Below are 70,091 nucleotides of genomic sequence, written 5' to 3' on the forward strand. Positions count from 1 at the left end.
ATCAGGTGTAAATTTTTAGCACCAAGGGTAATTAACCACTGGGACAACTTACCAAGGGTTCTGATGGATTCACCATCCCTGCCAAGTTTTAAATCAAGACCAGGTATTTTCTGAAACCTCTGCTCTGGTTCAGCCAGGAGTGAATTCAGGGCACTCTCATGACCTGTGTTATACAGGAGATCAAAGGAGGTGATCACAGGGGCCACTTCAAACCTTCGTATTGTGATGGGGCAAGGCTAGATGGCTATAGAAAAGTAGTCCTGTTGGGATCCAGGAGGTGAGTGGGCTTCTGTCTGCCCACTACTAAAGGACCTCCCCCCAGCCTAAGGGGAGGATCCACAGGTCCGGGATTCCAAATAAATGCGGGGGACAACTAAAGATAAAACAGGAATGGGAGTGAGGTCACAGGGCTAAACAAAGGGAACCTGATGGGGACACCGAGCAGAGAACCTCAGACAGCGCCCACTGCTCCTCAAAGGTATCGAGGGAGCCAGCAGATGCCTCCCAGAGGAACTCTGCCCGGATGCGAGAACAGACTGAGGACTGGAAATAGGCCCCACGGTCAAAGGAGACTCCATCGGCCAACCTCCTCTCTCTGGTTTTGTAGATGGCCATTTTGGCCAGGGCCAGGAGGAGGCTGACAAGGAGGTCCCACGACTTTGTGGGGCCATGAATAGGGAGTGCGCAAAAAGAAAAGGCATGCTCTAATAAATTTGTTAGTCTCTAAGGTGCCACCGGTACTCTTGAATAGAGACTGGGAATGGATGCCTTTTCTTTTTGCGAATACAGACTAACACGGCTGCTACTCTGAAACATCTGATTATGCAAGGCACTGAATTTAGCCGTATAGAGTGGAAATCTGTCACTGTTTTTTCCACCAAATGCATCCGATGAAGTGAGCTGTAGCTCACGAAAGCTCATGCTCTAATAAATTTGTTAGTCTCTAAGGTGCCACCGGTACTCTTGAATAGAGACTGGGAATGGATGCCTTTTCTTTTTGCGAATACAGACTAACACGGCTGCTACTCTGAAACATCTGATTATGCAAGGCACTGAATTTAGCCGTATAGAGTGGAAATCTGTCACTGTTTTTTCCACCAAATGCATCCGATGAAGTGAGCTGTAGCTCACGAAAGCTCATGCTCTAATAAATTTGTTAGTCTCTAAGGTGCCACCGGTACTCTTGAATAGAGACTGGGAATGGATGCCTTTTCTTTTTGCGAATACAGACTAACACGGCTGCTACTCTGAAACATCTGATTATGCAAGGCACTGAATTTAGCCATATAGAGTGGAAATCTGTCACTGTTTTTTCCACCAAATGCATCCGATGAAGTGAGCTGTAGCTCACGAAAGCTCATGCTCTAATAAATTTGTTAGTCTCTAAGGTGCCACCGGTACTCTTGAATAGAGACTGGGAATGGATGCCTTTTCTTTTGACATGAAGAGTGTGGAGCACGAGCGTGTATAGATGTTTTCTTGGCGTGGTCTGGAACCGAACCGGCTGCAAGTCGTGCAGTCGGCTCGTGGTAAAGGGGTGGGATGGCCAGGCAGGTCCACAGGACAGGGGCACGATGAAAAGGTCCGGAGGACCTGGGGTATCAGGTGGGCGGGGTGTACCCTCTCACAGGACACAGTAGAGGAAAACCCGAGCAGTGGGTGGTAAAGCAGCCCTCACCTCCTGAAGTACATGCTGGGGAGTACAAGGCCTGGAGAGCCCCATGCGTCGAGCAAGCATCAGGGGATCCAGCCAGTCTCCCCGGTCGGAGTCTAGGAGGTCTGCGACTCTGGTGACTTCTGCCAGGACCAACCTCTGGTGCACCAAGGGAGGCTCTGCCACCTGCACACAGAGCTGGTGGTTGTGTAGCAGCGGCTCTGCAAGGAGATCCACCCCCTCAGCAGCTGCCACAGATCTCGTGGCCGAAATCAGTTTCCAGGTCCGGAGGAGGTCCTGGTAGAAGACTGGCAGCCCAGAGAGGTCTTGCGGAAGACCCCCTTGGATGGAGAGAAAGGAGCTTCTGGTCGTATAGGAGCCGTCGGAAGCGGCAAAGGAAGGCGTGTGCCAATACGCTCCATGCCGGACTACCTGCACCATAAAGGAGCCTCTGCAGGGCCTGGAGGCGGAAGATGTGGACCTGAGTGCGCAGGCACTTCAGGCCCTGTCCTCCCTCATCCACAGGCAGGTGGAGGACCCCTGAAGAGACCCAGTGCAGTCCTGGCCAGAAGAACTTCAGAACTAATGTCCGGAGGTTGGCCAGGAAGCCCGGGACCGGGACCAGGGTGTTGAGCCGGTGCCAGAGCTTGGACAGGACTAGCTGATTAAGCACCAGTGCCCTCCCTCAGAGGGAGAGGTACCTCGGAGGGAGAGGCACCAGAGTAGTCCTGTCCATCTCCAGAGCCACTCTGTCACTCTCCCTCTAAATCTTGCCAGTTCTTTGGTGGAGAGGGATGTGTGGCAGAAAGGTAAATGCCAAAATAGAGCAGCTGACCTGTGCTCCACCGAATGGCCTGAAGCATGGGTGGGAGGGAGCTTGCCTGACACCCATCCCCGACCACCAGGCCAGAGCTCCTGACCCAGTTGACCCACGCGGAGGAGGCTGCCGAGTAAACGGCCTGGCAGACCTCCACCCACACAAACTCTCCCAGGTCCTGGACCACGAGGAGCACACATCGGTGGGCCAGCAGGACCAGCCACAGCTCCGGCTCTCACAGCACCAACCCCGTCAACCTCCTACAGAGGAGACAGAGGAAGGGCTCGATCGCCAGAACATACAGCTGGCCCAAGAGGGCGCCTGAAGCTGACCAGCTGGGTCAGGGTCCAGTTGAGCCTGACTAGACACTACGTGGAGGCGTACAGCACCTGGAAAAAGCCCACAAACTGGGGTCCAAAGCCAAACGCTCACAGAGTGCTCAGGAGATACCCGTGGTCCACCCTGTCGAATGCCTTCTCCTGATCCAAGAACAGAAGGGTGAACAACAGACCATCCCTACACCCAAGCTCCAAGAGATCCCAGACCAGATACAGATTGTCAAAGATGGACAGCCTGGGACGGTGTAGGTCTGGTTGGGGTGGACCACGTCCGCCAGCATGGACCCCAGCTGCAGCGAGATGCCCTCTGCTACGATTTTGTAGTCTGTGCTGAGGAGTGAGACGGGACACCAATTCCGAAGGTTGTGGAGGTCCCCTTTCTTTGGGAGCAAGGCGAGCACAGCTTGCCTGCACGACAGGGGAAGAACCCCGCTTTCCAAGGACTCAGCCCAGACAGTGACAAGGTCCGGGCCAAGGACGTCCCAGAACACGCGGTAGAACTCCATGGTCAGCCCGTCCATGCCCGGGGATTTATTGGTGGGCATGCGATGGAGGGCTTCCGAGAACTCGGCCAGAGTGAGAGGCAGTTCTAGCCATTCTCGGTCGCCCACACTGACCATCGGGAGTCCATCCCAGAGCACTCTGCAAACGTCAGGATTGGTCGGCTCCAGGGAGAAAAGGCCCGTATAAAACGCCCTGGCCCTCCTGCACATCTCCGCCGGATCCATGAGGGGGGTGCCGTCCTTTGCCAGGAGGCAGGTTATGTGCTTCTTGGCTCCCCCCTCCTTTTTTCCAGGGCGTAGAAGAAGCAGGAGTCACAATCCATCTCCCGAAGGAGGCGGATGCGGGATCGAACAAAGGCACCCCAGGTCCAATGATCCTCAAGGGCCCAGAGCTCCTCCCGCTTCTCCCGGCACACTCCACAGAGGGGCGGATCCTCGGGGCTGGCGGCCAGATGCCTCTTCAGCTCTAAGACCTCCCGTTCCAACTGCTCCATCGTCGCATCCCTCCGTCAACTGGCACCCTGGGTGTTGTCATGGCAGAAAAGCTGGGAGCGCACCTTCCCCATGTCCCACCACCGCCGCACCGAGGGAAAGGCATGCCTCTGCCCTCGCTAAGCCAGCCAGAACACCTGGAAGGATGCCACAAATTCCACATCCTCCAACAAGCTGTTATTAAAGTGCCAAAAGGCCGGCCTTGGCCTCTCTGTGCGGAGAGAGGCTATCATGGTCGCAAGGTGGTGATCTGAGAACGGGGCTGGCCGGATCCTGGAGGAGTGGGCCCATGAAGGGTGACAGCGTGATAAGTAAATGCGGTCCAACCAGGAGTGGCGCGACCGATGGGCCTCCACCCAGACAAAGGTAAACGTTGAGACGTCATCCGGGTGGTGGTCGTGCCAGACGTCCACCAGGGAGTGGTGTTCAACTATCTCCTGGAGGATGTCCGTGGCAGCCAGACACTGTTCAGCCCCTGAGCAGTCCCGCTCCTCGAGGGTGGTGTTAAAGTCCCCTCCCAGGAGCAGCCACTTGTGAGGATCCAAAGAGCAGAGGAAGGCGGACGCCACTCCGTGCCTGATGTCAGGGCGTAAACATTGACGAGGTTGACCACGAGCCCCTCCATATGGACCCGGAGGTGCAGCAGGTGGCCCGGCACAGCCTCGGTGACCCCCAGCACCTCGGGCCGTAGGTTGGGGGAGAACAGGGTCGCCACTCCAGCCATATGAACTGTGTGGTGGCTAAAATAGACCCTGTCCCCCCACTTCAGCTGCCAGCTGTCTTGGAAGGCTGGATTCGTATGGGTCTCCTGCAGGAAAATCAGAATACCCCCCGTCCCGAAGGAAGGAGAGCACCTGGCACCTGCGGAGACCCACCCTACAGCCCTGGATGTTCAATGCTGCGAAGATGATGGGTGCCATGGTGAGAGCTGGGGGGGATCCTCACTGGCAGGAACACTCACAGCCCCCGTTGGGCCGTGCAGCAAACCATGACCTACCCGTAAGTGATCAAAGAGTCACAGAAGCCATGGGCCCGTTGGTAGGCCAAAGCGCCCTGCCTCCCGGTCCCTTTACCCTCCCGCAAGAGGGCCCTCACAGCCTGGAGGATTTAATGAAAATCCCCCCATCGCTGGAGAGCAAGCTGCACCTAGTTGCAGGACCCACGGACATCTTCGAGAAACTCCTGCAGCTCCACTCGCAGCGTATGGGGAGGCAGGGTCACTGACCCCTGGCCGTCCTCCAGTGGGGCCCCTGTCCAAGCCCCAGGGCCTACAGAGACGGGCAGGCAGGGGGCGGATCCCTGGCGTGGTGCCCAATATTCCGGCATCACAGAACCCGCCTCAGGCCTCGGCTTAATAGGGCACAGAGGAGGGAAAATAGCAGCCCCTAGTGGATTGGGAAAGGGGAACATGAAGGTTGCTTCCTGGGGGTCATCCTCTGGGAAGGGGAAGGAGACATCCCCAGGGGCAGCAGCAGCAGCACGGGAGGTGGGGGGGGCAGGGTCCACATCAGGGGCAGGGCAGGGGTCAGGAACAGGGTCAGGGAGAGGGGCAGAAGTGGGATCCTGAGCCCCAGCAGCTGAGCCACTGGGGGGTGGCATCTCTTGGCAGGGCTCAGGGGTCTGTGGAGTGGGAAGGGGACCCTTAGCAATGCCGGGCTCGTGCTCCATGGCAGGTGATGTGGCCACGGCATCCTTAGGTGGGGAATCAGCAGCACAGGCCCCACCCGGGAAGGAGGTTCCCCATCCTTAGGTGGGGAATCAGCAGCAAGGGATACCCCTGATGACTCAGGTCCCGGCCACATGGCACTGGCCGTCGCCTCTATAGCCTCGATGGCCATTAGCGGGGTGCCATCTGTGGCCAGGCTGGAGGAAGAGTTCAGGGGTTCCTTGGAGGCGGGGGCAGAAGCAGCAGTTAGTTGGAGGGAGCATGGGGAAAGGGGGGCCGGGGTGAAGTCGCCCAGATCGAGGCCCGCTGGAAAAGGGTCGTCCCCTCCATGGGTGACTGGGGGTCAGACCCAGGGCCTCCATCTCCTCGAAGATGGAGGGGAAATCACCACCCACCACCCTGGGGACCTTGTCACTGGTCTCTGAAGCAACGGTCGCCTTGGGACTTGCAGGGACCTTAGGCAGCATGGGGGCAGGAGTGACTCCATAGAGGGCTCCCCCGAGGAGGGACTCCGGAGGAGGGGCGGTACTATCCTCCATTGCTGGCACGTTGTCCCCAGCCAGCACCGGTGGATGGGATTCACCAGGGGGCAAGGCAGAAGGCTCAGTGTCGGTGGCCCCCTTCTGGGTCTTCCGGGGGTCCTCCACATCAGATAGGAGGAGCAGAGCTCAAGCCTTCTTCTTCCCCACTTCCCCTGTTCTAGGACCCAGCCCTCCATGGTGTCATCTGTGGGCTGGCTAAAAGGGGTTGGGCTGGGGGGCAGGAAAGCTGGCACTGATACTCGGGGAGGTAATGGTAGGGTGGTACGAGGGAGGGAAGATTCCCCCTGGGGCGGACCCTCTCCCATGCCCGGTGATAATCCTGCTGCACCCTCCTCCACAGGCCCAGCCAGATTGCATGCAGCGGAGGCGGGGCTCTCCCACTCATCTGGGCGTACTGCGGGAGGTGTCTCTAGGGCCCGAGCGGGAGCAGTCATGGGCTGGGAAGGAGGAGGGGCGGCACCGGGCAATGCTGGAATGCTGGCAATAACGGGGCCCGTGCCCTGCCGGGGCTCGGGGGTCCCAGACAATCCTCTGTGCCAGACTAAGGGACAATCCCTCCGGACATGCCCCATTGCCCAGCAGAGGTAGCACTGGGCCTCTCCCATGGAGTAATGCACCCGGTAATGGGCCCCCTTATCGGGGACCAGGAAGGACCCCTTGAGCGCCTCTCCGTCATGTGCCACCAGCAGCAGTTGAAGTTGCACCTACCGGCGGAACAAGAGGATGTGACGGAGGGTGGGGTCTTTGCAGCCTAGCAGGAGAGGGCTGATAATGGAGATGGGTTTCCCCAGGGTAGAGAGGCAAGGTAACAGGGCAGCATTAGGGAGGAATGGAGGGACAGAGGTCAGGACCTTACAGGATAATTAGATTCAAAACATAGAGAATCCCTCTAGGCAAAACCTTAAGTTACAAAAAGACACAAAGACAAGAATATTCATTCTATTCAGCACAGTCTAATTTCTCAGTCATTTAAAGAAATCATAATCTAACGCATATCTAGCTAGATTACTTACTAAGTTCTAAGACTCCATTCCTGTTCTGTCCCCGGCAAAAGCATCATACAGACAGACACAGACCCTTTGTTTTTCCCTCCCTCCAGCTTTGAAAGTATCTTGTCTCCTCATAGGTCATTGTGGTCAGGTACCAGCGAGGTTATCCTAGCTTCTTAACCCTTTACAGGTAAAAGGGTTTTTCCTCTGGCCAGGAGGGATTTTAAAGGTGTTTGCCCTTCCCTTTATATTTATGACAATAGGAAACTAGTGGGAGACAGAGAGATTAGCCCCAGGCTAAACAAATCCCTGTTACTAGGATAAGTAAATGGCAGCTGCTCCATTTAAGATCTTTCCAGAAGCAGGGAAGGCAGCTAGGTTGATTGGGACACCTGAAGCCAATTAGGGGCTGGCTGAAACTAGTTAAAAGCCTCCCAGTTAGTCAGTTGGTTGTGGGTGTCAGGAGCTGTAGGAGGAAGCTGTGCTGTAGGAGAAACTGAGCAGTATAAACCAAAACAAGCAGAAGGAAGGAGGCCCTGAGGTAAGGTTGAAGGAGATATTGAGGAAGTGGGGGCTGCTGTGGGGAAGTGGCCCAGGGAATTGTATGTGTCCTGTTTCCAAAAGATCAGCTACCATAGTTGATACTATTAGGATCTCTGGGCTGGAGCCCAGAGTAGAGGGCGGGCCTGGGCTCTCCCTTCCCCCCTGAATTAATCAGTGAGACTGGGAGACAACAGAGACTGTGTCAGGGAGAGATGCTTCTCCTCACCTCCCTTGCTGGCTTATTATGAAAATGGCTCAGTAGGCTGTGACCCTTGCCTCTAGAGAGAGAACAGCTATGTTGAGGGTCCCAGTGAGCCTCTGAGGCTAGCAAAATCTGTCAGAAAGTGTGGGACCCACGGAGACAAGGACAGAGCTTTGTCACAGTATCTATAAATAATATGTGAATCTCATCTTTCTTTATTTTTTAAGGAGGAAGGTTTAGTTCTTCCTCTGGTTGATGTGTAGTTGGCAGCTGGTATGAAGCGGAGTTGTCATAAATATACAGGGAAGGGTAACCACCTTTCTGTATACAATGCTATAAAATCCCTCCTGGCCAGAGGCAAAGTCCTTTTACCTGTAAAGGGTTAAGAAACTCAGATAATCTGGCTGGCACCTGACCCAAAATGACCAATGAGGGGACAAGATACTTTCAAATCTGGAGCAGGGGAGAAGGCTTTTCTCTGTCTGTGTCATACCTTTTCTGGGAACAGATCAAGGATGCAAGCCCTCCAACTCCTGTAAAGTTAGTAAGTAATCTAGCTAGAAAATGCATTAGGTTTTCTTTGCTTTGGCTTGTGAAATTTGCTGTGCTGGAGGAAATGTGTATTTCTCTTTTTGTGTCTTTTTGTAACTTAAGGTTTTGAATCTGATTACTCTGTAAGGTATTTACCATCCTGATTTTACAGAGTTGTTCTCTTAGCTTTTTTTGTTCTTCTAATAAAGTTCTGTTTTTTAAGAATCTGATTAGGGTTTTTCTGGGGTCTTAAAAATCCAAGGCTGATCTGTGCTCATCTTGTTTATTCTCAAGCCTCCCCAGGAAAGGGGGTGTAAGGGCTTGGGGGGGATATTTTGGGGAAATAGGAACTCCAAGTGGTCCTTTCCCTGTTCTTTGTGGTGGCAGTATACTGTTCAAAGACAAGGCAAAGTTTGTGCCTTGGGAAAGTTTTTAACTTAAGATGGTAAAAATAAGCTTAAGGGGTCTTTCATGAGGGTCCCCACATCTATACTATAGAGTTCAGAGTGAGGTAGGAACCCTGACAGGAGTGCCCCGGGGTAGGTCCTGGGCCCAGTTTTGTTCAACATCTTTATTAATGATCTGGTTGATGGGATGAATTGCACGTCCAGCAAGTTTGCAGATTACATTAAACTGTGGGGAGAGGTAGATACGCTGGAGGGTAGGGATAGGGTCCAGAGTGGCCTAGACAAATTAGAGGATTGGGCCAAAAGAAATTTGAGGTTCAACAAGGACAAGTGCAGAGATACTGCACTTAGGACGGAAGAATCCCATGCACTGCTACAGGCTGGGGACTGACTGGCTAAGCAGCAGTTCAGCAGAAAAGGACATGGGGATTACAGTGGATGAGAAGATGGATATGAGTCAGCAGTGTGCCCTTGTTGCCAAGAAGGCTAACAGCATATTGGGCTGTATTAGTAGGAGCATTGCCAGCAGATCGAGGGAAGTGATTATTCCCCTCTATTCAGCACTGGTGAGGCCACACCTGGAGCATTATGTCCAGTTTTGGTCCCCCCACTACAGAAGGGATGTGGACAAATTGGAGAGAATCCAGTGGAGGGCAATGAAAATGATCAGGGGGCTGGGGCACATGACTTACAAGGAGAGGCTGAGGGAACTGGGATTATTTAGTCTGCAGAAGAGAAGAGTGAGGGGAGATTTGATAGCAGCCTTCAACTACCTGAAGGGGGGTTCCAAAGTGGATGGAGCTCAGTTGTTTTCAGTGGTGGCAGATGACAGAACAAGAAGCAATGATCTCAAGTTGCAGTGGGGGAAGGTCTAGGTTGGATATTAGGAAACACTATTTCACTAGGATGGTGGTAAAGCACTGGAATAGGTTACCTAGGGAGGTGGTGGAATCTCCATCCTTAGAGGTTTTTAAGGCCTGACTTGACAAAGCCCTGGCTGGGATGATTTCATTTGGGATTGGTCCTGCTTTGAGCAGGGGGTTGGACTAGATGACCCCCTGTGGTCTCTTCCCACCCTAATCTTCTGTGATTCTTGTGGTTGCAGAGCAGAGGTGGAAACATTAACGATTATAAACCCCTGAAGTCAGATCAAAAGACCTTGATGTTCCGTATTTTAACAATCTCTTGATTTTTAAGCCAGTCGCTGTTGCTGGGGGGCCCGGCTCAGGATTTTTGACCGTTTGAGGCTGACAGACTTGTTCACCTCAGGTGTTGACCAACGAATGATTTCAGACCACCTGCCTCTTGGCTCCAGCTTGGGTCGGTTCCTGGCCAGTCCATCCCCACTTGTTCTTGGGCCAATGCTATCCTCAGCTTCAATCGTTTTCTGGAATCCTCTCCGTCCCGATGTGTCTAGAGCACCCCAGGTCCCCTCCCAGGCTATGTATTAGGCCAAACAAGCCCAGTTCCCTTTGTCCCCTCCTCCAGGGTGGGCTCTCTGCCCCCAAGGTGTCCTACCAGCCCTTCCCCACCCCACTCCAGTGTGAATACCTCTGTCTGGCACATGCGGTGAGGCCCCTGCTGGGAAGCTGGGGAAGACAGCTCCCAAAGAGGGACGTGAGATGCTCGCTGAGGTCTCAGCACTGGTCTCACAGGCTGGGCAGGCAGAGGCTGGCGTCCCATGTCCCCAGGAGGCCTGGTGACAGGAGTGTGTGGGAGCCCCAAAGCTAGCGACAGTGGCTGGGCTTGGCCCCCACCCAGCTCGCTCAGAAGCACGTGAGGCCCGGCCTTTGGGTTCGCATGGGACAGCCTGGCGCCTGCCAGTGGAGCTGGGTCAGGTGGAACTGGGCGGGGGCCGCCGCCTGCAGAGACCCAGCCAGGGGGTAGCAAATGGAGAGACGGAGCCTTGCAGAAAGCCCAGGGTGCACATAGATGCCTGGGGGGGCAGGAATGTGGTGTCCAGCCAAGACCCTCAGACACTTCTAAGACAGGTGAATAGGGGCTGCTTGTGTCTCACCTTCAGCATGTGGGGAGAAGGCTGCCCAAGGGCGAGGCCTGGCCCACAGCTGGGGTGACAACATGCACAGCTGGAGCAACACATAGCTGCAGTGATGCACAGCTGGGGCCATGCCATGCACAGCCTCGGGCAACGGCACAGCTGGGGCCATACCATGCACAGCTGGGTGAAGCACACCGACAGCCAGGCCGGTAACTGCAGCCCATGGGAATCTCTCTTCCCCCCACCCCGGCTCCCCGCACACTGGCTTGCTACTGAGTGTGGCCAACACCTCCAGCCAGGTGAGACATCAGCCCCTTGGCTCCCTGATGTGAGGAGAAGAGGGGGGCGGCTGGAGATGCAGACGCGAATGGAGGGGGTTACAGAGGGTGACTGAGCACAGGTTCTGGGCACGCGGATTCCAGGCCACAGCTGAGACACTGCAGCAGAAATCAAGCTTTTGTTCCCATGGCGTAATTGCGCTGAGCCACGAGGGGATGGATTGGAGCTGATGCTTCCTAGAGGGGAAAAGACCCATGTCCCATTATCACTCTCCTGAGCCAGCCAGCCCCCAACCCTGGTGTCAAAATCACAGACTGGCTTAAAAATCCAGAGATTATTAAAAATAATAAACATGGGGTCCTTTTGACCTGATTTCAGGGGGTTTGTAATTGTTAATCTTTCAACCTCTTCTCTGCAACTGCAAGGCCTACACAAAAGAAAGAAAGGTGAGATTCTCATATTATTTATAGCTTCCAAGGCATGTGATCATCTCATCTGATCTCCTGCATAATACAGGTCATGAGAGTGCCTTGAATTCACCCCAGTTGAACCAGATCAGAGCTTTTAGGAAAATATCCGATCTTGATTTAAAACTTGTCAGGGATGGAGAATCCTCTACGACCCATGTCAAACTGTTTGTGACATGTTCTCGGGGACGTCTCACTGGGCTGGGTTTCAAAGCAACATTTTGACTTAAAATCGAAAAACTTTGTCTAAGTCAATACTAACTCATAGAAAATAACAATTGTGACTAAGTCACAGTTTCTAAAAGGAAGTTGTTTGATGTGAAGGTTTCTGATCAGATCCGGTTATTGAGGGGTTCTCCGGGCAGTGGAGAATCAGGTTCAGTCAGGGCTTGTGACAGTCTGTACCCCTGGATTCACCGCATTTACAGGACAATGATACATTTCATACAAAAAGAAAAGGAGTACTTGTGGCACCTTAGAGACTAACAAATTTATTAGAGCATAAGCTTTCGTGAGCTACAGCTCACTTCATCGGATGCATTTGATGAAGTGAGCTGAAGCTCACAAAAGCTTATGCTCTAATAAATTTGTTAGTCTCTAAGGTGCCACAAGTACTCCTTTTCTTTTTGCGAATACAGACTAACACGGCTGCTACTCTGAAACATTTCATACAAAGTATGCCAGGCGAGGTATCATTTGAAAACTTCATAATTTGCTGATCATTATGGTCCTAGTAAAATATGTGTGGCCACATTGTATGTAAAGTTATAGGATTCCTCTGTATGGGGTTACTAAGACACATCCCAAGTCTGGGAAATGGCCACAAACCAGTCCCTCCCAGACAAAATGCTAGCCGATGCCTCAAAGGTGCCAATAAAATCAAGTGGCCCACCAACTGGTTAAGTGGCAGCTCCCGCTAGAGGGGAAAGGTCCCAGGTCCCATTCCCTACCCATCCCCCAAAGTCAGTAGGCCACATCCCCAGCTGAAGTCAATTGGCCGGAGCTCAGCTGAAGTCAATGGGGTCAGGGCTCCAGCTTGGGACCGAGCAGTGCAATAACATGCAGCGTAACTGACAGCACTTAGGGCTCCTGCCTTCCAAACAGTGAGCAAACCTCGGGGCATTGGTTACACATTAGGAGGCAGACTCTGTTTAACAGCACTGCCCTGAAGAAAGAGAAGGAAACGCTGTGAAGGTGGAAGGGTGTTTATCTTGCTGCTGCAGAGAGGTTCGTAGAGATGATGGCCAGATGGGACCGATCATTTCTTCTGTCCTCCTCTACAGCACACTTAAAGAAAGCTGTGGATAAATTGGAGAGAGTCCAGATGAGAACAGCAAAAATGATCAAAGGTTTAGAAAACCTGACCTGTGAGGGAAGGTTTAAAAAAACTGGGCAGTTTAATCTTGAGAAAAGAAGACTTGGGTGGAGCTGATACCAGTCTGTAAATCTGTGAAGGGCTGTTCTAAAGAGAACAGCAATCAATTTTTCTCCATGTCCACTGAAGGCAGGCCAAGAAGCAAGGGGTTTAATCTGCAGCAAGGGAGATTTAGGTGACATATTAGGGAAAACTTTCTAACTCTCAGGGTAGTTAAGCTCTGGCACAGGTTCCAAGGGAGGTTATGGAATCCCCATTGTTGGAGGTTTTTAAGAACAGGTTGAACAAACACCTGTCAGGGTTGGTCTAGGGTTACTTGGTCCTGCGTTACCACCGGAACTGGACTTGACGACCTCTCGAAGTCCCTTCCAGCCCTACGTTTCTATGATTCTATACCCCACTTAATATGCTAGGGAAAAGGCTGCCCATGGGGCGAGGCATGGTCCACAGATAGGGTGATGCCATGCACAGCTGGGGCGATGCCATGCCCCAGCCGTTCAGGAGTTAAAGGGAGCAGTCAGCATGGATTCACCAAGGGCAAGTCATGCCTGACTAATCTAATTGCCTTCTATGACGAGATAACTGGCTCTGTGGATGAGGGGAAAGCAGTGGACGTGTTGTTCTTGACTTTAGCAAAGCTTTTGACAAGGTCTCCCACAGTATTCTTGCCAGCAAGTTAAAGGAGTATGGGCTGGATGAATGGACTATAAGGTGGATAGAAAGCTAGCTAGATTGTCGGGCTCAATGGGTAGTGATCAATGTCTCCATGTCTAGTTGGCAGTCGGTATCAAGTGGAGTGCCCCAAAGGTCGGTCCTCGGGCCAGTTTTTATCAGTATCTTCATTAATGATCTGGAGGATGGTGTGGATTGCACCCTCAGCAAGTTTGCAGATGACACTAAACTGGGAGGAGAGGTAGATACGCTGGAGGGTAGGGGTAGGATACAGAGGGCCCTAGACAAATTAGAGGATTGGGCCAAAAGAAATCTGATGAGGTTCAACAAGGACAAGTGCAGAGTCCAGCACTTAGGACGGAAGAATCCCATGCACCGCTACAGACTAGGGACCGAATGGCTAGGCAGCAGTTCTGCAGAAAAGGACCTAGGTGTTACAGTGGACGAGAAGCTGGATATGAGTCAACAGTGTGCCCTTGTTGCCAAGAAGGCCAATGGCATTTTGGGCTATATAAGTAGGGGTATTGCCAGCAGATTGAGGGACATGATCGTTCCCCTTTATTCGACATTGGTGAGGCCTCATCTGGAGTACTGTGTCCAGTTTTGGGCCCCACACTACAAGAAGGATGTGAAAAAAGTCCAGCGGAGGGCAACAAAAATGATTAGGGGACTGGAACACATGACTTATGAGGAGAGGCTGAGGGAACTGGGATTGTTTAGTCTGCGGAAGAGAAGAATGAGGGGGGATTTGATAGCTGCTTTCAACTACCTGAAAGGGGGTTCCAAAGAGGATGGATCTAGACTGTTCTCAGTGGTAGCAGATGACAGAACGAGGAGTAATGGTCTCAAGTTGCAGTGGGGGAGGTTTAGGTTGGGTATTAGGAAAAACTTTTTCACTAGGAGGAATGGAACACTGGAATGCGTTACCTAGGGAGGTGGTGGAATCTCCTTCCTTAGAAGTTTTTAAGGTCAGGCTTGACAAAGCCCTGTCTGGGATGATTTAGTTGGGGATTGGTCCTTCTTTGAGCAGGGAATTGAACTTGATGACCTCCTGAGGTCCTTTCCAACCCTGATATTCTGATTCTATGACTTCAGGGATTTGAAATTGTTAATGTTTCTACCTCTGCTCTGCAACCACAAGAACTAAACCTTCCTCTTTAAAAAACAAAGAAAGGTGAGATTCAGATATTATTTATAGATACGAAGGTGTGAAGGGGTCCCTGTGATCATCTCCTCTGATCTCCTGTATAACACAGGTCATGAGAGTGCCCTCTATTCACTCCTCATTGAACTAGAGGAAAATTTAGGAAAATATTCGGTCTTGATTTAAAAGTTGGCAGGGATGGTGAATCCACCAGGACCCTTGGTAAGTTGTCCCAGTGGTTAATTACCCTTGGTGCTAAAAATTTACACCTGATCGTGTGACTTCAGGAGCTGGCATTTTCCGAAAGAAAGCACCCGCACTCCCCCTTCCTTTCCTGAACTATTGAAAAGATGATCAGACACAGGGGTAACGTACCTGCCTGGGCCTCTCTGAGTCTGCAATGTCAAACTGTCTGTGACAAGCTTTTGGGGACATCTCTTGGAAGCTCTTCAGAAAGCACTGCAGTGTATTCACACTGACAGCTGACAACGCATTGGCATGGCCACATTTGTGGCACTTGCAGTGGCATTGGGAGCGGTGCTGTGACAAAGTGGGACTGTTCTTAATGTGCCTGTGTCTGTCAGGGGTATTGACTTGCCTATGGAGGGAGCTACGCAGGTCTCCAAGCAGTTGTCTGTGAACAGCCCTGTGTGCTGGGACCAGGGGAATGAGATCCCAAGCTGTGTGTCTGGGAAAGGAGAATGTGTCTCCAGCTCTTTGTCTGTGGAGCAGACAGAAGGGGCCTTTCAGCCTGTGATGGTTGAGAATAGTGCAGTTGTCTCAGAGTTGGTTCTGGATTCAGCTAAAGCCCAGGAAGGGAATGGTCCTAAGTTTGTGTCTGCTAGGGTGAATGGCACTGCAACTCTGTTGCATCCAGTTAGTGTCTATGCAAAATCCCAGAGACCAGTTCTGGTGCTTGTATTTTGCCTGTTGCTAGTGTGTGATTGGGAAAGGGTGTAGCAACTCTGTCTAATCAGGGTGAGATCCTAACCAGGGCACAAGGAGAGCATAATGGTAATTTGATCCTGTAACCTACTGATGGTATGGAAACCTGAAGCAAGAAGGAAAAGATTCCTGAACTTGTGTGTGGCAAAGGGAAGGAGAATGCTTCTAACCTTTTATCTAGGAAGTCTGTAAGTTTGCCTGAAAGGGAATTGTGTAGGAACCCGCCTGATGGGCCAGAGGTAATTCTGGATGTAAGTGAGACCTAGAAAGAGTCTGTTGTTGCTCAGGAAAGTGTTCCTCTAGAGCAAGCCCTCGGTGAAGAGGGTAAGGACAGAATTTCTGTGAAGGGTGAATTGTTGCATAGAAAAGCCCCTAGGGAAAGGACTCTTCATGGTAGTCTTTGCAAGCAGTTTACTGCAACTGAAGGGTGTGAAAGTGATTTAATCAAGAAAGTTTCAGTTCCCAACAGCCAGAAATTTTCTGTTGTGAATGGATCCACTGACTTTCCTGTTGAAAGATCCAGTGTGAATAGCTTTGAGGTCTCAGATGGAGTGAAAGCTGTTAAGAAAGTTAAACAGTCCTATAACCAAGTGGCTGTGTTGGGCCAGCTTGGGGAGACAAGGCTGTTGAGAAAGGAATGTCTCCATGCTGATTCTGTAAGTGAACAGTATGTGGCCCAGGTCAAGATGGGGGCTCTTAACCAAGAGAGCCTGAATTGCAGCCCTCCAAACTGGAGCGCTGGGAGAAGATCTGATCCCAGTTTGACCCCCGGGGTTTTGGGGTGGCAAAAGGGCACGGGCCGCATAAACCTTCCCACATGTGGCATGCGAGTGCTATCGACCACCCCTGACCTAAGGAAGGGTGTGAAACTGGAAGGGTGTAAAACTGGAAGGGCCTGGTGTAACTCCCACCAAGGAATGGGAGAGATGCTAGGGCATCCATGGGAACGTTGGTGACTTCGAACTTCTCCAGGTCACCGGCTAAAGTGACCCTGCTCACTTCGATCTCGAAGGGGGGAGAGATGTGACGAAGCGAGACTGTTCTTAATGTTTCCTCTGAATATTGTGGGGGTGCCTCAGTTTCCCCTATGCAGTTCTTAAGTATCTAGCTGGTGGGATAAGGGTGTATGATCATTGCAGAGCCCTAGAAGGCAGGTTTGTGCAGGGGTCTGGACACAGAGAATGGCCAACACCCTGTTTCCTGGCCACTGATGGCCTGGCCCTTCCCCTTTGCAAGGTGAGAGCTAAAGGGTTGGAGAACAAAAGAATCAGGTGACCTCCTGCCCTGGGAAAGGGACAAAGCCCAGAGGAGGAGGGCCAGGCAGTTTGGGGCTGGCTGGGGACATGGAGTGAAGTGCAGATGGGGTTGTCTGGTTCACTGACCCCCAAAATGGACCCAGCTGAGGGGTCCTGTTCTCTGCACCTACAAGCTCTGTGTTAGACCATGTTCCTGTCGTTTAATAAACCTTCTGTTTTACTGGCTGGCTGAGAGCCATATCTGACTGTGGAGTTGGGGTGGCAGGACCCTCTGGCTTCCCCAGGACCACACCTGGGCTGTGGGAAGTGCACGGAGGGGCAGAGGATGCTGAATGCTCCGAAGTCAGACCCAGGAAGGTGGAAGCTGTGTGAGCTTTTTGCCCTGTAGACAGGCTGCTCCCAGAGAGGAGACTTCCCCAGAGTCCTGATTGGCTTCGTATGGAGTAGTTCAAGAGCATCGCCCGGGGACTCCGTGAGAGGTGCATTATGGGCAGCTATCCCACAGAGCACCTCTTCCCATTCTGGTGCTGTGGCTTGTGGGAAGGGGGCGGGGAGTGCAGAGTATTCTGGGTCCTGTCCCAATGCCCCATGATGCATTGGTTTGCATCCCAGCATTCCCTTTGCTTCCGTCCACATTTGGGGCCATATTTCAACATTTTTTGTACTGCGCGCTCTGTCTTCCCTTTCGGTCTGTGGGAATGGAGCCCGAACTGCTGAGGTGTATGCTGACGAGTCTCGCCAGCACGTCACATTTGGCAATCGAGTTATTTCTTATGGTCCAAAGTGACAGTGAGGGCTCCGACGATTGTATCGACTCGAGTAATGCATACGACACGAGATTGCTTGTGGCATTCACGAACATGCTCATCACTGTGGAACGCCACTTTTGGGCTTGGGAAACAAGCACTGAGTGGTGGGATCACATCGTCATGCAAGTCTGGGATGACGGGCAGTGGCTGCAGAACTTTCGGATGAGAAAAGCCACTTTCATGGGACAGTGTGAGGAGCTCGCCCCCACCCTGCAGCGCAAGGACACGAGATTGAGAGCTGCCTTGATGGTAGAGAAGCGGGTGGCTATTGTAATCTGGAAGCTGGCAACTCCAGACAGCTACTGATTGGTCGCTAACCAGTTTGGAGTGGGGAAAGTCGACCGTTGGAATCATGTTGATGCAAGTTTGCAGGGCCGTTAATCGCATCCGGCTCAGAAGAACTGTGAGTCTGGGTAACGTGTATTACATTTTGGCTGGCTTTGCACAAATGGGTTTCCCTAACAACAGAGGGGCGATAGATGGCACACATATTCCAATTCTGGCAACAGCCCACCTAGCCTCCGAGTATTTTAATCAGAAGGGGTATTTCTCGATGGTTCTCCAGGCACTTGTGCATCACCTTGGATGTTTCATTGATATTAACGCAGGCTGGCCCAGAAAGGTGCATGATGCACACATGATGCACACACTGGCCTGTTCAGGAAGCTGCAAGCCGGGACTTTTTTCCCAGACCAGAAGATCACTGTAGGGGAAGTCGAAATGCCCATTGTGATCCTTGGAGACCCCACTTACCCTTTAATGCCATGGCTCATGAAACCCTACATAGGGATCCTTGACCACAGCAGGCAGCGGTTCAACAACAGGCTGAGCCGGTGCAGAATGACTGTGGAGTGTGCTTTTGGCCATTTAAAGGGCCGCTGGTGCTCTCTGTATGGGAAGCTGGACCTGGCTGATAACGGCATCCCCGTGGTTATATCCGTGTGCTGTACCCTCCATAACATTTGTGAAGGGAAGGGTGAAAGATTCACACAGGCATGGAACTAAGAGGTTCAACACCTGGAGGCTGAATTTGAACAGCCAGAGAGTAGGGCTATTAGAGGGGCCCAGCGTGGGGCAGCAAGGATTAGGGATGCCTTGAGGGAGCAATTTGAGGCTGAAAGCCACCAGTAATATCTGGTGCCCTGCATGGGAGTGAAGTGCAGTAGTTCCAATGTTAGTAGGAATCTGTATGATACACTGTATGTATGATACACTGACTTGCAGTCCCTGTTTCTTTCCTGGGCTAAGGTATCTTTTACTTAATGCAATAATAAAGAATGTTTTCAAAGCAAAAAAATCCGTTTAATGAAAAGAAGATGCATTTAGTGAAAAGAATCACAACTGCTTGGGAAACACAAAGGGCAAGGGGGTGGGGTGGGGAATGGTACAATCACAGATTTGCGTATGTCCTGTCTGGAGTACCTTGCAATGAGTGCTACACTTCAGGATAGCTATACTGCACGGTGATGGGGATTGAATGTACTGGGTAAGGGACATAGTTTTCAGGGCTGGGTGCTGAAGCTACAGGTGTTGGAGGCAGCTGGTGGCGATAAGAACCCAGATGTTGTGGAAAGTGGGTTGGAGGTGACATGGGGGCACAAGGGAAAGAGTTTTGGGACAAGGCCTGCAGGATGGGGTGGGTGCGGCAGCGTTCTGCCTGCATTGCTACGAGCATCTGTATCGAGTCCGCTTGGTGCTCCATGATGCTTAGCAGCCGCTCCGTGCTTTGGTGCTGGCCTAAGACATGTTCCAAGTCTGGGGAATAACAGCCACAAACCAATTCCTCAGAGACAAAAGGAAAGCCCACACCTCAGTCAGGTGCCAACAAAATCAAGTGGACCCTGACCTGGTTAGGTGGCCATTCTTAGGCCACCACCCACTAGAGGATGGCACCCAGCTGGTGCAGTGCACAGCTGGAGCCATGCACACCTGCAGCCAGGCCTGTCTAGACACGAGCTCGGGTAGCTCGGGACAGCTGGTGGGACCCACCGGGGAGCAGCTCTAGGCTCTGAGTCCTCCCAACACACAATGCTGGGCGCTCCTGGGCCCTCCCATCAGTAGAGCTATGCACATTTGGAGTCATCCACTTCTGGAACTCTGCACCCCTGGAGACATGCACAGCTGGAAACATGCAACTCTGTGGCTCTGCACATCTGGAACTGTGCATCCCTGGAGCTGTGCACATCTGGAGCCTTGCATGCCTGGAGCTGACTTGGAGCAAGTCTATTCTCTGCATCTTGCCAGCCTGTGAGTGCAATGGGGCATTTCCTCTGTCCTGGTGTCTCGCCCACCTAGCGCTGAATGTGGCTAAGGCTGACACGCAGAGAGCACCGGTTCCAGTCTCCAGGGGCAGAGGGAGGGAGAACTGCTGGGGTGGATGGCCTTCACCTCCTGCCCCAGACCCCACTTGGCTGGGCTCCTCCTGACCACCCTGCCTGGACAGTGCCCTTCTCCAGCCCCTTGCAGAACCTAAGTGCCAGGGGCGTGGGCTTCACTCCCCATGGGCCCCAATCCCCCTTCCCCCCCGCCCCCATGCTCCCCAGCCTGAGCCCCAGGTGGCAGGAAAAGGCCCCGGCAGCATGGGAAGGAGCAACCTGGGCAGCGTCTGTCTGGGGAACAGGCTTCTGGTTACCGCTTCAGTAACTGCTGGCAGGAAATTGGAGATGCCAGCCAGGGGCTGGCTGGCTAGTGGGACCCTCAGGGGAGCCGCTCTAGGCTCTGAGTCCTGCGGACCCACAGTGTTGGGCACTCCTGGGCCCTCCTGTCTCTGGGGCAGGGCCCATTGTTCGTGGTGCATGTGGGAGCTGTCCACATCTGGAGCTGTGCACATCTGGAACTGTGCACCCCTGGAGATAGGCACCTCTGGAGCCATCCTCCTCGGGAACCCTGCACCACAGGAGACATGCACAGCTGGAGACATGCAACTCTGTGGCTCTACATATCTGGAACCGTGAACCCCGGAGTTAAGTGCATCTGGAGCCGTGCATGCCTGGAGCTGACTTGGAGCAAGCCCGTGCTCTGCATCTTGTCAGCCCGTGAGTGCAATGGGGCGTCTCCTCTGCCCTGGCATCTCACCTGTCTAGTGGCGAATATGACTAAGGCTGACTCATCTCAGCCTCAGGGGATGGAGGCAGCACAGGGGCCAAAACCCTGCACTAACCTTGATGGGTTTACATCCCAGCTTACTTTGGCCCCGTTGCCTTCATGCCCCTTTTCCTCTGCTACCTGGTAGAAGTTGGTTCAATGGCTTCAGTGTTAGTCAAATGGGTCCCAGGAGACAACAGCCACATCTGGAGGGACTTCAAAGCATGGTTGATATGACCAAGTGTAGTCCATCCCCAAACCCGCTGTGACAGAATGGACCCCGGTGTCCGCACTCCCCATGCTATTGTAGTAATCCTTGTATGCAGGATGCCTGGAACCGCAGAATTTGCCCCCATTGGCAGCCAGCAAGAGGGCACCCAGCGGCGGGGCAGATCCCCCACCTGGACTGCAGGCAGCGGGGACATGTCTACACCATCCAGCTGCTGCAGAGACCATCCATCAATCCACCTGCTCTAACCGGCACAAGCTCCTGAATGTAACAGCTGAGCTCTGTGGTCCGGGGGCTTGAAAAGGATCTCAGGTCTGGATGGACGTGCCTCTCCCTGCCCGCTACCCTCTTCCCCTGTTACTGTCACCTGCCGGCTGGTGTCCTCTCGAATCCAGACAGGCTCCATGAAATATTGTCCCCAGGCATCTTTAATTCCCTCTTAGGCCTTGTTACCCAGACAGGGGAGCCCCAGCCACTCAGGGGTTAAACGTTTCCATCCCAGCTGCCCCAGCTCAGGCAGGGGGAAAAATAAGTCCCTGGGACCCAGCTGCTCCGTATTCACCTGCCTTTGCTGGCAGTGGGGTTGGGGAATAGGGCACAGGTCCTTTCCTCTCTGGTGGGTGCAGGCCCTGATCCAGCCCCAGACTGGGCGGCTGACTGGCTCAGGGGATTTATATAGAGGAAATATGATATTTCTGTCTTATTATCTATCCCTTTCTTACTGGTTCCCAACATTCACTTAGCTGGCACCTGGGTGGAATCACTGCAGAGCTGCCCAAAGAAGCTGGGGGTGAGGGGTGAGGGCATATCTTAAGGGCACATCTGCTCCTATAGGGCAGGATCACTCAGCCACCCTGACAAACATATCAGCCCCTAGCACAGAGGTGGGTAAACTACAGCCCGCGGGCCACATCCAGCCCACGGGACTGTCCTGCCTGGTCCTTAAGTGCCCAGCTGGGGCGGCTAGCCCCCGGACCCTCCCCTGCTGTCCCCCCGCCCCCGCAGCCTCAGCTCACAATGCCACCAGCTCTCTGGGCAGCGGGGCTGCAAGCTCCTGCCAGGCAGCATGGCTGTCAGAGTTGCTGGCCTGCCCCAGTGCTCTAGACTGCACGGAAGCATGGCAGGCTCCGGCTGGGCGGTGCGGCTGCCAGTCCAGGTGCTCTGAGCGGCATGGTAAGGAGACGGGCAGGTTGCATAAGGGGCAGGGGGTCTCGGGGGACAATCAGGGGACAGGGAGCAGGGGGAGGTTGGATAGGCATGGAGTCCTGGGGGGGGTCTGTCAGGGGGTGGTTGGGGCAGGGGGTCCTGGGAGGGAGCGGTCACGGGGCAAGGAGCAGGGAGGGTTGGATGGTTTGGGGGTTCTGAGGGTGGCAGTCAGGAGCCTGGAAGTGGGAGAGGGCGGATAGGGAGAAGGGGCCAGGCTGTTTGAGGAGGCACAGCCCTCTATAAAGTTTTGGAACCCTGATGTGGCCCCCGGGCCAAAAAGTTTGCCCACCACTGCCCCAGCATGTGAGATGCCTTGGAGATCCATCCTGATACACACCCCATCTGTCTGTCTGTCATATAGACACACAGACAGGTGTGTATTTATCCATCCCCAAAGACACCCATCTATCTATCTATCTATCTATCTATCTATCTATCTATCTATCTATCAATCACAGAATATAACCCTGTGTCCACTATTGTAGTAGTCTTTGTACACAGCACACCTTGTGAGGTATCATCTAAAAACACATAATTGGCTGCTCATTATTGTCCTAGTTAAATATGTGTGGCAACATTAAAGTAAAGTTATAAGATTCCACTCTCTGGTGTTACTAAAACATGTGGCAAAACTAGAGAGAAAGCCAGGTGTAAACAAGGCTGATGGGCCATCAGGTGCTAAGTGGCCACTCTTTGGCAGGAAAGTGGGCAGGGGCAAAAAAATCTACATTTTAGCAAAGAAATAGAATGGATGTCCCGACAACAGAAAAGGCCTGTCACCTTTTTCCCAGCTCCTCTCTCTCTCTCTGTCCCTCGATTGACTGCATGACACGGGACAAAGGAAGCAGCCATTAAACAGAAGGGGTCCTGGCCTAAGAAGTTGGCCAGTAATTCTATTGAGAGCACATGGTGAGAAAATCTTTGCTTTGAATTTAACCTAGTTTGTTAAACTAGGCACCAATTGAGTTTAATCTTTGTTGTTCTTGTAACCATTCCTGACCTTTATGCCTTGTGACTCAGACTCCCTTGAAATCTCTCTCTGGGTAGTTAATGAACTTGGTTTATTGTTTTACCTGATCCAGTGTGTTGGAACTGAAGTGGCTGGGAAACTCCAGTTGGGGCAATGGGATGTGCGGAGGGCTGTTAGTGAAGAAAGACTTTGTCCTGACAGCTGCTCACTGCAGCTGTATTGCGGGGTAAGTGGGGACAGGGAATGAGACCCAGCCCTGTGGGGTGGTGCCCCAGGAGGCCCTAGAGCTCTCAGTTCCCAGATTTCAGGGAGGAGAGATCAGGATAGGGACTGGGACACAGGGTAGCAGTGCAGGGCCCTCACTCCTAGGGGGCCCCAAAGTTCCAAGCTCCTGTGGGGAAAGATTGGGACAGGAAATGGGACCCAGGTGCCCAGGATGGTAGAGTAGGCCCCTCAGCGGCCCCACAGCTCTGAGCTGCCAAGCTGGGAGAGATTGGGACAGGGAAAGGAACCCAGGCGTTCCCCCAGCTCCCAGCTGGGTCAGTCTCCTTCCTCCTTAGTGGCACTTTATTCCCCATTTAATAGCAACATCACAGTCGGAGCCCACAATGTCCACGAGCCGGAGGAAACCCAGCAGCGCCTGCGTGTGCAACACATCATCCCCCACCCAGAATTCACCAGAGACCCCCTCACCAATGACCTCCTGCTTCTGCAGGTACCGGGAATCCCACCCTGAGCTTTGATGCAGACAGCTGCAATGCGAGGGTGCCCCTCTAGGGATGCTGAATGTCGCCCACACTGACAGGACGGGGGCTGTATCCTGGACAGCAGCGACTCTGGAAGGGACTTCGGGGTCATGATGGAAATTAGCCCAGCACAAGGCTGGAGCTAAGCAGGCAGATGCCATCCTTGGGTGTGTAAACCAAGAGATAGCAAGTAAGAGCAGGGAGATGGGTTTCCCTCGGGATATGGCCATGGGGAGACCACGACTGCAGCCTTTGGCCACCTCTGGTGTGAACACCTCACACAGCATGTTGGCAAATTGGAACGAGCTCCAAAAATGGTCCGAGATCTGGGAATGCGGCCTGGCAGAGAGATGTCCATGGAGATCGACCTCCTGAGGTTACTGTAGGTGAGAAGAGGACTTGACCACAGGCTGTAGGACTCTCCATGCGGAAGGCTTTCTGAGGGTAGGGGGCTCTTCAGCCTCGCTGTCCTAGGCAGGACTAGATCGGCTGACCAGGAGCTGATGCCAGACAAATTTGGGCTAGAAATCTGGCTTGGGTTTGTATCAGGAGGAAAATAACCATTGGAACAACTGAGCTAGAGATGTGATGGATTCTCCATCCCTTGGAGTCCTTACGCTGAGGTGGGACATCTCTTCCCATTAGCCTTGCCTTAGCTCAACCAGATCGTATGGGCTGGATGTTCATCCAGTCTAGCACCCTCTACGTGCCACTAGTCCAGGTCTGTAGCTTCCTACCAGCCGACCTTTCCGGTTCAGTCCCCCGCAGAGTCACTTCCAGTCCCCGCTATCCCCTGGCCTGCTTCTACCATCTCCTGCTGCATCTCCTCCACGCTGCTGTTCCCTCTCCAGTCCTAGCTCCTCCTGCACCTTCTCAGGTCCCCCACAGCCTTCCCTGCCTGAGCTGGAGGGGTATCTGCTCCCCAGACTAACTCCTTCCTGGGTGTCCCGGAGTGGGTCCTAAGGGGAGGTTTTCACACTGACCCCCAGCCAAGCAGCCAGGCTGATCCCAAACCCTTTCTCTCCCCCCGTCGTAGCTGGAGAAGAAGGTGGAGGTGACGGAGGAGGTGAAGCTGCTCAACTTGCCCTCAGCTCATTCCACTCCGAAGGCGGAGGAGAAGTGCCTGGTAGCCAGATGGGGGCTCACTAGCCCGAATGCCATTATGCCCCCTAGATCCCTGCACGATGTGCAAGTGCCGGTGCTGGATAAGAACACATGCGCCATGTATTATCCTGGCTGCAAGCATGCTGTGTGCAGGGACCCCCTTCGACAGGGGATCGGCTTACATGGTGAATATCCATCCCACCCTCCTGAGCCCGCCAGTCCCCGCCCTGGGGCCAGATGGGAGCCAGGGCCCCCTAGAGGGGAAAGGTCTCGTGTCCCATTCCCCACCCCTGAGCCAGCCAGTGCCCTGCCCTGAGGTTGGATCAGAGATAGCGCTCCCTAGAGGGGACAGGCCCCATGTCCCATTCCTCCTTCTGATCAGTCTCAACCTTTTCTTTCCTGTCACATTACCGCAAGTATTTTGGTGACTGATTTATCCTCTAACACTCCTCCTTTCTCTCTTGTGTTTGAAGGGGGATTCTGGGGGTCTCCTGGTGTGTAACAGGCTACCCCAGGGCATTGTCTCCTATGGACAAGTGAACGTTTCTCCACCTGCAATACACTCACGGATTGCTAAATTCATCCCATGGATTAGGCGACAGATGCGCTTCTTCCAGCAGTAATTAAGACACACACCAAGAGAGAAGTACATTGCCCATGGACCTCATGTCCCTGTTTGAAACAGAGTTCTCCAAATAGTCTTTCTTAGGGTTTTAGACTGCTGCCCATCACCGTAGTATCTAGGCGCTATATTATTAATGTTAAACTGGAAAGTGACAGTGGCTGCCTTCGAGCAGGTCTCTGATATATTGTTAGGCTTGGAAGGATTCGATTTTTATTGGCAAATGTCGGTAAACATCAATTTAGCTGCTCACACACAAACCGATGGAAAAATATGTCCATTGAAAATCATCGACATTTACAGCTAGGCAAAGTAAGGAAAATGCTGCTTGAGAACGGCTCTGTTTGATTTCAGGATATGTACTTCATATATTTTGACATGTGATGTTGACCATTTTGTGCTTTAACCGTTATAAAGTGTTGACTTTGTGAATCTAAACATCTATTCTAATGAAATAACTATTGTCGGGCAGCCCCCCATTGTGTGTCATCCCCACAATTTCCTGCAGCTGTGAAAATGTAAATCAATAAAAATTGGGGAAAAAAATGCTTAAAATAAACATAGTTATTATCTGCTGAAACACGAAACAAATACAAATTGAATTTTGTCAAGTCTACCTGTGGACAATCACAGGCCTGGTTGAAAACAATGGATGTGCAAAGCAGTCTTCTTTCAGCCTCAGTGGAAGGAGCAATTAAATGCCGCTTTATATAGTGATTGCTGGAAACAATAGAAGCCACTGCCGCAGGCCTTGGGCTGCACAGCAAGGCCTGAGAAGTGCTAAATCAGCGAGAATAAGAGGAGGTTTCCCAGTGGCTGATTGCAAACACAATGGCAGGGAGGATTGATTTTTTTTACAGTGCATTTCTTTGCTTTTTTGGTTGGTTGGGTGTTGCAAACTCTTGCAATTTGATCACAAATTTCTGATGAGTTGTTTCTAAAGGATCCTGCTTCTGGAGTCATATGATTTTCATTTTCACATTACAAATAAATTTCTAGCCCTTGTGGTTGAAAATGGGACCTCTGCAGGGTCAGAAAAAAATCTGAAGGCTAAGAAAAAGAACCCAACATTTATTTGTTGATTAAAAATTTCATTTATTTTTTGGATCTGACTCATGAGTTTTGAACAATTGGGGTTGGTCCTGCTAAAATTCTCTGCTATTATTTATTAGGTGTATTACGGTAATGCCTAGCCACCCCAGTCATGGCCAAGGACCCCATTGGGCCGGGTGGGCTCACTGGGCAATAGGAAGCCAGGAAACATGTGAGAACCTACGTGGCCTATTTGACACTAAGAAAAGGAAGGAAGAGGAAATTCCACTGTGCAGAGCTCCTGATCTGTGAAGACTTTGTCATTGCGACAGTACTGATCTTCATAGGGAGAGACCAGAAAGGTGTCCTAGGGGTCATCAGAGCGTGGTGTTAGGCAAAAAGATTATTTTCCCCAAGAATCAGGCAGGCACAGACAATACTGAAGGAGGTTTATTCACGGTACCGGGAAGACTGATAAACAGCTTCAAAAATATGGTGCCATAGTGGCCAGTTATATACATTCTCTTGTCAATTCATTTGCATTTGTACATACAGAGACAGACATTATTACAAGTCTAGAGAGTAATCTGAACAAAGATAAAGTAGGAACAGCACGTACATATAGAGGTCATCCTGATTACATCAATTATCTATGGCTACCTTGTGGGGGAAAGAGGCAGGGTGAGGGGGAGAGGTAGGGATGCGTGCTTATAGATATCCGGTGGGCTGTGGAGGGAGGGTTTGTTCTGTTCTAAGAGCTGAGTTCCTGGGAAGACATTTGACCATATAAGTTTAGCAAGTGTATACAGTTATCCGTGTTCTCGGGCTACTGAAGCACTCCTGCTTGATCTGCAGTTTCTGTCTTAGCTGTTAGCTAAATTTTAACTCTTTCCTGACAGTGGGCTGGTCGAAGCTGGTGCCCCAAATAAGGGAAAGGCCCCGTGCCCCATTCCCACCCACCCCCAACCAGTCAATCCTCCTCCCTAGAACTGGTTCTGGGCCCGTGCCCACCAGAGGGGAAAGACCCCGTGTGCCCTTCCCCAACCTCGCTGCCAGCAAACGCAGGTGCATACAGAGCGGCTGGAGCCCAGTGACTGATTTCATCCCTGCCTGGACTAGGGGCAGCTGGGGCGGCAGCGTTTAACCCCTGTGTGGCTGGGGCTCCCCCGCCTGGATGACAAGGCCCAGATGGGAATTAAAGACACCCGGGGACAGTACTTCATGCATCCGGGCCTAGATCCTGGACCATGGAGCTCAGCTACTATAGTAAAAAGCTCGTGCCAGCGAGAGCAGATGGTCGGACAGCCTGTGCAGCAGCAGAATGGTGTAGACACGTCCTCGCTGCCCGCAGCCTGCTGCTGAGTACCCTCCTGCTAGCTGGCCAATTCTTGGGGGCCAATTCTGCATTTTCAGAAGCTATCTCGCCAGGCGTCCTGCCTACAAGGATTATTACAATAGCGTGGGGGGTGTGGACACTGGGGTCCAGCCTGTCACAGCAGGTCTGGGGATGGACAACTCTGGGTCATATCAACCATGCTTTGAAGTCCCTCCAGATGTGGCTGTTGTCTCCTCGGACCCACTCGACCAACACTAAAGCCATTGAGCCAACTTCTACCAGGAACCAGAGGCTGAGAGGCATGAAAGTGATGGGGCCAAAGTCAGCTGGGATGTAAACACCATCAAGGATAGTGCAGGGTTTTGGCCCCTGTGCTGCCTCCATCCCCTGAGGCTGAGATGAGTCAGCCTTAGTCATATTCACCCTTAGACGGGCGAGATGCCAGGGCAGCGGAGATGCCCCATTGCACTCACGGGCCGGCAAGATGCAGAGCACGGGCTTGCTCCAAGTCAGTTCCAGGCATGCACGGCTCCAGATGCACTTAACTCCGGGGTTCACGGTTCCAGATGTGCAGAGCCACAGAGTTGCATGTCTCCAGCTGTGCATGTCTCCTGTGGTGCAGGGTTCCCGAGGAGGATGGCTCCAGAGGTGCCTATCTCCAGGGGTGCACAGTTCCAGATGTGCACAGCTCCCACATGCACCATGAACAACGGGCCCTGCCCCAGAGACAGGAAGACCCAGGAGTGCCCAACACTGTGGGTCCACAGGACTCAGAGCCTAGAGCTGCTCCTCTGTGGGTCCCACTAGCAAGCCAGGCCCTGGCTGGCATCTCCAATTTCCTGCCAGCAGCTGCTGAGGCGCTAACCAGGGGCCCGTTCCCCAAACAGACGCTGCCCAGGTTGCTCCTTCCCCTGCTGCTGGGGCCTTTTTCTTGCCACCTAGGGCTTGGGCTGGGGTGCACAGGGGAGGAGGGGAATTTGGGTCTGTGGGGAGCGAAGCCCACGCCCCTGGCACTAAGCTGCTGCAGGGGGCTGGAGAAGGGCACTGTCCAGGCAGGGTGGCCAAGAGGATCCCAGCCAAGTGGGGGCTGGGGCCTGGGGCTGGAGGTGAAGGCCGTGCACCCCAGCAGCTCTCCCTCCCTCCCTCTGCCCCTGGAGACGGGAACCTGGTGCTCTCTGTGGGGTTCCTGGGCAGCAGGATCTAGCCCTGATAGCAGCTCGCTGAGAGCCAGGGTCAGAGTGGGACATGGAGCTGGGACCCCCCAGGCCCCTCCCATCTCCCCGATTGGGGGGGGCAGGCTGGGGGGTCCCTGCAGGTCCCATGAAGGGCTGGAGATGGAGGGGGGTACACTTCCCTCACGCTGTCCCGATGGCCAACCTGACTCCCAGCCCTTTGCAGGGAGATCACAGGCAGGGCTCCCCCAATGCCAGCCAGCAGGAGGGCACCCAACTGTGGGGCAGATCCCCCACCTGGACTGCAGGCGGTGGGGACATGTCTACACCATCCAGCTGCTGCAGGGACCATCCGTCTGCTCTCGCCGGTACAAGCTCCTGAGTGTAACAGCTGAGCTCTGTGGTCCAGGGGCTTGAAAAGGATCTCAGATCTGGGTGGACGAGTATCTCCCTGCTTGCCACCCTCTTCCCCTGTTACTGTCACTGCCAGCTGGTGTCCTCTGGGATTCAGATCCAGCTCCATGAAATACCGTCCCCAGGTGTCTTTAATTTCCTCCAGGGTCTTGTCACCCAGACAGGGGAGCCGCAGCCACTGAGGGGTTAAATGCTGCTGTCCCAGCTGCCCCGAGCCCATGCAGGGGGGAAAATCAGTCACTGGAATCCAGCTGCTCTGTATGCACCTGCGTTTGCTGGCAGTGAGGTTGGGGAAGGGGGCATGGGGCATACTTGGAGGAGTCTGTGTGTGTGTGGAGGGGGTTGGTTGGCACACACCAGATCCACTCGCCATATGGGTCCAGAAGATGATAGTCATGACAGCCAACGGCCTCTGCTTACCACCCCACAGACAGGATCCGACCCTGAGGTTTCCTGCCCCCCAGGCAGGTCTATAAACACCCCAGGGCTGCGTCAGGAGCACCCTCCCTGTCCCCACGCAGACGCTGACGATGCTGCTGCTCCTGCTCCCCGTGGCAGTTCTCCTGCACCCCGGGGCTCCTGCTGGTGAGTCTGCGGAGGGCAGCAGCCCACCAGAGAGCAGTTTGAACCCACCGAACCAGTCCAGGCAGCTCAGTCACGTGGGAGGGGCCCTTCTTAAGGGCAGGAGACTCGGATAAGGCACCAGCAACTGCCCAGGACCCAGCTGGGCACCCTTTCGGATGGTGATCTGCAGGAGCTGGTCCCAGCAGAAATCCCCTGAGACAGAGACCCAGTGACAGATGGTTCCCCCTTAGTCACAGGCCAGCGGGTCCCGCCACAGCCCAGAGCCATCACTGGGGGCCCTGGGGTTACAGAAGCGGCAGCTGGTATCACCAAGGGGGCGGCTAACCTTGCTCTCTGCTAGACCCCCAACCTCCCTTCAGCCTAAATCTCTAGGGCCGGGGGTGTCCACCAAGGGAGATGGGAAGCTCAGCCCCACACCAAGCCCTACATGAGAAACTTGGAATGGAACTGACGGGGGGTCCTGATCCCAGAGGACTTTGTGCCGCCAGCCGCCCACTCTGACTCTGTGTAAGTCCCTCTCCCTGGAGCCCGGGAGAAAGGGGGCTCCCAGCCCACAGACTTCTTCGGGACTTCCAACATTTTCCCCCTTCTGCGTCAAGATGAAACCAAGTATGTGGGGTGGGGTGGGGTAGAGACCCCCCCCATTGTCCCAAGGATTGGAGCAGTCTTCTGGGAGCTGGGAGACCTGTTTTAACCCCCTCCAAAAAATGGGAGCAGGGACTCAAACCCACAACTGGCACCTCCCTAGTGAGGACTAGACCCACTGAGCTATGCTTCACTGGGTACAAATAATTAGCTTGTCACTGGGCCAAAGCGAGCGCGAATGACTCTGCAGCCCAGTGGTCAGCACACCCACTTGGGACGGGGAGACCCAGGGTCCAGACCCCTGCTCCAGTGACCAGTGACCTTATCCACAGTAGAACGGCTTCAGCAGGAGAGATTCAGCGAGACCCCCACAGGCTGTCCCCTGGCTCCATGACTGGGTGTGGGGAGCCCTGCTGTAAATAACTGGGAACTGCGGTCTCCCAAACACACACCAGGGGACAGATGTGGAGTCAGGTCCCTTAAAACCCATCCGGAAGGTGTCAGGCACCACGGGGATGGGCGCGGTGCAGGAACAGACCAGGGTGCGCTGTGACGCCCAGAGGCAGAGAGTGGATGGGCATGGAGTGGAGGGAGGAGTGGGCAAGGGGGGGGGCGATGCACCAATTCACACAGAGCACCTTTCCTGTCTGGATCAGCGCAGAGCCCTGGGCCAGCAGCCGAAAATGGGGTAGGTGGGAGGCAGGTGGGGGGCAGGCAGCCGGGTGGGGAGAGGGTCTGGAATGGGAGCTGTGCTCCCTCCCCCATGTCACCGCAATCAGTCTCTGCTCTTCAGCCACATCACCCCCATGCTCACCGCCCGCAAGACCAGCTGGTGGTCCCAGAGCCGCCCACGGATCCGAGTGCATCTGAAGAGTCACCATCAGGTCTGTATCAACTGGCTATGCGCCAAAGCCAAGGAGTTCCTGCTGCAAGTACCCAGGGGGCAGTGGGGATGCTGCATTCACAGCAGATGGGAGCCAGAACCGGCCCCAACTCCACTGCTGTCAGGGGTGACTCCGGATTGACACCCCAGGGAGCTGAGAGCAGAATCTCAGTAAAAGAGTGAAAAGAAGATTATGGACTCTTGGGTTCTGTCCCCGGCTCTGGGAGGGGAGTGGGGTCTAGTAGATAGAGTAGGTGAGGCTGGGAGCCAGAATTCCTGGGTTCTCTCCCCAGGTCAGGGAGGGCAATGGGGTCTAGTAGATGGAGCCAGGGGCTGGGAGCCAGGACTCCTGGGTTCCCTCCCCAGCTCTGGGAGGGGAGTGGGATCTAGTGATTAGAGCAGGGGGGAATGGAGTCAGGCCATAATTGCCAGACTAGTCAAATTGACACTGGCACCTGGGGTTGTGGCTAGGGTGACCAGATAGCAAGTGTGAAAAATCGGGACAGGAGGTGGGGGGTAATTGGCACCTATATAAGAAAAAGCCCCAAATATCAGGACTCTCCCTATAAAATCAGGACATCTGGTCACCCAAGTTGTGGCCAACATTCTCCACGGAGGTTTAGGGGACCTAGGTTTTGTTCTGATGCCCAGAGGCAGAGAGCGGACGGGCATGGAGGGGAGGGAGGAGTGGGTGAGGGGGGGCAGACACACTATTTTGCACAGGCAATCGGCCATGCACAGAGCGTCCTGTAGCTGAGCGTACGCCTGCCTGGATCAGCGCAGAACCCCGGGCTGAGAATGGGACTGTGACAGGTTTCACTTGCCGCAAGAGCGCCTCCTCCTGGCCAGGCTCAGAACAGCAGCTCCCTCTCATATGGCGCCCACTCCCATCACTGCGATGGTCTCTCTTCCCAACTCAATCCTCTGCTAGGTCACTATAGGAACCCCCCTTCCAGGTGGTACCTCCAAACTTTCTGTGCCACATCCTGCCCGCCCTCCATCCACACTGGGATCCTGCCCAGGGACCCTATAACCAGCAGCCAAGGTCTACCCAGGCCTCCTCCTTGCAGCTTCTTCCTACCCTGCTTTCTCAGGCTTTATATACATGCAATGACCCAAACCCTTCTTCCCTTCTCTGCTCCCAGAGGAACTTCCTCCCTTTATAATCCTGTCCCAGCTCCTCCCACAGCAGGGCTTCACCAGCAATTAATGTTTATCAATCCCTAGGTCCCCCATCAGTTGCAGCTCTGCAGGTTAATTGTCCTCTTTTGGGCCCACTTTCACTCCTAATTTCAGGGCTGGTGTGGGGCAAACACGCCATTCTGGGCGCAAAAGGGGGACAGGCAGCAGGATGGGGAGATGGTCTGGAACTGAGGGCTGTGCTCCCCTCCCCCATGGCACCCCATGAGCGTCTGCCTGGCATTCTCAGCACCTGCAAGGCTGACCGGCTGGAACGAAGCCAGCCGTGGATCCAGGGGTGCCGGAGGAATTGCCATGCGGTCTGACCTGTATCCCTGAGCCACATGCCAAGGATCTCCTGCTGCTGCAGGTACCAGGGGAGGAGGTAAACACTGAATTCACAGCAGATGGGAAACAGAACTGGCCCGGCCCCAGTGTGCTCAGGGGTGACTCTGGATTGACCAGGGGGAGGAGCTGGGAGCAGAAGCCTGCCTGGACCCCACTGCAATCTGGGCTGACTCTGGATTGACCCTGCATCTGAAGAAGTGGGTTTTTTACCCATGAAAGCTTATGCTGAAATAAATCTGTCAGTCTTTAGGGTGCCACTGGACTTCTCATTGTTTCTGTGGATTGACCCTGTCCCTTAGCCTCCCCCATTCCCTCCCAGACCCATCCCTGCCCCCGCTTCCCCTTGTGCCTCCCACACCTCACATCACCCCTCCCTGCCCCCATTAACCCCTCTCCCCCCTGCCCCCTTCACTCTCCCTGTTCCTGCCCCATCCTCTGCCCCCCATCTCCCCCACCCCCCTCCCCATCCCTCCCCCAAGCCCGCCCTCTGAACTGGCGCTGGGCTCTGAGCCTGGCCACTGGCCGCGAAGGGGTTAACCAGGGATCGTGTCAGTGTTCCGGGAATCAGAGGAGCAGCCGTGTTAGTCTGTAGTCGCAAAAAAGAACAGGAGGACTCGTGGCACCTTAGAGGCTAACACATTTATTTGAGCCTAAGCTTTCGTGAGCTACAGCTCACTGCATCGGCTGTTCCGGGAATGAGGCGCGGGCCCTTTAAATCCCAGCCGCGCCCCTCTCCCCACTTCCTTCCCGGCCTAGGGAGCTGCGCATGCGTGTCTGGGCCTGGAAAGCCGGGGGCCGGAGCGTCCCTCCACGCGCATGCGCACCCAGCCTCTGGCCGTGCGGGTGCCAGTGGGTGGGTGGAGCGCGCTGCGGGGGTGGGCTGGCTGGTTGGGTGGCAGGGAGCAGCAATTAAGCGATGCGTTAATTGCAGGGCTAATGCGTTTGTGCGTGTCCCCCAGAGCCGGGGTTTAGATGTGTATCCGGTTTGGGAGCTGAGCTTCCCCCAGCCGTGGGGAGATGGGGCTGGCACGAAAGCTCCCTTCCCCCCCCAACCCCCACAAAGTTTCCTCGTGGGCTAGCAGGGGCTGCAGGTCGGGGCTGAGGGGCAGCGGCATGGCTGGGCACCATCTGCATGGGTGCAGTGGGGTGGGAGCCCTAGGGGCATTGGCCCATGGGATAGTCCCTACCCTGTGGGGGAACTGGTGCCTACCCCTTGCTGAGCTCTAAGACTCTGATCCAGGCATCTCTCCAGCTCTGCCGGGTGAGATTCCTCGATTCCAAGGCCAGATGGGATCATAGTGACCCCCCTGGTCTGATCTCCAGGGTAATATAGGCCAGGAGACTGCCCCAATGTAATTGCTCGTGTGGCTGTGTGTCTAACAGCCCCGATCTTGATGTAAAACTTGTCAGCTGTGGAGAATCCACCCATGATCCTTGGCAAGGTGTCCCAATGGCTAGTTACCCTCAGCTGTAAAAATGGATGCCTTATTCCCAGTCTGAATTTGTCTCGCTTCAACTTCCAGCCCTTGGATCTTGTTAGACCTTTCTCTGCTAGACTGAAGAGCCCATTATTCAATAGTTGTTACCCATGTAGGTATTTACAGACTGTGACCAAGTTACCCCCAAGCCTTCTCTTCATTAGGCTAAGCAGATTGAGCTTTGAGAGTCTGTTACTATAAGGCAGGTTTTCTGATCCTTTAGTAAGTCTCGTGGCACCTCTCTCCAATTTACCAACATCCCTCCTGGATTGTGGGCACCAGAACTGGATGCTATTCCAGCAGTGCCAAATACAGAGGTCAAATAACCTCCCTGCTCCTACTGGAGATTCCCTGTTTCTGCATCCCAGGATGGCATTAGCTCTTTTGGCCGCAGCATCACACTGGAAGCTCATGTTCAGCTGATTATCAACCATGTCCCCCAAATCTTTTTCCGAGTCCCTGCTTCCCAGGATACAGAGTCCCCATCCTGTAAATACGGCTGATGTTCTCTGTTCACAAGTGTATGTGTTTACATGAAGCCATATTAAAGCACGTATTGTTTGCTTGCATCCTTTTTCCAAGCAATCCAGATGGCTGTGTATCAGTGACCTGTCTTCTTCGGCGTTCACCGCTTCCCCAATTTCTGTGTCCTCTGAAAACTTTAGCAGTGATGAGTTTGTTTTCTTGCAGGTCATTGGTAAAAGGGGCCTCAGGGAGTTAAGGGCCAAACTCCCAGTGACCTGGGCACCTAACTCCCCTGGGTGCCTTTGAAATGGTCTTCTGGAGAGAGAGATCTCAGTGAGGCAGAGGTTGGATGGATGGAGAGGCGTTTGCCCAACAGATCAGGACGTCGGGATCGATCCCTCTCGGCCAAGGGCCCGTGTGTCCATCCTGGCTAAGGGGACACCACTCTGATGTGAGGGGAACCAACAACAGAATCCCTCATGCAGCCGAGTTCACTGGGTCTGAGCAGTGTCCAGATACTGTCTCTAGTCTCGGCCTCCAGTGCGCTCCAGGGTGCAGACTCCGTGTATGGTGCCCCTCTCTGGCTGTGGGACTCCGCAGTCCAAGCACCTAGTGCCAGTCGCCCATGTCCCCCGTGGGTTATGCACACGCTCCTCAGAGCTGCACCCAAACTAAGGACCCTGGCTCACTGCTTCAACCCCTTCCAGGACACAGTTCCAACTGTCAAGGAGGCTCCTGTTCTGTAACAGTAGCTCCTGCCAGGCCTGACAAACTCATTACACCTACCATCCCGCTTTCGTGGTAGTCCTTCACCGGTGCAGTCATTCAAGGTCTCTAATAAAGGTTTACACCTTGTTGATCTTAATGAATGGGCCAGCTGTGCGTAGGGCTGTTATTTAAGGTGCTGTGTCTATAGACTGGAACTATGATTAATAGGCAGCAGGTTTAAAACAAAAGGAAATCTCTTTTTCACACAACGCACAGTCAACCTGTGGAAATCCTTGCTAGAGGATGTTGTGAAGGCCAAGACTATAACATGGTTCAAAAAAGAACTAGATAAGTTCATGGAAGATAGGTCCATCAATGGCTATTAGACAGGATGGGCAGGGATGGCGTCCCTAGCCTCTGTTTGCCAGAAGCTGGGAATGGGTGACAAGGGATGGGTCACTTGCTGATTACCTGTTCTGTTCATTCCCTCTGGGGGACCTGGCATTGGCCACTGTCGGAAGACAGGATACTGGGCTAGATGGACCTTTCGTCTGACCAAGTATGGCCCTTCTTATGTTAAAGTCTGTCACCAACCAAAGAGGAAAAACAAGTTTTTTGCCAAAGACTGTATATTCACCTCTCTGCCTTGGCTCCCATGCGAATTAAGCATTGTAAACTACTAAAGGTAGGACAGGCAGGCAGTAACAGGTTTAATCTGCAGCAAGGGAGATTCAGGTTAGATAGTAGGGAAACCTTTCTAATTCTCAAGGTAGTTAAGCTCTGGAACCGGCTCCTAAGGGAGGTTGTGGAATCCCTGTTGTTGGAGGTGTTTAAGAACTGGTTGGACAAACACCTGTCAGGACTAGCCTAGGTTTATTTATTCTGACCTCTCAAGGTCCCTTCCAGCCCAACATCTTTTGGCTTGGAGAAGAGGGAACTCAGATAAGAATGGCCATACTGTGTCAGACCAAAGGTCCATCTGGCCCAGTATCCTGTCTTCTAACAGTGAGCAATGCCAGGTGCCCCAGAAGGAATGAGCACAACAGATAAACATCAACTGATCCATCCCCTGTCGCCCATTCCCAGCTTCTAGCAAACAGAGGCTAGGGATGCTTCAGAGCCCGGTTTTGCATAAGTGGGGTCAAACTTAAAAAAACTTTTGATTAAGATCTAGTGGAGGTCGGCCAGCCAAGGTGCTGTGCCTGCTCCCTGGAGAAAGGTCGCTCATCCATCTGAGTAATACAAGTCATTTCACTGCAAGCCCTGCTCTCGGGAGCCAAGTTTCAGCCTCAGATTTTTTGAGGCTGCCTAAGGGACTGAGACGTCTGATTCTCATTAATTTGAATTTCATGAAACAATGTTGAATTAATTTATCCTGGCAAAGGGCTTTTGGTGAAGTTTTCCAGAAAAGACAGTGATTAATTCCTGCTCCCAACTGTGGTTAACAGTCCATGTATTACACAGGAAAGACAATGTTGAGTGTTTCAAAAGTTTGGCACTTTTCAGGGAGCCATGACCCCAGGAAGACTGGAGCCTTAATCCAGCAGACCACTTGGTGACACTGCTGGCTGCCGAATCAACCCCATGCCTCTTGTGGGCAGCAGGGGAAGCCCAGGTTCGGGAGATGGGGGGGGGGAGGGGAGAAATCAGGGATGGTTCCCAGCAGCAGGGGAGGTGGGTGATGTGGAGAATACAGGTCCAACAATAAGGGTCCCACGACTAACTTTGTGCCAACAAACACGTGGAAAGAGTGATCCAGTGGATATATATATTGAAGAGCAACTAGCCAAAGACTTCAAAAGTCTCATCGGGGCTGAAGGGTGTTAGCCACATTCAGCAGCAAGCAGTGTGGGGGTGGAGAAAGTCCCACAGGCTGCAGAGCTACCCCAGCTTGGCTCTGGATATGCCTGGCCCAAGCTGTACATGCTATTGCCCCACTTTGGGCCATTCCTTGCCCCATGGGCGGCCTTCTCTCCAGCATGTTTAGTGGGGTGTAGAGTCATCGAAATGTCAAGCTGGAAGGGACCTCAAGATATCAAGTCCAGCACTGAGGCAGAATCAAGCTCTGATGGGTTTGTCTAACCTGGGCTTAAAAACTTTCAGTGATGGCGTTTCCACAACCTCCCATGGGAGCCTGTTCCAGAGCTTAACTACCCTGAGAGTTAGAAAGTTTTCCCAAATATCTAACCTGAATCTCCCTTGCTGCAGGTTAAGTCCATAACTTCTTGTCCTACCATCAGTGGACAAGGAGAACAACTGAACGCTGTTCTCTTTAGAACAGCCCTTCACAGATTTGCAGGCTGGTATCAGGTCCGCCTCAGCCTTCTTTTCTCAAGATTAACATCCCCATTTTTTTTAACCTGCCCTCACAGGTCAGGTTTTCTAACCCTTTGATGGTTGTTTTTTTGCTCTCCTCTGGGCTTCTTTTAATTTATCCACCACTTTCTGAAAGCGTTCTGTCCAGGAGGGCAGAAGAAATGATCCACTGGTCCTGCCTGGCCGTCATCTCTACAAACCTCTCTGCAGCAGCGAGATAAACACCTTTCCACCTTCACAGCATTTCCTTCTCTTTCTTCAGGGCAGTACTGTTAAACAGAGTCTGGCTCCTAATGTGTAACCAATGCCCCGAGGTTTGCTCACTGTTTGGGAGGCATGAGCCCTAAGTGTTGTCAGTTACGCTGCGTGTTATTGCACTGCTCGGTCCGATGGATCCCAGCTGGAGCCCTGGCCCCATTGACTCCAGCAGAGCTCCGGCCAATTGACTTCAGCTGGTGATGTGGCCCACAGGCTTGGGGAGAGGGGTGGGGAAGGGGACCCGGGGCCTTTCCCCTCTAGGGGGTGCCAGCTCCCATCCGGCCCCAGGGCAGGGACTGGCTGGTTCGCAGGGGTTGAGAATCTCATACAGCAGTCTCCCAGCCTCATCAAGGGCTTTCTCAGAAACGTTGCTATCACAGACCCTACAATCTCTGAGCCATCCCCCTGACCCTGCTCTTGCTGAGACCCTTGAGAAAGACCAAAGGGCCGAGTTCCCATCTGCAGCTGAGATGAGACAGGGTTAACCACAGCTTCCACCACCACAGCACCTAGCTGGGGAGGGGTGAGGGACAGCTGAGACTCTAGTATTAGCAGGTAACTCTCCTCCCCCAGCCCAGTTCCAGATGTGTCCACATGTGCCCAGAGGTGCCTGTTGCCAGAGGCTGCAGGCTCCAGGTGCTGAGCATCCCCAGATGTTGCCCAGTTGTGGTGAGGATGTGACTGAGCCGGGCTCGGCTCTTTCCCCCACCTGCTCAGCAGTGCCTCCAGAGAGCTACCCAGCAGCTGAGTCTGACCCTGAGGTTTCCTGTCCCCAGCCCAAGCCATGGCTAAAAGACCCCCAGGACTGAGTCAGACTCACCTTCTCTGTTCCAGTGCCAACAATGCTGCTGCTGCTTCTGCTGCCCACAGCTGTCCTCTTGCCACTCAGGGCTCAAGCTGGTGAGTGCTGGGGGGAATGGTGACCCTAGCCTGCTGAAAAGGATCCAGGGGTACAAATTGATCACAAACGGATCACAAACTGAATAGGAGTCAACACCATGGTGCAGGTTCAAAAAAGGCTAATATCATTCTGGGATGTATTAACAGGCCATGATCCCCATCATGGGAGGTTTCCAAGAACAAACAGGTTGGACAAACCCGTCTGGTACAATCTAGTTTTACTTGGTCCTTGATGACCTTGAAAAGTCCCTTCCTGCCCCACGTGTCTATGGTTCTATATTCCCTTCCCCTCCTACAGGTGGGGTTAGAACCCAGAAAAGAGCCACATAAAACACGTCAGCCTGGGAGCCCATGATATCAGCTGGCCTGAGCGAAGCGATCAGCAAATGGGCATGTGCTGCAGCCATCGCCATCCGCGGTTAGGGTCGCCAAGTTGGGTCGGACATACTCCTGGAGGATTCCTCTCATGACATGATCTTTAATTAAAGATTAATCTGTAATTCTTGGTGTCTGCAGGATAATCCTGGAGGGTTGGCAGCCCTCTCCCCAATAGGCCAAGACAATTAGAGCCAACGTCTCAGCCTGCTGCAGTTAGGTACCAGCCCTGCCCAGTAATTCCATCTAACCTCCTGGCCCTGACTGGCTCGGAGGACTTCCCTAGGGCCAACGGGCTCAGAGGGAGAGAGCGCAGCATGTGTGACTCCATCTGAAGCAGCAGCCAGCAGGAACGTCCTTACTAGGAGGACATGCTGAGTTTCTGCTCCAGGACAGTTGGGCCAGAGGGCAGAGCTGAACCTGCCTATGGAGCCTGTCCTCTGCTGCAGGCTGGTAGCCCTGGGCAGCACCACATGGGGGAGAGGCATTTGCTTAGCCATGCCCCCCGACATCCTGCAGGGGGTGGGCCTGAACGTGATGGTGCATATTGCCCTGTGGTGATGCTGCGTGTGGGGAATCCCCAGGAGATGGCGCTTGTTACATCCCATCTGACAACAAGTGCTTTTCCTTTTCTTTTGCAGGGAAAAAGAGCCACCCGATTATTTTTTTTTTTTAAATCTCATGATTTTTAAGCCCATCTATCATTTTAGGGGGGATAGGGGGGTCTGGCTCATGCACAGCTGGGGCTATGGCACGCACAGCCAGGGGCTTTGCACAGATTGGGCTGCAGTATTAACTGAGCTTTTGTTCCCATGCTCTGATCTTGCTGAGCCAGCCAGCCCCCAGCATAGGGGCTAGATTGGAGCTGGTGGCCTTTAGCGGGGAAAGGGCTCTTTCCCCTCTGTCCTGTAGTAGGTGACTTCTGGGTACTCTTCTGGCTCTGTCAATCTGTTTCTTCATTTCAGCAGGTGGGTATTGTAGTTGTAAGAATGCATGATAGAGATCTTGTAGGTGTTTGTCTCTGTCTGAGGGGTTGGAGCAAATGCGGTTATATCGTAGAGCTTGGCTGTAGACAATGGATCGTGTGGTATGATCTGGATGAAAGCTAGAGGCATGTAGGTAGGAATAGCGGTCAGTAGGTTTCTGATATAAGGTGGTGTTTATGTGACCATCGAGTATTAGCACCGTAGTATCCAGGAAGTGGATCTCTTGTGTGGACTGATCCAGGCTGAGGTTGATGGTGGGATGGAAATTGTTGAAATCATGGTGGAATTCCTCAAGGGCTTCTTTTCCATGGGTCCAGATGATGAAGATGTCATCAATGTAGCGCAAGTAGAGTAGCGGTGTTAGGGGACGAGAGCTGAGGAAGCGTTGTTCTAAGTCAGCCATAAAAATGTTGGCATACTGTGGAGCCATGCGGGTATCCATCGCAGTGCCGCTGATTTGAAGGTCTACATTGTCCCCAAATGTGAAATAGTTATGGGTGAGGACAAAGTCACAAAGTTCAGCCACCAGGTTAGCTGTGACATTATCGGGGATACTGTTCCTGACGGCTTGTAGTCCATCTTTGTGTGGAATGTTGGTGTAGAGGCTTCTACATCCATAGTGGCTAGGATGGTGTTTTTATGAAGGTCACCAATGGATTGTAGTTTCCTCAGGAAGTCAGTGGTGTCTCATAGATAGCTGGGAGTGCTGGTAACGTAGGGCCTGAGGAGGGAGTCTACATAGCCAGACAATCCTGCTGTCAGGGTGCCAATGCCTGAGATGATGGGCATCCAGGATTTCCAGGTTTATGGATCTTGGGTAGCAGATAGAATACCCCAGGTTGGGGTTCCAGGGGTGTGTCTGTGTGGATTTGTTCTTGTGCTTTTTCAGGGAGTTTCTTGAGCAAATGCTGTAGTTTCTTTTGGTAACTCTCAGTGGGATCAGAGGGTAATGGCTTGTAGAAAGTGATGTTGGAGAGCTGCCTAGTAGCCTCTTGTTCATATTCTGACCTATTCATGATGATGACAGCACCTCCTTTGTCAGCCTTTTTGATTATGATGTCAGAGTTGTTTCTGAGGCTGTGGATGGCATTGTGTTCTGCACGGCTGAGGTTATGGGGCAAGTGATGCTGCTTTTCCACAATTTGAGCCCGTGCACGTTGGCAGAAGCACTCTATGTAGAAGTCCAGTCTGCTGTTTCGACCTTCAGGAGGAGTCCACCCAGACAAACACCTACAAGATCTCTATCATGCATTCTTACAACTACAATACCCACCTGCTGAAGTGAAGAAACAGATTGACAGAGCCAGGAGAGTACCCAGAAGTCACCTACTACAGGACAGGTCCAACAAAGAAAATAACAGAACGCCACTAGCCATCACCTTCAGCCCCCAACTAAAACCTCTCCAACGCATCATCAAGGATCTACAACCGATCCTGAAGGACGATCCATCTCTCTCACAGATCTTGGGAGACAAGCCAGTCCTTGCTTACAGACAGCCCCCCACCCTGAAGCAAATACTCACCCAGCAACCACACACCACACAACAGAACCACCAACCCAGGAACCTATCCTGGCAACAAAGCCCGTTGCCAACTCTGTCCACATATCTATTCAGGGGACACCATCATAGGGCCTAATCACATCAGCCACACTATCAGAGGCTCGTTCACCTGTGCATCTGCCAATGTGATATATGCCATCATGTACCAGCAATGCCCCTCTGCCATGTACATTGGTCAAACTGGACAGTCTCTACATAAAAGAATAAATGGACACAAATCAGATGTCAAGAATTATAACATTCAAAAACCAGTCAGAGAACACTTCAATCTCTCCGGTTACTCGATTCCAGACGTTAGGGTGGCTATCCTTCAACAAAAAAACTTCAAAAACAGACTCCAACGAAAGACTGCTGAATTGGAATTAATTTGCAAACTGGATACAATTAACTTAAGCTTGAATAGAGACTGGGAATGGATGAATCATTACACAAAGTAAAACTATTTCCCCATGTTATCCCCCCCCCCAACCCCCACTGTTCCTCAGACGTTCTTGTCAACTGCTGGAAATGGCCCACCTTGATTATCACTACAAAAGGTTTTCTTCCTCCCCCTTCCCGCTCTCCTGCAGGTAATAGCTCATCTTAAGTGATCACTCTCCTTACAGTGTGTATGGTAACACCTATTGTTTCATGTTCTCTGTGTATATAAATCTCCCCACTGTATTTTCCATTGAATGCATCCGATGAAGTGAGCTGTAGTTCACGAAAGCTTATGCTCAGATAAATTTGTTAGTCTCTAAGGTGCCACAAGTCTTCCTGTTCTTTTTGTGGATACAGACTAACACGGCGGCTACTCTGAAACTAGACAATATTTGAGGCCTTGCCTAGCTGCCATGAGGAGAGGGCGGGATGATATGAGTCAGCTCCCTTCTTTTGTTCAGTCCTGTTTAATTACTAAGAATGTCCACACGTCCTGTTTCCCTGAACACAGTAGGAACAAACAGCAGCTGACAGGTGCTGTTTGTATCCCAGATATTATAGGGATAACAGAAACATGGTGGAATAGTAGTCATGAGTGGTCTACAGGTATTGAAGGGTATGTGCTGTTTAGGAAAGACAGAAATAAAGGTAAAGGTGGTGGAGTAGCATTGTATATCAATGATGAGGTAGAATGTAAAGAAATAAGAAGCAATGCAATAGATAAGACAGAGGCCGTCTGGGCAAAAATTACATTGGGGAAGATAACTAGTAGGGCCTCTCCTATGATAGTGCTTGGGGTGTGCTATAGACCTCCGGGATCTAATTTGGATATGGATAGAGTCCTTTTTAATGTTTTTAATAAAGTAAATACTAATGGAAACTGCGTGATCATGGGAAACTTTAACTTCCCAGATATAGACTGGAGGACCAGTGCTAGTAATAATAATAGGGCTCAGATTTTCCTAGATGCGATTGCTGATGGATTCCTTCATCAAGTAGTTGCTGAACCAACTAGAGGGGATGCCATTTTAGATTTAATTTTGGTGAGTAGCGAGGACCTCATAGAAGAAATGGTTGTAGGGGATAATCTTGGCTCAAATGATTATGAGCTAATTCAGTTCAAACTGAATGGAAGGATTAACAAAAATAAATCTGCAACTAGTGTTTTTGATTTCAAAAGGGCTGACTTTCAAAAATTAAGGAAATTAGTTAGGGAAGTGGATTGGACTGAAGAATTTATGGATCTAAAGGTAGAGGAGGCCTGGGATTACTTTAAATCAAAGCTGCAGAAGCTATCAGAAGCCTGTATCCCAAGAAAGGGGAAAAAATTCATAGGCAGGAGTTGTAGACCAAGCTGGATGAGCAAGCATCTTAGAGAGGTGATTAAGAAGAAGCAGAAAGCATACAGGGAGTGGAAGATGGGAGGGATCAGCAAGGAAAGCTACCTTATTGAGGTCAGAACATGTAGGGATAAAGTGAGACAGGCTAAAAGTCGAGTCGAGTTGGACCTTGCAAAGGGAATTAAAACCAATAGTAAAAGATTCTATAGCCATATAAATAAGAAGAAAACTAAGAAAGAAGAAGTGGGGCCGCTAAACACTGAGGATGGAGTGGAGGTTAAAGATAATCTAGGCATGGCCCAATATCTAAACAAATACTTTGCCTCAGTCTTTAATAAGGCTAAAGAGGATCTTAGGGATAATGGTAGCATGACAAATGGGAATGAGGATATGGAGGCAGATATTACCATATCTGAGGTAGAAATGAAACTCAAACAGCTTAATGGGACTAAATCGGGGGGGCCCAAATAACCTTAATCCAAGAATATTAAAGGAATTGGCACCTGAAATTGCAAGTCCATTAGCAAGAATTTTTAATGAATCTGTAAACTCAGGAGTAGTACCGAATGATTGGAGAATTGCTAATATAGTTCCTATTTTTAAGAAAGGAAAAAAAAGTGATCCGGGTAACTACAGGCCAGTTAGTTTGACATCTGTAGTATGCAAGGTCCTGGAAAAAATTTTGAAGGAGAAATTAGTTAAGGACATTGAAGTCAATGATAAATGGGACAAAATACAACACAGTTTTACAAAAGGTAGATCGTGCCAAACCAACCTAATCTTTTTTGAAAAAGTAACAGATTTTTTAGATAAAGGAAATGCAGTGGATCTAATTTACCTAGATTTCAGTAAGGCATTTGATACCCTGTACATGGGGAATTATTAGTTAAATTGGAGAAGATGGGGATCAATATGAACATCAAAAGGTGGATAAGGAATTGGTTAAAGGGGAGACTGCAACGGGTCCTACTGAAAGGCGAACTGTCAGGCTGGAGGGACGTTACCAGTGGAGTTCCTCAGGGATTGGTTTTGGGATCAATCTTATGTAATCTTTTTAGTACTGACCTTGGCACAAAAAGTGGGAGTGTGCTAATAAAGTTTGCAGATGATACAAATCTGGGAGGTATTGCCAATTCAGAGAAGGATCGGGATATTATACAGGAGGATCTGGATGACCTTGGAAACTGGAGTAATAGTAATAGGATGAAATTTAATAGTGAGAAGTGTAAGGTTATGCATTTAGGGATTAATAAGAAGAATTTTAGTTGTAAGTTGGGGACGCATCAATTAGAAGTAACGGAAGAGGAGAAGGACTTTGGAGTATTGGTTGATCATAGGATGACTATGAGCTGCCAATGTGATATAGCTGTGAAAAAAGCTAATGCGGTTTTGGGATGCATCAGGAGAGGCATTTCCAGTAGGGATAAGGAGGTTTTAGTACTATTATACAAGGCACTGGTGAGACCTCACCTAGAATATTGTGTGCAGTTCTGGTCTCCCATGTTTAAAAAGGATGAATTCAAACTGGAGCAGGTACAGAGAAGGCCTCTAGGATGATCCAAGGAATGGAAAACTTGTCTTATGAAAGGAGACTTAAGGAGCTTGGCTTGTTTAGCTTAACTAAAAGAAGGTTGAGGGGAGATATGATTGCTCTCTATAAATATATCAGAGGGATAAATACAGGAGAGGGAGAGGAATTATTTAAACTCAGCACCAATGTGGACACAAGAACAAATGGGGATAAACTGGCCACCAGGAAGTTTAGTCTTGAAATTAGACAAAGGTTTCTAACCATGAGAGGAGTGAAGTTTTGGAATAGCCTTCCAAGGGAAGCAGTGGGGGCAAAAGGTTTATCTGGCTTTAAGATTCTACTCGATAAGTTTATGGAGGAGATGGTATGATGGGACAATGTGATTTTGGTAATTAATTGATCTTTAAATATTCAGGGTAAATAGGCCTAATCCCCTGAGATGGGATATTAGATGGATGGGATCTGAGTTACCTAGGAAAGAATTTTCTGTAGCATCTGGCTGGTGAATCTTGCCCATATGCTCAGGGTTTAGCTGATTGCCATATTTGGGGTCGGGAAGGAATTTTCCTCCAGGGCAGATTGGAGAGGCCCTGGAGGTTTTTCGCTTTCCTCTATAGCATGGGGCACGGGTCACTTGAGGGAGGCTTCTCTGCTCCCTGAAGTCTTTAAACCACGATTTGAGGACTTCAATAGCTGAGACATAGGTGAGGTTTTTCGTAGGAGTGGGTGAGTAAGATTCTGTGGCCTGCGTTGTGTGGGAGGTCGGACTAGATGATCAGAATGGTCCCTTCTGACCTTAGTATCTATGAATCTATGACTCTAGGTGCTTTGCTCCTGCCTTTCCTGCCCTCCTATGCCTGAAGGAGCTCTGTCTCTCTTGGCTTTCTCTCAGGCTCATGGGCACCATGGCTTCTCTGGCTGTCTTCTGCCTTCTGTCTCTCATGCATACAGCTGCAGCCAATCAAACCCCGCAGCTGTTGTGTTTGCAATCAGTCCCTGGGAAACCCCCTCTTATTCTCCCTGATTTAGCGCTTCTCAGGCCTTGCTGTGCAGCCCAAGGCCTGCGGCAGTGGCTTCTATTGTTTCCAGCAATCACTATATAAAGCGGCATTTAATTGCTCCTTCCACTGAGGCTGAAAGAAGACTGCTTTGCACATCCATTGTTTTCAACCAGGCCTGTGATTGTCCACAGGTAGACTTGGCAAAATTCAATTTGTATTTGTTTCGTGTTTCAGCAGATAATAACTATGTTTATTTTAAGCATTTTTCCCCCAATTTTTATTGATTTACATTTTCACAGCTGCAGGAAATTGTGGGGATGACACACAATGGGGGGCTGCCCGACAATAATTATTTCATGAGAGTAGATGTTTAGATTCACAAAGTCAACACTTTATAATGGTTAAAGCACAAAATGGTCAACATTACATGTCAAAATATACAAAGTACATATCCTGAAATCAAACAGAGCCGTTCTCAAGCAGCGTTTTCCTTACTTTGCCTAGCTGTAAATGTCGATGATTTTCAATGGACATATTTTTCCATCGGTTTGTGTGTGAGCAGCTAAATTGATGTTTACCGACATTTGCCAATAAAAATCGAATCCTTCCAAGCCTAACAATATATCAGAGACCTGCTTGAAGGCAGCCACTGACACTTTCCAGTTTAACATTAATAATATAGCGCCTAGATACTACGGTGATGGGCAGCAGTCTAAAATGCTAAGAAAGACTATTTGGAGAACTCTGTTTCAAACAGGGACATGAGGTCCATGGGCAATGTACTTCTCTCTTGGTGTGTGTCTTAATTACTGCTGGAACAAGCACATCTGTTGCCTAATCCACGGGATGAATTTAGCAATCCGTGTGTATATCGCAGGTGGAGAACCGTTCACTTTTCCATAGGAGACAATGCCCTGGGGTACCCTGTTACACACCAGGGGACCCCCGGAATCCCCCTTCAAACACAAGAGAGAAAGGAGGAGTGTTAGAGGATAAATCAGTCACCAAAATACTTGCGGTAATGTGACAGGAAAGAAAAGGCTGAGACTGATCAGAAGGAGGAATGGGACATGGGGCCTGTCCCCTCTAGGGAGCGCTATCTCTGATCCAACCCCAGGGCAGGGCACTGGTTGGCTCAGGGGTGGGGAATGGGACACGAGACCTTTCCCCTCTAGGGGGCCCCGGCTCCCATCCGGCCCCAGGGCGGGGACTGGCGGGCTCAGGAGGGTGGGATGGATATTCACCATGTAAGCCGATCCCCTGTGGAAGGGGGTCCCTGCACACAGCATGCTGGCGTCATTGTAGCCAGGATAATACATGGTGCACATGCCCTTATCCAGCACCTGCACTTGCACCTCGTGTAGGGTACTAGGGGGCACAGTGGCATTCGGGCTAGTGAGCCCCCATCCGGCTACCAGGCACTTCTCCTCTGCCTTCAGAGTGGAATGAGCTGAGGGCAAGTTGAGTGGCTTCACCTCCTCCGTCACCTCCACCTTCTTCTCCAGCTACGACGGGGGGAGAGAAAGGGTTTGGGATCAGCCTGGCTGCTTGGCTGGGGGTCATTGTGAAAACCTCCCTTAAGGACCCACTCTGGGACACCCAGGAAGGAGTTAGTCAGGGGATCAGCTATCCCTCCAGCTCAGGCAGGGAAGGCTGTGGGCGGCCCAAGAGGGTGCAGGAGGAGCTAGGACTTGAGAGGGAACAGCAGCGTGGAGGAGATGCAGCAGGGGATGGTAGAAGCAGGCCAGGGGATAGCGGGGACTGGAAGTGACTCCTCAGGGGACTGAACCGGGAAGGTCGGCTGGTAGGAAGTACCAGACCTGGACTAATGGCACGTAGAGGGCGCTAGACTGGACGAACATCCAGTCTGTACGATACGGTTGAGCTAAGGTGAGGCTAATAGGAAGAGATGTCCCACCTCAGCGTAAGGACTCCAAGGGATGGAGAATCCATCACATCTCTAACTCAGTTGTTCCAATGGTTATTTCCCTCCCGATATAAACCTGAGCCAGATTTCTAGCCCAAATTTGTCTGGCATCAGCTCCTGGTCAGCCAGTCTAGTCCTGCCTAGGACAGCGAGGGTGAAGAGCCCCCTACCGTCAGAAAGCCTTCCACATGGAGAGTCCTACAGCCTGTGGTCGAGTCCTTTTCTCCACTACAGTAACCTCAGGAGATTGATCTCCTTGGAGCTCTCCGTCTAGGCCGCGTCTCTAGATCTCAGACTGTTCCTGGACCTTTTTCCAATTTGCTAACGTGCTGCGTGAGGTGTGGACACCAGAGCTGGCCACAGGCTCCAGTCATGTTCTCCCCATGGCTGTATCCTGAGGGGACCACACCTCCCTGGTCCTACTCGCTATTTCTTGGTTTACACACCCAAGGATGGCATCTGCCTGCTTAGCTCCAGCCTTGTTGCTGGGCTGATTTCCACCATGACCCTGAAGTCCCTTCCAGAGTCACTGCTGTCCAGGATACAGCCCCCGTCCTGTCAGTGTGGGCGACATTCAGCATCCCCAGAGGGGCACCCTCGCATTGCAGCTGTCTGCATTAAAGCTCAGGGTGGGATTCCCAGTACCTGAAGAAGCAGGAGGTCGTTGGTGAGGGGGTCCCTGGTGAATTCTGGGTGGGGGATGATGCGTCGCACACGCAGGCGCTGCTGGGTTTCCTCCGGCTCGTGGACATTGTGGGCTCCGAGGATGACTGTGACGTTGCTGATAAATGGGGAATAAAGTGCCACTAAGGAGGAAGGAGACTGACCTGGCTGGGAGCTGCGGGGACACTTGAGTCCATTTCCCTGTCCCAGTCTCTCCCAGTTTGGCAGCTCAGAGCTGTGGGGCCCCCTAGGGTGAGGGGCCTACACTGCCATCCTGGATGCCTGGCTCCCATTCCCTGTCCCAGTCTTTCCCCACTGGGGCTGGGAGCAGTGGGGCCCCCAAGGGGTGAGGTCCCTGCCCTGCCACCCTGTGTCCCAATCCCTATCCTGATCTCTCCTCCCTGAAATCTGGGAACTGAGCGCTCTAGGGCCTCCTGGGATGCCACCCCACAGGGCTGGGTCTCATTCCCTGTCTCCACTTACCCTGCAGTACAGCTGCAGTGAGCAGCAGTCAGGACAAAGTCCTTCTTCACCAACAGTCCTCCGCATATCTGTGTGTTCACCTGGCCCATTCTCACCTCCAGGTAGGCCATATAGGGTCTGGAGTGTGGCCAGGATACGTTCCCCCCGATGATCCACCCTGGAAGAGCAATTCCCACCCCAGCAAGAGTTAGTGGAGAGGGGGGTTTTGGATTGCCATGACCAGGCTGGTGACTGAGTCATCGCTGCCCTATGCTGGACACAATCAGACCTGCTGAGCCCTGTGTCATACACCCTTTACTCCATGTCAGCGAGGGAGATGAAGCCAGGGGTTATGGGAGTGTGACATACCTGTGTGAAATCCAGACCAATGAGTAGCTGTGTCACCCCTGCCCTCTAAGTGGGGTGCCTTTTGCAATACCTTGCTGCTCACAGCCTCCAATCTGGGCTGCTCACAAACAGCCTCCAGGTTTAAGTCACTCCCAGCTGTGTCTGTGTAGATGCTCAAAAAGAAAAGGAGTACTTGTGGCACCTTAGAGACTAACAAATTTATTAGAGCATAAGCTTTCGTGAGCTACAGCTCACTTCATCGGATGCATCCGATGAAGTGAGCTGTAGCTCACGAAAGCTTATGCTCTAATAAATTTGTTAGTCTCTAAGGTGCCACAAGTACTCCTTTTCTTTTTGCGAATACAGACTAAAACGGCTGCTACTCTGAAACCTGTGTAGATGCTGCCAGCCAGCCAGACAGACCTTTTCTCTTCCCAGCCATGAGTATACTGCAGGGTGACCCCAACGCAGCCCCAGTCTGAGATTTCCCCCCAGAAATGTCCTCTACAGCCCAGCCCTCTCCTGGACAGTACCAATTATATCAAGTTGTTCATTTTATTAGTAGAAATGATATGCAGACATCTTGTTGCCCCAAATGGAGTTTTCCAGGCACTTCAGTTCGAACACACTGGATCAGATAAAACAATAAACCAAGTTCATTAACTACCCAGAGAGAGATTTCAAGGGAGTCCGAGTCACGAGGCATAAAGGTCAGGAATGGTTACAAGAACTATGAAGATCAAACACAATTGGTGCCTAACTTAACAAACTAAGTTAAATTCAAAGCAAAGATTTTCTCACCATATGCTCTCAGTAGTATTACTGGCCAAACTTCTTATCCAAGACCCCTTCTGTTTAATGGCTGCTACCTTTGTCCCGTGTCATGCAGTCAATCGAGGGACAGAGAGAGAGAGGAGCTGGGAACAAGGTGACAGGCCTTCTTTGTTGTAGGGACCTCCATCCTATTTCTTTGCTAAAATGTAGATTTTTTGCCCCTGCCCACTTTCCTGCCAAAGAGTGGCCACTTAGCACCTGATGGCCCATCAGCCTTGTTTACACCTGGCTTTCTCTCAAGATTGGCCACATGTTTTAGTAACACCAGAGAGTGGAATCTTATAACTTTACTTTAATGTTGCCACACATATTTAACTAGGACAATAATGAGCAGCCAATTATGCATTTTCAGATGATACCTTACAAGGCATACTTTGTACAAAGACTACTACAATAGTGGACACAGGGTTATATTCTGTGATAGATAGATAGACAGACAGACGGGTGTCTTTAGGGATGGATAGATACACACCTGTCTGTGTGTCTATATGACAGACAGATGGAATGTGTATGAGGATAGATCTCCAAGGCATCTCACATGCTAGGGGCCAATATGTTTGTCATGGTGGCAGATTGATCCTGCCCTATAGGAGCAGAGGTGCCCTTGGCCACAGTGGGTACCCTCACCACAGCTTCTTTGGGCAGCTCTGTGGTGATGCCAACCAGGCCCCAGCTAACCAAATGTTGGGAACCATTAAGAAAGGGATAGATAATAAGGGAGAAATATCATATTTTCTCTATATAAATCCATGGTACGCCCACATCTTAAATACTGTGTGCAGATGTGGTTGCCACATCTCAAAAAAGACATATTGGAATTGGAAAAGGGTCAGAAAGGGGCAACAAAAATGATGAGGAGTATGGAACAGCTTCCATATGAGGAGAGATGAATAAGACTGGGACTTTTCAGCTTGGAAAAGAGACGACTAAGGGGATATATGATACAGATCTATAAAATCATGACTGGTGTGGAGAAAGTAAATAAGGAAGTATTATTTACTCCTCATAACACAAGAACTAGGGGCCACCAAATGAAATTAATAGGCAGCAGGTTTAAAACAAACAAAAAGGAAGTATTTCTTCACACCACGCACAGTCAACCTGTGGAACTCCTTACCAGAGGCTGTTGTGAAGGCCAAGACTAGAACAGGGTTCAAAAAAGAACTAGATAATTTCCTGGAGGATCCATCAATGGGTATTAGCCAGGATAGGCAGGGATGGTGTCCCTAGCCTCTGTTTGCCAGAAGCTGGGAATGGGTGAAAAGGGATGGGTCCCTTGATGATTACCTGTTGTGTTTATTCCCTCTGGGGCACTTGGCACTGAATACTGTCAGAAGAGAGAATATTGGGCTAATTGGACATTTGGTTTGACCCACTATGGCCATTTTTATGTCCCCCTGCTGGCCCCAGATAAAGGATCCTCCTCCCCCCTTCCCCAGCTGCCCCCACTCCTCCTCACCCCGTATGGATGGCATGTCTTCACCATGCCCCAGGGCCTTGAGTGCAGGGAAGAGTCCTGACCTCAGGGGACCTCACCCTTCTGGGAAACAGCTGTGCCTGGACTGGGGATGCCCTGATGAGCTCCCCATGGGGTTGGGGTCATCATTCCCCCCATCACACACCAGCTTGAGCCCTGAGTGGCAAGAGGACGGCTGCAGGGAGCAGGAGAAGCAGTAGCAGCATTCTCAGCAGTGGATCAGGGAAAGTGCGTCTGACTCAGCCCTGGGGGTCTTATAGCCAGGGCTGTGGCTGGGGACAGGAAACCTCAGGGTCAGACTCAGCTGTTGGGTAGCTCTCTGGAGGCACTGCTGAGCTGGTGGGGGAAAGGGCTGGGCCCGGCTCAGTCACATCCTCACCACAGCTGGGCAACATCTGGGGATGCTCAGCAACCGGATGCAACCGATGAAGTGAGCTGTAGCTCACGAAAGCTTATATTCAAATAAATGTGTTAGTCTCTAAGGTGCCACAAGTACTCCTTTTCTTTTCTGCTAATACTAGAGTCTCAGCTGTCGCCCGCCCCTCCCCAGGTTCTGTGGTAGCGGAGGCTGTGATTAACCCTGTCTTATCTCAGCTGCAGGTGGGAACTCGGCCCTTTGGTCTTTCTCAAGCATCTCTCACCACTAGCATGAGCAGGGCCTGGGGGATGACTCATCTGCATCTGTGATAGCAATGCTTCTGAGAAAGCCCTTGATGGGGCTGGGAGACTGATGTATGAGATTATCAACCACAGCCTGTGGCTGGATCAGAGCCAGCGCCCCCTAGAGGGGAAAGGCCTTGGGCCCCATTTCCCTTCCCTTCCCAAGCCCGTGGGCCAGATCCCCAGTTGGAGTCAATTGGCCGGAGCTCTGCTGGAGTCAATGGGGCCAGGGCTCCAGCTTGGGTTCATCGGACCGAGCAGTGCAATAACACGTAGTGTAACTGACAGCACTTAGGGCTCCTGCCTCCCAAACAGTGAGCAAACCTCGGGGCATTGGTTACATGATTAGGAGGCAGACTCTGTTTAACAGCACTGCCCTGAAGAAAGAGAAGGAAACGCTGTGAAGGTGGAAAGGTGTTTATCTCGCTGCTACAGAGAGGTTTGTAGAACCAGAGAAATAACGGCCAGACAGGACTTATGGATCATTTCTTCTGCCCTCCTCTACAGAAAGCTGTGGATAAATTGGAGAGAGTCCAGAGGAGAGCAACAAAAATGATCAAAGGGTTAGAAAACCTGACTTGTGAGAGAAGGTTAAAAAAACTGGGCAGTTTAATCTTGAGAAAAGACACCAGAGCGTGACCTGATACCAGCCTGCAAATCTGTGAAGGGCTGTTCCAAAGAAGACGGGGATCAATTGTCCTCCATGTCCCCTAAAGGCAGGACAAGAAATAATGGGCTTAATCTGCAGCAAGGGAGATTCAGGATAGATATTAGGAAAGTCTTTCTAATTCTCAGTGTAGTTAAGCTCTGGAACAGGCTCCTAAGGGAGGTTGTGGAATCTCCATTGTTGGAGGTTTTTAAAAAGAAGTTGGACAAACACCTGTCAGGGATGATGTAGGTTTGCTTTGTCCTGCCTCAGTGCAGGGGGCTGGGCTTCATGACTTCTTGAGGTCCCTTCGAGTTCCACGTTTCTATACCCACTCAACGTGCTGGGGAAAAGGCCACCCATAGGACAAGGCATGGCCCACAGCTGGAGCTACAGCATGCACAGCTGGGGCCATGCACGCCTGCCACTAGGCCTGTCTAGAGCCGAGCTCGGGTAGCTCTGCAGCCCATGGGAGTCTCCCTCCCCCGCATTGGCTTGCTGCTGAATGTGGCCAACACCTCCAGCCCAGGTGAGTCATCAACCCTTTGGCTCCCTGACACAAGGGGAAGGTGCGGGGGACTGCAGATGCAGACAGGGGTTTACGGAGAGCGACTGAGCACAGGGCTGGGCGCGTGGATTTCAGGCCTCAGCTGAGACACTGCAGCATAAACTGAGCTTTTGTTCTCATGGTCTGATCTCTCTGAATCGGCCAGCCCCCGGCCCTGGGGCAGATTGGAACTGATGCTTCCTAGAGGGGAAAAGCCCTGTGTCCCATCCCCAGTCCCCTGAGCCAGCCAGCTGCCCAGTCTGGGGCCAGATCAGGGCCTGCACCCACCAGAGGGGAAAGGCCCTGTGCCCCATTTCCCCAGCCCCACTGCCGGCAAAGGCAGGTGAATACAGAGCAGCTGGGTCCCAGGGACTTATTTTTCCCCCTGCCTGAGCTGGGGCAGCTGAGATGGAAGCGTTTAACCCCTGAGCGGCTGGGGCTCTCCTGTTTGGGTGACAAGGCCTAGAAGGGAATTAAAGATGCCTGGGGATATTTCATGGAGCCAGTCTGGATCCCAGAGGACACCAGCCGGCAGTGACAGTAGCAGGGGCAGAGGTTGACGGGTGGGGAGAGACTCGTCCACCCAGACCTGAGATCCTCTTCCAGCCCCCGGACCACAGAACTCAGCTGTTACACTCAGGAGCTCATGCCAGTGACAGCAGCTGGATGGCGTAAGCGTGTCCCTGCTGCTCGCAGTCCAACCGGGGGATCCTGCCCCGTGCCCTCCCCAGCTTCTGGGTACCCTCCTGCTTGCTGGGGTTGGGGAGAAATTCTATGTTTTCAGACGATACCTTATCAGGCATTCTGCCTTCAAGGATTATTACAGTATCATGAGGGGTGTGGACACTGGGGTCCATTCTGTCACAGCGGGTCTGGGAATGAACAACGCTGGGTCATATCAACCATGCTTTGAAGTCCCCCAGATGTGGCTGTTGTTTCCTCAGACTAACTCGACCAACACTAAAGTCACTGAGCCAACTTCTACTAGGAACCACAGGATGAGAGGCATAGAAACAATGGGGTCAAATTCAGCTGGGGTGTAAACACCATCGGGGTTAGTGCAGGGTTTTGTCCCCTGTGCTACCTTCATCCCCTGGATCTGAGATGAGTCAGCCTTAGTCACATTCACCACTAGATGGGCGAAACACATGGACAGAGAAAATACCCCATTGCACTCACGGACTGGCAAGATGCAGAGCACGGGCTGCCTCCAAGTCAGCTCTAGGCATGCATGGCTCTAGATGTGCACAGCTCCAGATGTGCATGGCTCCCATGTGCACTGCAACCAGCGGGCTCTGCCCCAGGGATGGGAGGGCCCAGGAACGCCCAGCACTGTGTGTGAGGAGGACTCAGAGTCCAGAGCTGCTCCCCAGGGGGTCCCACCAACTGGCCCGAGCTACCCAAGTTCGGCTCTAGACAGGCCTGACTGCAGGTGTGCATAGCCCCAGCTGTGTATTGTGCCATCTGGGCGTTGTCCTCTAGTGGGCAGTGGCCAAAAAATGCCACTTAACCAGGTCAGGGTCCACTTGATTTTGCTGGCACCTGACTGAGGTGTGGGCTTTCCTTTTGTCTCTGAGGAACTGGTTTGTGGCTGTTGTTCCCCAGACTTAGAACATGTCTTAGTAACACCATACAGAGGAATCTTACAACTTTGCATACAATGTAGCCACATATATTTTACAAGGACCATAATGATCAGCAAATTATGATTTACAAATGATACCTCGCCAGGCATACTTTGTATGAAATTTATCACAGTCCTGTAAAAAGGGTGAACCTAAGGGTACAGATTGTCACAAGCCCTGACTGAGCCTGATTCTCCACTACCTGGGGAACCCCACAGTAACTGGGTATGATCAGAAACCTGCACATCAAACAGCTTCCTTTTGGGAACTGAGGTTTAGTCAAAGTTGCTATCTTCAATGAGCTAATGACGATTTTCATAAAGTTTTTCGATTTTAAGTCAAAATGTTTTTTTGCAACCCTGAGATGTCCCCGACAGTTTGTCACAGACAGTCTGACATTTCTGACTCAGAGAGGCCCAGGCTGGTACGTTACCCCTTTTGTCTGATCATCTCTTCAATATTTCATCAAAGGAGTAGGAGTCCGGGTGCTTTTTTTCTGAAAATGCCAGCTCCTGAAGTCACACGATCAGGTGTAAATTTTTAGCACTGAGGATAATTAACCACTGGGACAACTTACAAGTATTCAAGTCAGTGTTGATTTTGACAAAGTTTTTTTATTTTAAGTCAAAATGTTGCTTTGAAACCTAGCCCTGTGAGACATCCCCGAGAATGTGTCACAAACAGTTTGACATGGGTCTTAGAGGATTCTCCATCCCTGCCAAGTTTTAAATCAAGACCAGATATTTTCCTAAAAGCTGTGCTCAGGTTCAACCAGAGGTGAATTCAAGGCACTCTGATGACCTGTATTGTGCAGGAGATCAGACAAGATGATCACATGCCTTGGAAACTATAAATAATATGAGAATCTCACCTTTCTTTCTTTCTTTCTTTCTTTCTTTCTTTCTTTCTTTCTTTCTTTCTTTCTTTCTTTCTTTCTTTCTTTCTTTCTTTCAGCAATCCCCTGCTGAAGGTTCCTGGGCCAGGCTGCTTTGTGGCCTCCCCCATTGTAGGAAACTTTCTCTCACCTCTCGGCAATCACTTGTGCAGGGACCAAAGGGGCACACAGGCAAGCAGCATAGGGCCTGGGTCTGAAGCCGCACGTGTGCCGTAGATGCATCCTTGCTTACCCTCAGGAGTGGATATCAGCTTCCATAACACTTGCCTATGGAAAATGGTGGCAGAATTTACAATATTGTCCCTAGTTGCCTGCACTGATCCCCTTGAAACATCAGCTATACTCTTTGCCCCAGCTTATACGCCATGTTTAGGGAGTTCTCCGAGATGTGTGCTTGCCAAGGGTTAGTGAGAATGTGATTGGTACGTAACAAAAGGTGTATTTTACTTTAATGATTCAATGCTGTTCATGTATGTGTTACACTCTGTACCTTGGGGGAACACCCAGCACATTCATCCTTGTAAAATGATTGTGTGGTATCCAGTGCAACGTTTGTCATGTTGGGTGTCTTTGGAAGGCTCAGGTTGCACTGAGCATTGTTGTTACAGTAATGTTATAGTAATGTTATAGGTTATAATTTCATGTATGTACTTATGAGGCTGAAAACGTATCCACGTGGTCTAAAATAAGCCCAGGCAAAAACTCTTCAAGAGCAGAGAAGCGATTCACACCTCATCAGGGCAGGTATGGGACAAATCCAGCCCAGCCTCACAGGAACAAAGGATGCTGGCCTAGGCAGCAACAAAGGATCTGTTGTACTCTCAAATGAATCACCCCCCTTCCTTTGGCCAGTTTGGGACTACGATGAGGTAATGCTTACCTGACTCTGAAGGTGGGGGGCAAAGCCAAGAGGGAAGAAAAGACCTGATAAAAAGGAAAGACATTTGCCATGCTCTCTCTCTTCCACCTCCATCTACAGACATCAACACCAAGCGACAGAACCGCTGATCAAAGGGGAGAGCCTGGCTGAAAGGCAACCAGCCAGCCTGTGGTGAGAAGAATCTACGTTTGTAATTTGACAAAGCTCTGTCCTTGCCTCCCTGGGTCCCATGTTTCCTGGCGGATTTCGCTAGCCTCAGAGGCTCACTGTGACCCTCCACGTAACCCTTCTTTCTCTAGAGACAAGGGTCACAGTCTACTGAGCCATTTTCATCATAAGCCAGCGAGGGAGGTGAGGAGAAGTTATCCTTCCTTGCACTGTCTCTGTTGTCTCCCAGTCTCAGTGATTAAACAGGGGGCAAAGGTGGGGAGGGGAAGCCCGGGCCCACCCCCTACTCCAGGCTCCAGCCCAGGGACCCTAATAGTATCAGCTATGGTAGCTGACCTTTTTGAAACATGACATGTACAATTCCCTGGGCTACTTCCCCCACAGCAGCCCTCTCTTCCTCAAGCTCCACTTCACCCTTACCTCAGGGCCTCCTTTCTTGTGCCTGATATGGTGTGTACTACTCAGCCTCTCCAACCGCGCAACGTGTTCCCACAGATCTTAACATGCACACCCACCTGACTAACTGGGAGGCTTTTAGTTTCAGCCAGTCCCTGATTGGCTTCAGGTGTCCCAATCAACCTAGCATTCTCCCTGCCTTCTGGAAAGTTCTTAATTGGCCCAGGTGTCTTAAATGACCTGGAGCAGCTGCCATTTCACTTATCCTGGTATCAGGGATTTGTTTAGCCTGGAGCAAATCTCTCTCTCTCCCACTGCTCTCCCATAGCCTTCTAGCTTGGAGGGAGGTGGGAAGCAGCTGCTACTCCTGCTACTGGGCCCTAAAATCTCCCTGCTGCTCCAGCTGCTCCCCTGGCTGGGCCAGACACCACCCCCCGCGTTCTCTGCTACCTGGTTGCTGGACCTCCCACTCTCGGGTGCTGCTACTGCTGCAACTGCAGCCCCGGGAGGGGGGCTGCTAGCCCACTCCCCAGAGAGGAGGAGGGAGGGACCCCAGCCACTGCTGTTGTGGACACCACCACCAGCACCACAACTACCTGAGAGGGGTCCTTTCTGCCTGCCTGGACCACCACCTGGAGTTCCTGGAGCTGCTGCTGTGGAGTCTGTTGCCTGGAGCTGCTGGAGCCCGAGGAGGAGAAGAAGAGGACCATCCGCCAGTGAGGGAGCACCTAGAGACTTTGCAGACCACCGTGGAGGGGGCCCTAAGACTGAGTAATTTTCAAACTGTGCTCTTGTGGTGGGGGTTCTGACTGTGTTTGTAGGGACACAGGGAGTGTGGCGTGGAGCTGCCCCCTGATCCATCTGTGTGTCCCCCCAACACCCACCACTACTAACACCACTACTGCCCCCTCCACCACCCCCACTGGCTGTATACCATCTGCCTCAGCTCCTGCCTCTGGACTCAGCTGCTTGCTTGGCTTGCCATGCCCTATTTCCACCCTTTGGGCCGGAAGCAGCAGCCAGCCTAAACAGACATTGTGCAAGCGCACGTGGGCACACGTGCCCCCCCCCGGACTGCCTACCCCCCATCTTTGCCCTTGCAACCTGCCCCATTTGCCCTTTGCAGCTTTTGCCCCCTTTTGCCCCAGCCCCTGCTTACTACCTTCAGTTCGTTTGCCTGCCCCGCCCATTTCCTCCTGCAGCCTTTGTTTGTTTGCCCCGCCCCAGCCTCTGAAGCTAGCCCCTTGGTTTCCCTGTTCTACCTCCAGACAGCTTAGCCCCTCGCTCCCTGTGCCCATGTTCCCTCCCATGCGCTTGTGCAATTCCCCATTTTAGTTTCAACCTTTTTCACTGCACCCCGAATGTTGTTGTATCCCCCCCTCCCGTAGTGCACCAAGAGGAGCCGGAATTCCACCTTGTGTCGGTGACTGACCCCAACCCCTGATTGCCCCCCATCCAGCCCACCCCTTTTGGCGCCCTCCTCCCCGCCTGCAGCCTAGCGGGGAGGAGTGGTCGACCTGCTTCCCCTCTCCCCTCCTCCTTCTGGTGTCTCCCCCTCCCTCCCTGCTCATGATGGCGGGGGATGAGACGGGTGGGGCCCCTCCAGCAGCCTGAGCTGCCCCTCCCCCGCCTGCCCCTCCGTCACCCCCCTAAGCTTCTACCTCCGATGCCAAACCATCTGCCATCGCCCCCGCTGGGACACGAGCAGCGACGGGCACTGGGGTGACCTGCACTGCTGCCACGTCTCTCCCCCCCTCAGATTTGTGGGGAGCCCCCCCCAGCCGGCGGGAAGGGCCAGGGGAAGAAGAAGGGGAAGGGCCCCGCTAAAAAGACCAGGCCCTCCATGGCAGGGGCTGCCCCCAATGCCCCGGCCCCACCATCGGCTGGGGCGTCCCTCCCCGCTGTTCCCTCCACCACCTTTGCGGGTGTCCCTCCCCCGGCCCCCAGGGCGTACGCCCAGGTGGCAGCAGCCCCCCCGCCTGCCGCTACGTCATCTCTCCCGCCCACCACCTCCACTACCATCTATAGCGGCCGGGGCCCCTTTCCCACCATGACCAGGAAGCCTCCTGGTGCCCGCCTCGCCCCACGTGGAGACCTATGTGCGGGCGTTGGCGAGGGTGGTGGGGCCCACGGCCATTGTGGCAGCCTCCAAAATGTATGGCAAGGTCGTCTTCTTCTTAGCATCGGAGGCAGCCGCCCAGGAGGCGGTGGAGAAGGGCCTGGCGGTGGGGGGCGTGTTTGTTCCTTTAGAGTCGCTAGAGGACCTGGGCGTCCGCCTGGTCCTGACCTCTGTCCCTCCCTTTCTTCCCAATGCCGCCCTTTTACCCGCCCTCTCTACCCTGGGGAAGCCCATCTCTGTCATCAGCCCTCTCCCGTTGGGCTGCAAAGACCCCGCCCTCCGTCACGTCCTCTCGTTCCGCCGGCAAGTGCAGCTTCAACTGCCGCCAGCGGCGCGTGATGGAGAGGCGCTGGAGGGGTCCTTCCTAGTCCCCTACCAGGGGGCCCATTACCGGGTGCATTATTCCACGCGGGAGGCTCGGTGCTACCTCTGCCGGGCGATGGGGCACGTCCGGAGGGACTTCCCTTTGGCCCAGCAAGGAGAGGCATCCGGGACCCCCGAGCCCCAGCAGGGCACCGGCCCCATCATCGCCGGCGCCCCTGGCTGCTCAGCACCTGAAACCATCCCTCCTCCTTCCCAGTCCACCATTGCTCCCGCTCAGGCCCAAGGGGCACCTCCCCAACTATGCCCAGACGAGCGGGAGAGCCCCGCCCTCGCTGCTTGCAATCTGGTGGGGCCTGTGGAGGAGGGTGTAGCAGGGACACCACCAGCCATGGGAGAGGGCCCGCCCCAAGGGGAATCTTCCCTCCCTTGTGCTGCCCCACCATTATCCCCTCGAGTCCCTGAGCCATCGCCTCTGCCCCCTGACACGACCCCTGCTAGCCAGCCCCTGGATGATGCCATGGAGGGCTGGGCCCTAGTCCAGGGGAAGCGGGGCAAGCGGAAGGCTCGAGCTCCGCTTCTTCCACCTGATGCGGAGGCCCCCCGGAAGACCAGGAAGGGGGGCACCGATGCCGAGCCTTCCGCTCTACCCACGGGTGTGTTCCATCCACTAGAGCCGGCTGGAGAAGACGTGGCAGCACTGGAAGGCGGTATCTCCCCTCCACGGGAGTCCCTCCCCTCCAAGACCCCCGAGGCGCCATCTGAAACTCCAGTGTGCCCCGAAGCAACCGTTGCATCACGTGCCAGTGAGGAGCATCCCAGGGTGGCGGAAAAGGATTTCCCGTCCATATACGAGGAGATCGAGGCCCTGGGTCTGACCCCGGTTACCCAGGGCGAGGACAACCCTATGCCAGTGGGCCTTGATCTGGACGATTTCACTCCAGCCCCCCTTTCCCCATGTTCACTCCCCCTAACCGTTGCTTCCGCTCCCACCTCCGAGGAGCCCCTGGACTCCTCCATCAACCCAGCTGCAGAGGGCACCCCGCTGAGAGCCGCCGAGCCTGTTGAGGTGACGGCCGGTGCCATGCAGCCAGGATCTGAGCCACCAGGGGCACCCCTCGTTGGTGAGGAGCATTCGACCTCCTTCCCGGGAGAGGGCCCTACAGAAGAGAGTCCACCTCCTGATGCCGTGGCTGCCAAATCCAGCATAGAGCTTGCACCCGGCATCACTGAGAGCCCTCTCCCCGCCCAGACTCTCACCTCTAACCCTGCCCCTGCCCCATCCCGTCCACCTCCCGAGATGTTATTGCTGCCCCTGGGGCTGTCTCCTTCCCTTTTCCAACAGATGACCCCCAGGGAGCGGCCTTTGTGTTTACCCGTCCCGACCCACCAGGGGCTGCTATCCTCCCTCCGCCGCCCCCTATCGCCCCAGCATTCAGGCCAACCCATCAGGAGCCCCGTCGAGGGTCCGCACCCTGTCTTCCCATCTCGGTGGGCCACGGGCTGTACCAAGGGCCCCGTCAGCGAGTAACCAGACCATAACCCCAGCCCCACATGCGCTGCGAGAGGAGTTGCGGGAGTTTCTAGAAGACGTCCATGGCTCCCACAACAAAGTATAGCTTGCTCTCCAGCGATGGGGGGACTTTGATCAAATCCTCCGGGCCGCAAGGGCCCTCATGGGGGAGGGTAAAAGGACCGGGAGGCAGGGCGCTGCGGCCTACCAGCGAGTCCGCCTCTTCCGTGACTCCTTACTCACCTATGGGGTGGGTCACGGACTGCTGCGCGGCCTGTCGGGAGCCGTGAGCGTCCCTGCCGGCGAGGATCCCCCCCAGCCCTCCTCATGGCACCCTTTACCATCGCAACATTGAACGCCCGCGGTTGGAGGATGGGTCTCCGCAGGTCCCAGGTGCTCTCCTTCCTTCGGGAGGGGGGGTACTCTGTGGTTTTCCTGCAGGAGACCCATACGGATCCGACCGCCGAAGACAGCTGGCGGCTGGATTGGGGGGACAGGGTCTACTTTAGCCACCTCACAGTTCGTACGGCTGGAGTGGCGACCCTGTTCTCCCCCAACCTACGGCCTGAGGTGCTGGGGGTCGCCGAGGCTGTGCCGGGCTGCCTGCTGCACCTCCGGGTCCGCATGGAGGGGCTCGTAGTCAACCTTGTCAACATCTATGCCCCGGCAGCGAGCCCGGAGCGGCTGCAATTCTATCAGCAGGCATCCGCCTTCCTCGGCACCTTGGATCCTCAGGAGTGCCTGGTCCTGGGAGGGGACTTTAACATCACCCTTGAGGAGTGGGACCGCTCGGGAACCGAGCAGAGCCCGGCCGCCGCCGCCGTCCTCCAGGAGATAGTCGAACACCACTCCCTGGTGGACGTCTGGCGCGACCACCACCCGGATGACACTTCCACGTTCACCTTTGTCTGGGTGGAGGCCCATCGGTCGCGCCACTCCCGGTTGGACTGCATTTATTTATCACGCTTTCATCTTTCACGAGCCCACTCCTCCAGCATCCGGCCGGCTCCATTTTCTGACCATCATATAGCCACCGTGACAGCCTCCCTCTGCACAGAGAGGCCGGGGCTGGCCTATTGGCATTTTAACAACAGCTTGCTGGAGAATGCGGGCTTCCGGGAGTTCTGGCTGGCCTGGCGAGGGCAGCGGTGTGTCTTTCCCTCGGCGCGGCAGTGGTGGGACCTAGGGAAGGTGCGCGCCCGGCTCTTCTGCCGTGACTACACCCGGGGCGCCAGCCGACGGAGGGATGTGGCGATAGAGCAGTTGGAATGGGAGGTCTTAGAGCTGGAGAGGCGTCTGGCCGCCAGCCCCGAGGATCCGCCCCTCTGCGGAGCGTGCCGGGAGAAGCAGGAGGAGCTCCGGACCCTCGAGGACCATCGGGCCCAGGGTGCCTTTGTTCGATCCCGCATCCGTCTCCTTCGGGAGATGGATCGCGGCTCCCGCTTCTTCTACACCCTGGAGAAAAAGAGGGGGGCTAAAAAACATGTCATCTGCCTACTGGCAGAAGATGGCACCCCCCTCACGGATCCGGTGGAGATGTGCGGGAGGGCGAGAGCCTTCTACACAAGCCTTTTCTCCCCGGATCCGACCGATCCTAACGCTTGCAGAGTGCTCTGGGAGGAGCTCCCGACGGTCAGCGTGGGCGACCGAGACCGGTTAGAGCTGCCTCTCACTCTGGCCAAGTTCTTGAAAGCCCTCCACCGCATGCCCACCAATAAATCTCCAGGCATGGACGGGCTGACCGTGGAGTTCTACCGCGTGTTCTGGGACATCCTGGGCCCAGACCTAGTCACCGTCTGGGCCGAGTGTTTGCAGAGCAGGGTCCTCCCTCTTTTGTGCAGGCGAGCCGTGCTGGCCGTATTGCCGAAGAAGGGGGACCGCTGCGATTTACGAAATTGGCATCCCATCTCGCTCCTCAGCACGGACTACAAAGTCATGGTAAAAGCAATATCGCTGCAGCTAGGGTCCGTGCTGGCGGACGTGGTCCACCCAGACCAGACCTACACCGTCCCGGGCCGCAGCATCTTTGACAACCTATATCTGGTCCGGGACGTTTTGGAACTCTGGTGTAGGGATGGTCTGTCGTTCGCCCTCCTGTCCTTAGATCAGGAGAAGGTGTTCGACAGGGTGGATCACGGGTATCTCCTGAGCACTCTGCAAGCATTTGGCTTCGGACCCCAGTTTGTGGGTTTTCTCCGGGCTCTGTACGCCTCCACAGAATGTTTGGTCAGGCTCAACTGGACCCTGACCGAACCGGTCAGCTTTGGGCAAGGAGTACGGCAGGGGTGCCCCCTCTCGGGCCAGCTGTATGCTCTGGCGATCGAGCCCTTCCTCTGTCTCCTCCGAAGGAGGTTGACAGGGTTGGTGCTGCGGGAGCCGGAGCTGCGGCTGGCCCTGTCGGCGTACGCTGATGACATGCTCCTCGTGGTCCAGGACCCGGGCGACTTGGCGCAGGTGGAGGCTTGCCAGGCCATCTATTCAACAGCCTCTTCCGTGCGGGTCAACTGGGTCAAGAGCTCTGGCTTGGTGGTACGGGACTGGCGGCAGGCGAGCTCCCTCCCACCCGTGCTTCAGGCCATCCGGTGGAGCACGGGTCCGCTGCTCTATCTGGGCGTTTACCTTTCTGCCACGCATCCCTCTCCACTGGAGAACTGGCAGAATTTAGAGGGCGGGGTGATAGAGCAGCTCTGGAAGTGGACAGGACTACTCCGGTGCCTCTCCCTTTGAGGGAGAGCGCTGGTGCTTAATCAACTAGTCCTCTCCATGCTCTGGTACCGGCTCAACACCCTGGTCCTGGCCCCGGGTTTCCTGACCAACCTCCGGACATCGATTCTGGAGTTCTTTTGGTCAGGACTGCACTGGGTCCCTGCAGGGGTTCTTCATCTACCTCTGGAGGAGGGAGGGCAGGGCCTAAAATGTCTGCTTACTCAGGTCCATGACTTCCGCCTCCAGACCCTGCAGAGGCTCCTTTATGGTGCAGGTAGTCCGGCGTGGACCATACTGGCGCATGCCTTCCTGCGCCGCTTCCGAGGGCTCCGATACAACCGGCAGCTCCTTTATCTCCATCCGAGAGGTCTTCCGTGAGACTTCTCCGGGCTGCCGGTCTTCTACCAAGACCTCCTCCGGACCTGGAAACTCTTTTCAACGACCAGGTCTGTGGCGGCCACCGAGGGGGCAGATCTCCTCGCGGAGCCCTTGCTACACAACCCCCAGCTCCGTTTCCAGGTGGCGGAGTCCCGCTCGGTGCGCCAGAGGTTGATCCTGGCAGAGGTCACAAGAGTCGGAGACCTCCTGGACTATGACCGGGGAGACTGGCTGGATCCCCTGACGCTCGCTCAGCGCATGGGGTTTTCCAGACTTTGTACTCCCCGGCGCATACTTCAGGAGGTGAAGGCCGCTTTGCCGCCCGCTGCTCGGGTTCATCTCGACCGGGTCCTGCATGAGGGCACGCCCCGCCCACCCGCTACCCCAGGCCCGCCAGACCTTTTAATTGGACCCCTGCCCCGTGGACACAACCGACCCCTTCACCCCTTCACTGGAAGCCGGCTGCACGAGATGCAGCCAGTCTGCTTTCAAACTGCGCCAAGAAAACATCTCTACATGCTCGTGCTCCACACCCTTCACGCCCACACCCTTGTGTCCCGCCCCGATACAAAATGACGGGACCGCCTGCCACCTTTGGAGGGTGTGGAGCCCCGGTGGGCCAGCCTATATTCCACCTTAGTCCCGAGGCCCGCCGAAGATGTCAGTTGGCGGCTCCTTCACGGAGCCGTGAGCACGGGTGTGTACTTGGCGCGGTTCACCTCAATCCCAGACACCTGCCCCTTTTGCGGCGTGAGGGATACCCTGGCACATATGTACTTGGAGTGTGCCAGGCTGCAGCCCCTATTCCGGCTCTTCACCAATATTTTATTACATTTTTGGTTGCACTTCTCTCCTCACCTTCTCATTTATGCACTCCCTATCCATGGCCCCACAAAGTCACGGGATCTCCTGGTCAACCTCCTCCTGGCCCTAGCAAAAATGGCCATCTATAAAACCAGAGTGAGGAGGTTGGCCGATGGACTCTCCTGTGACTGTGGGGCCTATTTCCGATCCTCGGTCCGTTCACGTATCCGGGCAGAGTTCCTCTGGGCGGCGTCCTCTGACTCCCTTGACACCTTTGAGGAGCAGTGGGCGCTGTCCTGGGTTCTCTGCTCGGTGTCCCCGTCCGGTTCCCTTCGTTTGACCCTTTGACCACACTCCTGTCCCTGTTATTTTATTAGTTGTCCCCCAGAATTTTTTGGGTATCTAGGTCCTGTGGATCCCCCTTTTAGGCTGGGGGGGATCCTTTAGCAGTGGACGGGCTTCGCCCGCCCAATTCCCGGATCCCAATAAGACTACTTTTCTATAGCCATCTGGCCTTGCCCCATCACAGTAAGGACATTGAAAGTGTTAAGATCAGCTTAGAATGCGTTTTGCTTTTATTCCATTTGACCAAATATGACTTGTTATGCTTTGACTTATAATCACTTAAAATATATCTTTGTAGTTAATAAATCAGTTTGTTTATTTTACCTGAAGCAGTGCGTTTGGTTGAAACCTGGCAGAGATTCCCCTTGGGATAACAAGCCTGGTACATATCAATTTCTTTGTTAAATTGACGAACTCATATAAGCTTGCAGCCTTCAGTGGACATAACTGAACACTGCAAGATGGAGGTTCCTAGGGTTGTGTCTGGGACCAGAGATATTGACTAGTGTCATTTGGTCACACAATCCAAGGAGCAGCTTACATGCCAGAGGCTGTGCATGAACAGCCCAGGAGTGGGGGTTCTCACAGCAGAGCAGGGTAAGGTTGGCTCCCAGAGTCAAGGATTGGAAAGGCCTAGCAGATCACCGGTCCAGATAACACCAGAGGAGAACTTTACACTATCCCCATACACCCCCTCTATCTATCTGTCTATCTCTATATACACTGCGCTGTCTGAGCTGTGGCCCAGCCGCCTTCCTCCCAGCCCCGCTCATGCTGTGGGGAGATGCTTGAGAAGGATCAAAGGGCCGAGTTCCCACCAGCAGCTGAGATGAGTCAGGGCTAACCGCAGCGCTCACATGCTTCGAGCTGGAAGCTTAACTGGCAGCTAAGCTCCCCAGCTCCAGCTGTGCATGAAGACCAGATGTGCAGGGCAATCACCTGTGCAAGGCTACCAGTTGTGCCCAGCAGAGTGCAAGAAGGTGTGACCTGCAGAGGGCACCATGCTGGGTTATGCACGGAGCCAGGCTGGACACAGCCACAGCTGCTGAGCTTCCCCAGGGGAAGGGGTGACTCAGCAGGTCCTTGTTCTTCCCCACCGGACGCGTGGTCAGGTGTCTAGGTGGTGAGATGGCTGATCTGACCCACTGAGGGAAGTGTTAATGTGTCTTGAGGTTCCCCCTGCCCCTGCCCTATATAAACCCCCTGGACATATCCCCTCCCCTGGACAATGCTGCTGCTGCTGCTCCCTGTGACCTTTCTCCTGCCCCCCGGGGCTCAGGCTAGTGAGTCTGAGGGTGCGGGGAGAAGAGCCCCTGTCCTGCTGTTAGGGTGGGGAGTCCTAATTTAGCATCGGGGCTGGTCTCAGGGAGACGGGGGGAATGTGTGTGTGTGGGGAGGTTCTTGTGGCAGGCTGCTCGTGAGGAGGATTTCGGGGGCAGCAGGACTCGGCTCATGGGGACATGTGCAGGGATGTAGCTGGATTCCTGTTCAGGAGAATATTCTGCTTTTGTGTCTCTTTTAATTGATCTGCTTGTTGCTCCCCCCTCCCCTTAACATTATGTTTCTCTGAGGGGGGAGGGTCTCTGCTAGGAGAGATCATCAGGGGACAGGAAGCCCAGCCCCACTCCAGACCCTACATGGCCTTTGTGGAGACAAAGATGGGGCCAGAGAGCACCATTAACTGTGGGGGGTTCCTGGTGCGAGAGGATTTTATCCTGACGGCTGCACACTGTGATGAAAAAGGGTGAGGTGCTCAGATGCTAGCCACACGGCCACCGTCCAGCTGCCTGCAGATCGGAGATGGGAGATGGCCCAGTGGCCACTTGGGCTCTGCTCAGCCCCTGCACAGGGCAAACCCTGATGTGGACATGGCTCAGGAGCCGAGCCCTCCCTCACCTCCCAGGTTGGCCCACTTCATCCATCTCTGACCAAAGAGCACATGCAGGGTGCTGAGGGTGGAGTCAGAGGCAGGACAGATAGTCTCTCCCCCAACTTTCAGGGGTGTTCTGCTGGGCTCTCTCTCACCTACCTCTCCCTGGCTGCACAGCCCATAGCAGGGAAAAAGCTGCTGAGGACAGGGTAGATTCAGATTCCCAACCCATAGGAAAGAAGGAAGCTTCTTATTTTGTGCACAACTGAGTTCAGGGTCCCCGTTGTGCTAGGCGCTGCATAGACCCTAGCCGAGATCAGGGCCTCCATTGTGCCGGGTGCTGTTCAGACCCCGACTGAGATCAGGGCCCCCATTGTGCCAGGTGCTGCACAGACCCCAACTGAGATCAGGGCCCCGTTGTGCCAGGCATTGCCCAGACACACACTGAGACACTGCCCCAAAGAGCTTCAGGACAGATTTTTAAAGGTTTTTAGGTTCCTGATGGGATGGGAGTTCTGTGCATAAATCTGTAACAATCTGGCCTTGGTAGTCTGCATAGACAAGGGAAGGATCCTTGCTTCCCACTTTTCACTTAGTGAGGGCTGACATTTCCAAGGGGTTTAGGTGCCTGGTGGGATTTTCAAAAAGCACTTTTGTGCATCTTTGGGTGCCTGAATCCCTTTGCAACCCTGGCCTGGCCCCTCGGTGCTTTGGAAAACCCTGGCTGTGGGGGGCTGGGGGATGTGTGCGATTCAGGGCAATGGGAAATCAGGTTGTAGGGGGAGTGGAGAGGGAGCTGGGCAGGGGGCTGAGAGGCAGGATAGTAAGGAGTGGGGAAGAGGGAGGGAGTCCCCAGCCCCAGAGGTGTGGGGACGTGAACAATGATTTTCCACAGGTCTGTAATGTCAAAGCCAGTCCCTGGGCTCCAGCTCCCTTACGAGGCTTTGTTAATTTCAGAAACTCCAGAGACTGAGAGATTCATGACAAAACTGCAAGAGTTAAGAAAATAAATCTGGAGACCCCCGAATAACCAGCATGATAGATGAGCGGGCTTGGAAATCTCATGATTTTTCAGCCAGTCTTGTGATTTGGGCTCCACCCTTCCTCCTCCAACTTTGACTTGTGATTTTTGGAATCCTAAAGCTCTGGGGACGCGTCCACTGTCGTCATCCTGGGAGCCCACAACCTCAACCAGAAGGAAAGGGCCCAGGGATCTAAGTACGACGCAAGATTCCCCATGAGGACTTTGATGGGACAACCTGGGAAAATGACATCATGCTGCTCCAGGTAGCATCCCCTACCACAAGGTCCCGTGAGCTCCAGTAACCACACGCTGATGCAGTGGGGCTGGGCACATCTGGGTACCATAGTGCTAGGAGGGGAGTGGGCTCTAACAGTTAGAGCAGGGGGTCTGGAAGCTAGGACTCCTGGGTTCTATCCCCAGCTCTGGGAGGGCAGAGGGGTGTGGTGGTTAGAGCAGGTGGGAACCAGGTCTCCTGGGTTTTACCACTGACTGTATGTCCTTGAGCAAGTCACCTCACTGTTTTGTGCCTCAGTTTCCCACTTTGTGAAATGGGGATAAGTTTTAGGCCCCCTTCCCTGTGAAATCCGTGGCTAGAGTGAGCCAAAGAAGGCCAAAGTATTAATCGGTTCTGTCTGTCTCCAATCCCACCGCTCTGGAGGGCAGTGGAAAGGGCAGATGCATCTCCCAGGGCCAGGCCATGCTGGTAAATCTCTTCTCTCCCCCCTCTGTTTCTCCCACGAAAGCTGGAGCGCCGAGCTGAACGGACCAATGCGGTGGAACCCATCCCTCTGCCCCCGGCCAACTTCCTGCTGAAGCCAGAGGCCATGTGCAGCGTGGCCGGCTGGGGCTGTACCGGTGTCTACATGGTCTGTCCGCCCACCAAGCTCCAAGATGTGACCTTGAAGATGGCTGACGACAAGCAATGCAGACTCTTCAACTCCTTCAACCGGACATCCATGCTCTGCATGGGGAACATCAGAATGAAGCAGTCGTCTTTCGTGGTGATTCCCCTACTGTA

General features: G+C 53.1%; 2 protein-coding genes and 1 pseudogene across 2 annotated transcripts; 2 read left to right on the forward strand and 1 right to left on the reverse strand.

The window, feature by feature from the left end:
* Window positions 1-23,277: 23,277 nt before the first annotated feature.
* Window positions 23,278-25,920, forward strand: LOC119842202 (granzyme H-like). Its single transcript, XM_043496150.1, has 3 exons — window positions 23,278-23,345; window positions 23,705-23,834; window positions 25,443-25,920. The coding sequence occupies exons 1-3, from the start codon at window positions 23,278-23,280 to the stop codon at window positions 25,590-25,592; spliced, it is 348 nt and encodes a 115-aa protein (XP_043352085.1). The 3' UTR covers window positions 25,593-25,920.
* A 21,343-nt stretch (window positions 25,921-47,263) lies between these two features.
* LOC119842019 (cathepsin G-like) lies at window positions 47,264-52,382 on the reverse strand. The gene is made up of 4 exons (XM_043495774.1): window positions 52,322-52,382; window positions 49,539-49,695; window positions 49,038-49,173; window positions 47,264-47,421 (listed from the first exon to the last, which is right to left on the reverse strand). Exons 1-4 carry the CDS (start codon window positions 52,380-52,382, stop codon window positions 47,272-47,274), a joined length of 504 nt encoding a protein of 167 aa, XP_043351709.1. The 3' UTR covers window positions 47,264-47,271.
* A 15,434-nt stretch (window positions 52,383-67,816) lies between these two features.
* Window positions 67,817-70,091, forward strand: part of LOC119842203 — a 2,946-nt pseudogene continuing 671 nt past the window's right edge.

Source organism: Dermochelys coriacea, chromosome 13 (genome assembly GCF_009764565.3).
Source record: "Dermochelys coriacea isolate rDerCor1 chromosome 13, rDerCor1.pri.v4, whole genome shotgun sequence".
NCBI lineage: Eukaryota > Metazoa > Chordata > Testudines > Dermochelyidae > Dermochelys > Dermochelys coriacea.

Coding starts and splice junctions, on each gene's coding strand:
- LOC119842202 (XM_043496150.1), top strand. CDS start 23,278: ATGTGCGGAGGGCTGTTAGTGAAGAAAGACTTTGTCCTGACAGCTGCT. Junction 23,346..23,704: donor CACTGCAGCTGTATTGCGGG/GTAAGTGGGGAC, acceptor CCCATTTAATAG/CAACATCACAGTCGGAGCCC. Junction 23,835..25,442: donor ATGACCTCCTGCTTCTGCAG/GTACCGGGAATC, acceptor TTGTGTTTGAAG/GGGGATTCTGGGGGTCTCCT.
- LOC119842019 (XM_043495774.1), bottom strand. CDS start 52,382: ATGCTGCTACTGCTTCTCCTGCTCCCTGCAGCCGTCCTCTTGCCACTC. Junction 49,174..49,538: donor CACTGCAGCTGTACTGCAGG/GTAAGTGGAGAC, acceptor CCCATTTATCAG/CAACGTCACAGTCATCCTCG. Junction 47,422..49,037: donor ACGACCTCCTGCTTCTTCAG/GTACTGGGAATC, acceptor TTGTGTTTGAAG/GGGGATTCCGGGGGTCCCCT.